Genomic DNA, 70,195 nt, shown 5'->3' on the forward strand with positions numbered 1-70,195 from the left:
ACTGTTGGGGGACAGTTATACATATATGTGTTATATATCTGCATGTGTGAGAGGAGAGGTGGGGCAAGGTCTGAAACAAAAATCCAGATTTCACATCTTCAGCCAGCTGCTCTCTCCTTCACATGTCAAGGGATGGAACTGATAATCATTCCACGTGGCACCATGCCTGGGCTGATATACTCTGAGGCTTAACACTGATGGGCAGCACGCAGAGGTTAATTTAGTCTCTCTTTCTGCATTTCCCGCTATTAGTACAAGGAAAACTACACAGAGCAGAACAATGTAATTTTGGTTGCCTCATCTATTTTACCCTGGTGTTGGTTCAACCCCAAACTGCCTGAGAATGACTGAGCCCTTCCTCCAAACTTCTTTTTCTTCTGTTCTTGCGTGGGAGGTTGGTAGCTGGAAGGGCTTTTTTGATGGAAGAGCAGCCAAAACCAGACACCTCTGGCCATTTAGCTTTGGAGTCAGGATTCCTAACAGTACAGAAAGGCTCTACAAATTCTTTGGTTTCTGCTGCAGAATTGTGAAGATGACATCACTTGCCTCCTCCAAAGATGGGAAAGGCTACAGGAACATAGAGCAGAAATCTCAACCACTCAGACCTGTGACCAGCAAACACCACAAAACTGGGGACTTTGCAATGCAAATACTTGAAATCATCCTGCAACACATGGTGAAAGAGCTTCAGATAAAAGCACCAGCAATAGTGTGCTGCCAATTTACATCTGTCCTTTTCTCTCAGGGCCAGTGACAGGGTGCTCAAAAAGGAAGGTGATGCTGCTGGGTGGTGGTGATGCCTGCAATGCCCCTCTCCATAATGACAGCCCCAGAAAGTGCTTTGGAAGGACTTGTGCAGCTGGGCCAAGAGGTAGGCTTGGGAGATGAGAGGACTAGAATTCACCCTGTGGTTCATCGTGGTCTCCTGAAGGAGTGTCGAACCGTGATTAGTCTCTTTCATGCTTGGTCTCTTCTTTTTTTGCACAGAAGCCCGACTTATAAAATCAAAAGCGCAGCTTGAAATGAGCCCACTGCACACAGGTTTCCTCGTGGCATGACAGGCTATCGCAGCCTTAATGGTAGGCTGCTAGACTAGAAGCAGTCTTTCATTGAGTTTGTCTTACTGAGAGGAAAAACTGCTTTGTGTAATAACTTTATGGTAAATGTTGGCAAAAGATTTGCACTGCATACTGAAAGAGAGACATTTCTGACCACAGCTCATGAACCGCATTTATTTACTCTGGCATTTGGCCATTATTTGTTCATAGGCTTTCTGTCTCTGCTAAATGTGTTCCAATTTTGGGAGCTAAATCATTGCCAGTAGTTTCCAGGACATTCCGCTAGGCTAAGCAAAATTGCCCTAAGCAGTTGTCAGAAACCACTGGAGTAGTATTTTAAATACAGAGTATTTGAAGAAAATAAAAGATACTAAGCATCCTATCTGTCTGGATCCTGGATCTTTTGTGTTGTAAAAAGTTAGGGAACAGAAGGAGGGGGCTTAAAGCCATGCCTGTCTTTCCTGAGACATTTTCCATCATTTAATGAACCAATCTGATTTTAAAATAAGGATAGCAATTAAAAAATATGTGTCCAGATATAAATCATGCTCAAACTTCAGTCTGGAAATCCTAGTTATTTACTTCTTAATAAAAATGAATAACAAAACCCAGGAGGAAAGCCATGGCTGTTAAAACTGACACTCAGTTGCTGTCAGATGACCTTACAAAAATGTGTATTTATAGCTTAGGCAGGATAATAATATGGGAATTCCTTTTCTGGACCAGCCCCCTCATCCATCTGCTCACTGTCCTGTATCTGATAGAGTTCACAATACCCTGATATATTACCTGCCCTGAACCTGGTGTAATGAAGATTGCAGAATAATCCCTAAGACAGCGAGTGACTTGAAGTACCAGTTCCTAGATTTTTCTCTAATGTTATTTTTCTTGGCATTAATTATTGTAATTGCAGATAGCTTTATTGTCCAAAAGAAAGCTCAGTGTTTCTTCGAACCTAGTTGAATTCCTGGCCTGCATGGTATCCTTTGGCAAAGCGATCCAGAGTCAGCGTGAGCCCCCAGGGAGCAGGAAACTTGCCTGCTAGTGCTGTGGAATTAGCTACCTTTCATTTTCCTCAAGCGTCCACTTTTTGCTGCATACGAGAGGGTACACTGATTATTTTCTCTACTTTTATCATGTCACTTTTTCTCTCCATTTCAAAGAGAAACAAATCCCAGATTTCCAGTTTCTCTACCAATGAGTCAGAGTCATTTCTGAGCTCATTTCTAAACACCCTCTCTTTCTGCAGACAGAACAACCAGTCCCACCTATGCAGTGCCAGAAGAAGTGGTGGTAGTTATCTACGTAACAGCATTCTGCTGTCCTGTTCCTTACCTGTCCCATTAAATCCCACCCAGGGTTTTAATCCACAGCTTCACATTAACAGAGCAACCTCAATGAACTGCCAGCTAGGATTCCCTTCTATATTAAGTGCTAAAATTTAGGGATCTATGAAAAAAGGAGGTTTTTTCCTTTCAATATGTGTATATAAATAATTTATCAACACTGAATTCCAGCTGTCATTTTATTACTCATTTGTCTGTTTGTAACCACATGAACCTCCTCAAAATGCCCTTTTCACACAGTGAAGAAAATAATGCTATGTCCTCTGTTTATTTTGAATCACACTGCCCACTTGTATAGTAAGCACAGTAGTAATAGTAATACAGTAATAGCAGCATAGTAAGTAATGACACTGATCCTAATAATTGGAGCATCTCAGTGTTAAACCTTTTACTCTGACAAGAGCTAACCACTTAATCCCTGTGTGAATAATTGTTTATTCACTAAGTATAAAGAGTACTTTGCTTCCTATATTCTAGACAGGTTTGATTGATGGAAATACTCAACTTAACTTGCATGATGCTTTGTGTTTTTATCCTTAGCTTCATGTGTGTACTTTGTTAGAGGCTTACTGGGAGTCTAGAAGGATGGCTGTCTGGTTCGCCCCTGTCAAACCCCCTGTAAGAATGGGCAAAGATTCAAAGAAATTAGGGAGGTATGATATGGCAAAATCTGCGCCAAACTTTACCTGCCTATGTATTCCTGTAACTAATTTATTTATCCTTGCCATTTGGTGAATTTAATGAATGCAGGTAAGATTCCCACAGGTCCGTGAATCCCAAATTGTCCCTGTATTTTTAAATACTGATAGTCTAAGCACCATCCTAATGCTTCAAATATTATGTCTTCCATCTCCTCGAATTTTTCCTTTTCCCATCATTAATAAGGAAATTCAAATGTTATCCTACCACCTGGCAGTGGTAGATTTATACTGTATGGTAATACATTTGCTTTTAACTTAGCAGTTTGCTTCAGTGACACCTTCGTTTCACATTCTGTACCATTACTGCTACTTGAAAAGAGGAGATGGAGAATAGGTAACTTTCCAAAACCTTATGTAATCAAAACCTTCCTTAGGTCCCCCTTTAGTTCCTATGAGCCTAAGCAATGGTGTGATTCCCTTGAAGCTTTCAAGCTTGTGATATATTCAAATAAAGCATTCTTATTCTGTGTGAAACATTCAGCTCTTGGGCCTGTAAAATCTATCTTGACTTCCTAATTTTCCTCTTGCTTGTTCTCTGCTAAAAGGCAGCACCGTTATCATTCACTTGTGTGTTAGAGTATATTTTCTAACACAAAAAAAAAGAAAGGACTACAGTGGGAAAGCAACGGCATCTGGAAAAATCAAACAATGTGAATTAATACATTCTTTGTGGGCTAGAGGAAGCAATGGAGTCAAGGAAGGCCTTTAGATGTTATGTTTTACAATACCTCTGGAGGCCAAGCCCCACTGTAGGCTGTTTTCTTCCCGCCTTTGGACAAGCTGAAATTAACTGTTAATAACACACAATTAAAAGCGCATGTCTGTGTCTGTGAGGGTGTGTGTGTCTTTGGTCTAATTCCACTCCTTCTGTGCATTTTAACTTTCAAACTTAGACAGCAGTGAAGAGGAGACAGACAGGTATACATAGCAGCCACATCAAAATCTTGGTGGGGCAGGGGGAACATTTGACACCTCCTTGTTTCAATGCCCCCTGTCTGTTTTTAATTTCACTAAATCGCTCCCGTCTGGGGATTGTATATTTTCAGTGGCCTCTCCCAGCAATGCAGAGGTAGAGCAGCAGTGTGCCAAACCCCAGCTATGCTCAAGAGTGGGGCTGCAGCTTTACAGGAGGCAAGAGGGGAGGCAGCTCTCGGGACCAGCCGTTCACCGAGCTTAACTCGGGTCTGAAAGCAATGCCAAGAAATCTCACTTGCCCTTTTCCCTTTATAGCCATCTTATGAGGGACGAGGTGGACAACCTGAGTAACTGGCTGACAGACTTTTTACATCACTGATTTTAAAGCATTATCAAGGTCTGCATGTCTGGAAGGTCCCTCATTAGCGAGGGGACACTGTACTGCAGCTGCTGCTCAGGGTAGGACTCAGGTAGGAGGTTTGCTTGGGTTTAAAAGCCAAGCAAGATCTGGTCCCGAGTACCTCCAGGGAAAGGGATAATTCAAAGAGCAATTTGAGGAGGACTTCACTGAACAGCTGTAGGCACAATGGCTCCCATCCCTTTCCACTGAGGCCAGTGGAAGTTTTTTTCTCCTGGTTTTGCTAAGAGAAAAGTTCAGACCCAACACGGAAAGCTTGTGTAACCTTGGGAGGAGTTACCTCATAGCAAGGAAAGTAAGCAACAAGACATTAAATAGGGAAAAAAGAAGAGCTCCTCAGTCTGCTGCTCCAAGTCTGAACGTCTCTGTTGCAGGGCATAACCCTACATCCCTCCTCCTGCTAGCATCTCACCAGAGCAATGCCCTCATGAGCACTGAATAATGAATAGCAATTTCAAATACTTATGCCTGAACAGAAACCTTTCTTCACATATAGAGACAAGTCAGGATGTAAAGCAAACCCGGTCTCCCTAGTAGTATTTTGCACAACTCCTGGATGCTCCTCTGCTTGGGCAGGGGCACGGGACAAGGTCAGTGTGAAGCACTGAGCCCCCAGGCACATGTGGCTGCTGGGGGGTTGCTGAGCTCTGCAGAGCCAGGGGGCTAAAATAATCCGCAAGATAAAGTCAGCCAAGATACACCATAAATTACTTTGGCCTATTGAAGCTCCTCTTGTGCAGAGTGGGATTTGGCCTCAGTATAGCAAGGAAACCGAGGTGGTAACAGGGGGCTTTGTGAAATCACGTTGTGCCACTGCATGGCCCTGAGGATGCAATGAATGCCTTAACACAATAGGCTAGTGAGAGTATGAAAAGGTAAGAGCCTATTCCACTACAGCTTCATTACATGAAAGCACATTTTTGAGACCTGAAGGGGGTTTTTTCCCCTCTCTTGCCCTCACTGAGTTCTCTGTGAATTAAGCATTACAGTGGCTTTGACTGTAACCATTATAATCATTTTCCAGTGCTAATGTTGTGGTTTTAATGAAAGGAAACAGCAAATGGTGTATCGACTCATATACACAAATCTGCACTTCATTTGCACAAAATAGCTTCTGGATGGCTTTCCTCCATGTTTTTGGTCAACACCACTCTTTTTGAGAAATGATCAATGTCTACAACTGTTTGCTCTTCCACAGATAAAGCAGATGCTATTCATTACTGCCTTTGCCATGCATATATTGCTACTTTCCCCAAAGCAGCCACAGCGGGTCCTGTGTTTATTTTTCTTTAAATCCTTTTGTTCTTAAATCACTCCACTTTTGCTTTCAGGATATGACGAATGATTAATGCTGTAGTAGCAGCATTATTGAATTAGGAAAGTCACTGGCAGCTTCCAAAATCATTGAGACAACCAACAAATAAATACAAACCACTTCTTTAGAGTTAGATACAGCGGAGCAGTGTGATGGTGTCGAGATAAGGAGAGGTGATACTGATGTGAACACCTCTAAAGCTTCAGGACACGCAGCTACTGACATGTAAATCACAGCAGCTCAGATAAGAATGTATGTGTTTTGAACAGTTTTGCAACTGAAGTAATAGAACTGCAATAAAAACAATGTTAAGGCAAACTCAGAACTGGTGTAGGCATTTGGAGGGAATTCTTTTTGCTAAGAAGTTATATGATCATAAAGAAAAGAACTATTTGTGGTTTTACGGTTTGGGTTTATTTAAAGAATAGACACTTAGAGTTCGATGCTGAAAGGTAGGAGTTCAGCACCTCCCAGGCATTACAGCCAACAGCATGAACAACAGCTCACCAGGAAAGGAGAGACATTATAGATTTCTGGAATAAATCTTTGCAGTCACCACTGGAATATCTGTCTGGTTTGCAAGTTGAGTTAGCCTTCGTGGTGATACTAGAGAACATAATTGGTAAAATTCCAGTTAAATAGAAGTTTGCGTGAAACAGGAAAGCAGGATTAAGTTAGTTTTCCTACATTCATGTATAGAAGGTTCTCTACTGGCTTCCTAACAAAGCCCATCAGGTCTCTACATGGCCCTGTCCCTCGTGTGTTTTGGCGCAGCACCTCGGAGGCCAGAAGGGCAAGGGGGATCAGGCAATGGCTTGCACCACTGAGCTTTTAAAACACCTTCGTGCAGAAGTGAAGGACTGAACAGGCTATGGGATGGTGAGGAATAAGCCCTAGCAACTCCATCCCTCTAGGTTTGCACTCTGAAGCAAGGAACCTCTGGGGGTATGGCACTGCGCCTTGTTTGACAGCAGTAACAATCATGGCTTGCCTCACCTGGGGCTGCCCCTGAGCACACCGCAGAACCGACTGATTCTTCTCCCTGCAGCTCTGTTTAGGATTTCTATAGATATCAAGAGACTCATATTAGTTACTTCAGTCTAGTCCTGAAAATAAAAGGCCCCTTTATTGAGTGCTACAGTGTTAGTTGCTTTCCTGGCCTTTAAAATTTTTCTTTTATTTTTCAACGACTTGTTCCTTATTAGAGCTGGGTAGGAAAAATGGTTTCCCTGCAGCGTGAAAGACCACACAGTTTCAAGGTCCTTGCTGCTGTTCTACTTCAGGGTGCTACCAAGGCCTTTCAAATAGGGGCTACTCAGAGCGGTCGACTGGAGCTCTTGAAGAACTGGGTAAAACCCATTCCTATACAGAAATAAGAGTAAAATCTGCTGTAGTCCAGGATCAGCTCAATGTGCTGGAGGAAGGTGGGGTGCTTTTGCTCGTGTTCCTGGCTGAAGCTGTTTCACTCTGTGCGAGTAATGACCTGTCAATCTGGGAAAAGACCTAGACTTCCCTCTGCTCCTCCCAGCAGTGATGCCATCCCTGGACTACCAGCTCAGGCTCTTTCACTCTCTTGCCTAATGTTTGTCTTAGCATCTATGTGAACCTGAGCAGCTCCAAAAAGAGAAGTTCTCATTGTGAGGCAGTCAGCTGCCCAGAACCCACCTGGGCTGTGTGGTCCTGACTTTCATGTCCCTGGGTCAACTTAAAGATGTTGTGATTATAGCCCTACATGTGATCTGCTGGTTTGGATCTGAATATCCTACCAGGGACTTCTGCCAGCCCTGAGGCAGCAAATGAAGGTCTCTTATTCTGATCAGAAACTCACTGAACCAGTGAACATCTTCCCATTGAATGTCCTGGGTTTGACAAATCAGCATTTTCTGATTTGAGGACATTATTTCAGAAAGCTCCCAGAATCAGTGTTCCCTGTCACATGTACCTGTAGATCTTCAGTAGGTTCCTCCACCTGCGAGACTTCATTTTTCTAAGAAGTTCTTTGCTTCATTCAAGGAAAAATATTGGAGACTACTCTTCAGCCTTTCCACAGCACAGACTCCGCCTTTTTTTTCACCATGCTTTCAGTCAAGTTGTAACTATGCTTATCCAGGGGCAACCCTAGAGAGAAGTTCTCTCTCTTCATCCCCCACCACCAGCAGGAAACAAATCACTCCCTTTAGTTACACATACATTGCACCTCACCAGCTGAGCAGGGATACCTGAGGTTATTCTGGGGAGAAACTGGAGGTCCCTTATGTCTGATTAAGTGAACCCTAGACGTGGGCAGAGGATGGGGACTATCACGTGCAGAGCCAAAGAATGGCCCTGCCCCCCTGAAAGCCACAGAAGCCATAGAATAATCAATCAATCAAAACCTTGCCCCATAACAGACCCATCCGCCTCTCCTTTATTTCTTCGCCTCATGTGGCAAAGCTGGTACTTGCAAGTCTCCACTCTTCTTCTCATGCTTGCATGGAAAAGAGTGGGGGCAGGGGCTGCCTGAGCCAGCAGAGCTCAGCCACATGGCCCCCTCCTCTCCCCATTCAGGCTCACTGCTGTTTTGATGCTCCAGCTAAAGAAAATCTCTGCAGATTTTTTTTGTCCTCGGAATGAAGCTTCCCACTGCTAGCCTTGGGAGACACAGAACATCCCAGCTGGGCAAGAGCTCTTTATAGATATTTCTAGTGCTCAGAGGGAGAAGCGGGGAAAAAAGCAGCAAACTACAGCAAGTTTATGGTAATTGCTTTAATGAGGCAGAGCCCTTTAGAATGCAAACACACTCAACAATACACAAAGAAACAATCCAAAAAAGTGTTTTATACAGGCTGTTTTATAAGAAGGTAATAAAAACAATTGTATGGCACACTCAGTTGCATAAACAGGCTCACCATGGAAGGTGTTTGTGTGAGAGCAGGACTATGAATACTTAATTGCTTCCATTATTCTTATTTTCAGTACAAAATACTGCAATCAAAACTTAATCTGCGGGTTGATTTTTAAATAAAAAGGTTATATTCCGGTTGCATTGTTGTAAATATAATAAAATACAGTCTTTCTGTTAAACGCTATTTCATTTCTTACTGCTTGCAAGGAGGTATAACAGTGTTTAATATCTACATCCCTGACAATTTCAAAATCTTTTTCAAAGGCAGGATAATTATTTCTCTTCATATGGAAGGCAGAAGACCAAAATATTCAAAAGGTCTTCATTAATGACACGGCTAGAAGTCATGGAAGTCTTTGATGAGATCCTTCTATGGCTGCCAATCCTCTTTGAACCAAGCCCGGAAAGCAATGCAGAATTCAGATCAATTTTCATTCACACATCTCTTCTGACAAACGCAGTGAGTACAAAGGAAGAACTTAAGGAAATATGAATTCAGGACCTCAGTAAGTTGCAAAGTACAAGACTGAAAAAATGCCACCCATTTTCCCATCCCTCTCAGGAGGGCAAATTATTCAGACAAAAGGCTTGTATGAATTTGGATACAATCTGGTGCGTCTGGAATGCTGTATTCTACATCTAGTGTGTTTTTTTTAAAAAAAATATGTACTGTTACATTTGTGCTTTAATGGCATCTAGACCACAGTAATTTTCAAATACTTAGACATAAGAACTTCTTTTTTTCCTCTGACTTTGTGCTTTAGGAAGAGATACTGAACTGTCAAAGACCTGTTGTCCACATAAACTGAGTGACAGGTCTGTAAAGATTTAGGGAACAAGATTGTCTTATACAAGAAAATTAATATCTGGATGGAAAAAAAATATATTCGTTAACAGTTTGTACTTTACAGGCTGAGCACATTGCTGTAAAATAACAGAACAGGGTAATACCAGAAATTATTATACCAGAAAAATACCAGAAAAAAATATAGTCACTCACTGAAAAAGGATGTCTCTTAGAAAGCATTGATGATTTCTGGTTTCAAACTAATGGCAAAGCATGACCTTAAATTTTATATTTGTCGCTCATACACATCTTAATTTACATATTTAATTAGAAGAATCTTCTTCTATAATAGTAAGAAATAGCACTTTTTCAGTTCACTGGGCCTATAATAGTAATTTCTAGCCTTGAAATCATCTGAGTGTTCAACTTTCTGTTAGTGCTACAGAACATCTGCCAAATAGGAAATGCCATTTTTATTTTCACCTTTCTTATCATTACAGAAAACACAATGCTGTCAGGAATCAAGCAGGTACCATTAAATGTTTCCTGCTTGCAATTTCATGATCATATTTTAATACGTTACATCACTAATGCCCAGAAACAGTTCATATGAAGCAAAAAAAAATTGGTAAGTCAGAATGTCTCAATCCCCCTGTCCCAGGGACAATAACTAATTTTAACACCTTCCATCTTACTACAGTAGGACTACTGCCCAGCAGAACAAAGGACACATAACTAAGTTGGTGAATATTTTAAACTGCCTATGACTTGTACAAACAGTAGAGAACTTTCTGTAGCCAAATTCCGATCAGCTCGTAAGCCTTATAGCGAGATCAGCCTTTCCAGTCCTTTATAAGGAGGAATTAATGCACAAATTGTATCCAAATAATATATGTAAGGAATGTGCATATATATATATGCATATATCAGGCTGAATGCCTACACATATTTTAAGAATATATATATATGTTTGTATGTATGCACATCTGCTGGCCAAAACAGCTTTGATGATTTAAAGCAAACACCTTGATATACTGAACAGTTCCTTTTAAGCCAGGAATATTATGGTTTCTAAACTTCTAGTATATGGGTCTCCTTAATTTAGTCATGAAAAGAACCAAAAAAAGATCACATGTGTACCATAGTCCCGTCAATCTCATTTCTCATAGCAAACAACAATGGTATCCAAGACCAGAATTTTCTTTGCAAAGTAAATGGGTGTCTAGGTTTGGATTACATATTATGCAGAAAGACTTAGCACATTAATCTGAAATTTTCAGAAGAAATCCAGAGCATGCTTTCCTGTTAGTCTCAAATTCTTCAAGGATCAGAAAGCAAGTCTGCAATCAGAAATCCAAACATGCCAAGGAGATCTATAATATGCTACAGAGTAGAATTGAAAAGACAAGTCATTCAGTCTGATGAGGTAGATGGGTGTCTGGAAGCATGCTGAATGTCAACTGCTAACAACAGCCATCAAGATTAAGGGGTCTAGCAGGGGCAGACTGAATTGATTCCAAAGTTACTTGCGAGCTAATATCTGCTTACAAAGACATGTGAAGAACAGTCAGGAACTAGCAGTGAGGCACTTTCAATAAAGAGATGTGATATTGAACAGCCCTCAAAACTAATCCGAGAGGTTTGGTGAGGTGCCACCATATGAGTGATCCTAAATGCATGGGCTCTAAGAACCTAAAGCAGGGCTTTGCCGATGTAGGTTGGTTGTCATAGAGGAGTTGTCAAGTTTTCCTCCTCAGTCCCTTTGCCAGCGGTCCTTCATTACAGAAACCAGACTACAATGAAGGTAGTCATAGATAAATCATACACTGTTCCTTTGACCCTTTCCTCCTTTTGTTTCCCCTTCTCCAAGAGGAAGCTCACTGTAGCTGGAGCTCAGTTGAGTTCACTCGGTGGCCTGTCTACATCTGCAGGATATCCACCCATGTCACCTCACAATAGTCCATTATCACTTGGAGAGGCCTCCATCTCTCCAGGCCAGTGAACACCCTCACAGTGACGCTCACCAGTGGCACCTCCCTCTGCCACTGCAGTACGTCCACATGCTGTGGAGACACAGCACTGAAAAAAATGCAAGTGACTGCCACGTGCAAGCGCACCGACCGGGGTACTGACTGCAGGAGGTAGCCTGCAATGATGCTGCGTTTTTATCAAGGGCCTCAAAATAGCAAGAATCAAAACAGAGGTGCTAATGCACTGATTTGGGGCTTGTTTTGCATTGCTGGTTATGTATGTTAGATAGGAGGTGAAATATTGCTTTCTGGATGTGAACATGCAGTCAAAACAGGATGCTTGGTTTGGTCCCACATGATGTAACATGTTAGTGACTACATCTCGATCACCTGTAATCTCTCATCCTTACTGAAAGAGTCTGCACTGATCAAACCCATAACAAGGGCTTTACAAAGCATTGTGATGCAAGTCTTTAGAGGGTGTAAATGGTCCAGTAGCTATGGTCAATCCCCATTTCCAACCGCTCTTACTCTTTACTTCTGTTTTTATCACACTTGCATTTGTAAAGTCGCTTACCGAAGCAAAAAAGGCTGTTCCTTAGAAGAAATGCTGCATTGCCCAAGAGCAGTTTACATCATATGCTATCTGGAAGCTATTCTGTGAAACATCATAATAATTGCTTTTCCTGGACTGAGACACTTATTAGTAGCAGCTAAAGTTAACAGATTGGAAGACTGCCTGAAGATGATGGATGGATTTTCTCAGATTGTAGATTTCTGGTCATTTTCCATGGCAGCTGTAAATTTAAAAATAATATAAAGTTAAGCAGCAGTAGAATAGAATTCATGAATATTACACAGCTACTGACTTGATCATTAATCATCCTAAATTAATGTTAAAAGTGTTACATATGATGAGCCAGATTTTGCCTTGGGGTGTATACAGAAGTTTCTCATTGATTACAAGTGGGAAATGGCACGTGTACATGAATGCTGAATTTAGCCAACTGCTTGTTTGTTTTGCTGGCTATTTTTATTCCTGTTTGAGGGAGGTGGAGACATTTCTGTTTTACAAATCACCTTTCATACTAGTGATCTGAAAGAAAATGTCCACGAGCCATCATCTGATTTTTAGTCAATATTCCAAGTTATTGCAACAATATCTCTACTTATTTTCAAAGCTGGAAAGCATCAATGCTTTCCAGAGTTCAGTAGTCATTTAATCTCCCTGATGTCCACTTCTGAGGTTGCTGCAGTTTAAAAAGGGTTTCTTATTGGGCAGAATGAAGATTTTGTCCACAACTGAAATTCCTTCTAGGCTAAGTCAACATTTTCCCTAGACTTTTTCCTAATTTACCCTGTTACTTTTGATGAAATCATGCATCCAAGTGCCTTCTTCAGAGGAGTAACACATATATATGCCAGAGATACATATATTTTAAAAATAAATAAAGAAACCCAAACAATCCTCCTCTTCCTGCTCAGCAAATCAAATTTGATGCCAATTAAGAGGTCTTGCACTTGGCAAAACCATAATGATTCCTCACGTCCTCTGTAGAATCCAGAGGTCACAAAACTAGTAAGTGCCTCAGCAAGATCATGGAGGTACACGGACCTTTACCTTGTGAACATCTAACTCCTCTCAGCAACTTTTGCATTTAAATAATATTGTTATACTGATTACATATTAGTTATGCTGCGTTTAGGCATATTTATGTTATACATGCTGTTAATATTAATATATATTAGCTACAGGACTGAGTTTTTCAGGATTGCTTAGTCTTGTATTTAATGTCTTTCAGTCTCTAGGTACAAATACTCTACAGCAGTTGCACTGAAAACAACTTATTTGAATGCCAACTACAGAATACTGTTATCAGCAGGTTTTCTCAGGACCGATTTACTTCTGTTTATCCACAGCATTTGGTAATAAATACATGTATTTTGGGGCTTTAGGTACATTAAACATACTGAATAGTCAAAGCTTGTAGAAGCTAATTTCCCTGTCATTGCATTATAGTTAAATTGGTTACGCACGTCTCATTCAATTATGTAACTTGAAGAATACCAACAACATAGGTTCCCGATTTCAGTAGTACATACGCTGGTTTTAGCACTCACAATGGACCAGCTTGTAGCATGAGAAACTAAACTCATGATGCTTTGAAATTCAGAGCCACAATTTCAGATGCAATATTGTCTTTGTGCATGTCATTAATGGCTTTTCTTTTTATAGTTTCTGGATGTATACTGTAGTATTTTGTTGAAATCAAAGTGAAGACTGGAAGGTAACTCACAATTAACATATGCAGTTAAGCGCTGACACCATCAGATCTTCTACTGATGCCACCTGAGTCAAGTAGGTATTCAACCAGTAACAAATATGCACAATAGTCAAATAAATTATTTGCCGTTAGACCCTGATGCAGGGAAAGTTCCAGATATACTGTGAAGTCTCTTCAATGGGACTTCTTTACTGGTATTTATTCTGTGTGGAAGGCACCCAGCTACTGCAGTAGTACAGAAGGAATAAGGAGAAAGGAAGGGTTAAATTAATATCCACAGAAATTGACATACTATTATGATTTTATCATTGTGTAATAGCAATAAAACACATATCAAATGGATTAAAAACTGGCTGACAGATCTCAAAAAACTAGGCATCAGCTGGGATTTGCGATTGTGTGAATGTTCCCAATGTTCCCTTGAGTTCTGTACAATGCTTAATATTCTTTAACAATTTCACCAATGGTCATGTAAACATCCCTAATCCCTAAATACAGTCTGTGAATGACATGAGTTTGGCAGGATGGTATACAATGATGAAGACTGGGCAGTCAAACAGAAAGCGTGTACGGTACAGGAAAGAACCACAAAGTCATTCGAAGGAGAATTCCTTGCTGTAAAAGAAAATAAAACTAAAAATTAAAGAGTTCCATCTGATCAGTTTATCAGAAAGAAGATGGGAAGTGAGTTGTACAGATAAGTAATTCACAGGGGGAAAATATCTAGTAAGAAAGGACCGTTCCCTCTAGCAGGAGAACCATGGGCTGGAAACTTAAGCCACATAGAAATAAGGTGCCTTTTTGACAAAAAAGATGCTTATCTGTTGGAAAAAACTTTCCAGGGATATACCAGATACATTTTATGATGTCTTAAGTCCAAGGGCTTCCCCTTGCCCCAAGATATGCTTTAGCCAAAACCAAAGGTTTTTGTTTAACATAAGAATAACTGGAGATAATGTAAAGACACATAAGCAGACAAATTGATTATATTCTGAGTATGAATGTATGCAAATTTACCAGAGCCAACATTTCCTCATCTGCCTGTGGTATGCCTCCTTAAGAAAATTGCTTATTAAGAATCATCTTCTAAGGAGGAGGATTATCGTTGTTTAATCTTACCTTAAGGGTTATTATGAAAGAAAAACTATCAAACATTTAGAAAGTGTAGTAAAGTCTGCAATACAACTTGTCTTGTAACACTACAGGTTGTTGGAGAGAACAGCTTTTATTTGTTAGATACAAACCTGAGGTAAAATACGGTGAAAAATGGAACTCATCTTAGTTTAGCAAATGCTAACAGACTAATTGTGAAAGTACTGCCACCACATACGCTTTTGAACCACGCGTGTGCCTCAGTGTTATTTTTTAAACAATTAGAACCCCAATATATCTTCAGATACCTTCTGCTTCTATCAAATAACAATAATCAATCACTGTTGGTTAGCATCCTTCCCCCTCTCCCACTTTGTAGCATATTATATCTTTGTGAAACTTGCTAAGCCAGTTACATTAGCAAAAACAGAGAGTAAACCCATTCAAAACAATGCAACTAAAAGCAGAATCTGTCTGTTTGCTTTTGCATGGTTAGAACAAAAGGTTCCATTGCTGCTTTTACAGCTAAATAGAATTTTATAATGAGCACTGAAATTTTTCGGAAAGTCAGATTACAATGTTGGTTTAACGTCAGACACTCTATTGTTTAGATGTAGGACCACTGCGATGTTCGGTCTCTGAAAACTTTAGGTTTTTTTTTTTATATTAAAAAGACCACTGAAGTAATCCACAAAGAGCTCAGGCCTCAGGAAAGAAGTCTGAAAAACAAACACTGTTAAAGATCAGTCAGACACGATTATGTGGCTGACAATTACATATGATAACAATTAAAATTATCTGATTCCAACCACATGGCATCTTAATACAGCAGATCTCCAAATAACATGTCACATAATAGGTTTTGATTGATGTTGTCAGCAGCCTTTTGAATGTTACAGATACCTTCCCATCAGTGCCTCAGAAATCAGTGGAGACTACTGACCTCATTCTAAACTATTTGCATGTACCTAAATACTCTAGTTCTAACTCCTTGGTAAGCTAAAATTCTTGTTTTCCTAGATGATTAGATACACACATACATCGTGTCCAGATGCCTGTTTCCAGTTGTAAATAACTTAGCTAATATATGTATTCATGGCTTTAATGACAACCCTAGGTGTTTTTGGAGAGATCTTTCAGTTGCCTGCCAGTACATCTCTGGGAAGATACGTCTGATTACAAGCTCTCTGAGGCACTCCAAACAATTGCTGAAGTCCATGTGTCAGTTGGCACAGGGGATCTAACCAGAGAGCATAAGGAGCTGCCAAGGAGCTGCCACTGAGCAGCATGAGCCTACTCTACTGCCGACTTTAATTTGTGTTAAAAAGAAATAGGGATGAGTTAACGATTGCTAAACCAACAAATCATCCTCCTATTGGAGGAGCTCCAGAGGACATTCTGTCTCCAGTGGTGATACAACCAGGAAGCAAACACATTGTCACATGTGCCTGGAACGGGCATACAGAAAGCAGAGGGGATCGGACCAGGAATGTGGAGTATTTTCATGGTGCCAGTCTCCACACATGTTCTTCACATGGTCTCCTGCTCCTCATTTTCCTCTAGACCAGCATGAGGGCACAGCCCAAAAACTACTCTTCAGATCTGCGATGCAAGTTTTATTGTTTCCTTCTGTATACTGTTAAGTAGGAAGAGAAACATAATGTCTTAAAAATGAACTGAGGAATAATACCATACATTTGTTAGAAGGACAGTTTTTGCTACCATTGTTGTCTTAAAAAAACAACTTTTTCTGCTTTGGCATCTAAATCAGTATTGCAACATTGCAGCTGGAAAAACAGCTGTCTCTTCTAACTGTGGCTGCCATGAACACAGTTCTCCCACTGTAGGCTGTGGAGTCCACAGCACACTGAGAATTCAGTTAAGATATTGCAACAGTTTTGTCAGTGTTGTTGAAGGTGAGCAAAAATCCTATCTGGTATTCACATCAGTTTCACTGGTCTGCCAGAGTGTGTTATCCAGCCACACTGCAAGATCTCGCCTGTGTTAGAAACACACGGGGGGGTTAACCAATGCATTGTAATTTTTCCCATTCTTTACAACAGATCACATGAAGGATCAAGAAAAATATGAAGAAATAAAACTCATGAACAGACAATGCAACTCAGCAGTTATTCTTGACACCTCAGTCATAAATGTGTTTCTGTCCTGAATTAACAGTTCTGCAGTGTATGCCACAGTTTTATCTAAATGGCCTTCCCAGTAAGCAGTAGTAATTTGACTGCATGATGGATGTCATCTTACTGTGAAGGAAATATATTGGTTTTCAAATAATAAATAATTAGAGGAATTATCTAGAGGGTCGATGTTAAATTAGAATCACATAGTGCTTCTCTGCAAGAAAAATTACATTTGTTGTAGTTGTGTACCAAAACTGTTTGCATCACAGGAGAGCAGGTTCTCCAGAAGAACAGTGAAACAGCACCATGCAGTGCACCACATAGGATGAAAACTCTCCATATCCATATAGCTCTAAACTTCCAGCACCAATCAGCCAGCCACAACCCTTGCCTTGAACTGCAGAGAACTCTCTCCAAAAAATCAAGTCATGTGATGCTCAGATTTTACAGAGACAAGATCTCAACGTTGCACAAGAATACATTAGCCAAAATGTCCAAATCATTAAAAAGCCATCAGCAGAGCAATCAAGAATATGTAAACAAGTCAAATTATACAAAAACAGATGCAGCCACGCATCTGAAAAGATGTAACCGGAGCCATATTGTCCAAAGAACTGGGTGAACAGTATGACAGAGCTAGTTCAGCTGATATGTATTTGCCATCCCTGATGCCCAACACTATACCTTCAGAGGCTACTTCATAAGGAAAACGCTTTTTCGGCTTTAAGCATGAGCAGAGGTGATTAGCATGGGAGCAAGGCCTCTTGTTTTCTTCATGCAGAGTCTAATACAAAGGGACTTTGATCTTTAGGGGGATCTCTACCACAGTGCAAAATAATAATGATGATAACACAACAGTAATAATAGGTACAGATAGCAATGCTGAACCTTGAACATGTATCCATTATAAACACATAAATATTCAGTTGTCTACTATAAGATCACAGGTCATAGACTCTTTAGTTTCATTCCCCTCCTACACAGCCAAAAGTAGGCAGGAAAATTATCGAAATATATTTATTAGCTGGTAAATAGTATCTTTTTGAATTGGCTTGACACGAATTTGGGGAGTTCGGTTCCTAATGTGTATCTGAGAATTTATATAATATTAGAAGCAAGCAGAATATTTGAGCTGTGGAAGAATCTACAAAAATAGCCAAAACAGCAGAGACTTTCTTTCAAAATGGAACAGGAGAGGTTGTGATGCATATCTTAATTCCCTGCAGTGTTTTGAAAAACTTAGCACCCACATACAAATCAACTGGAGGCCTCAATTTATTATTCTACTGATTCTATATATGACAATTTAAAAAAAAAAAAAAAAAAAAAAGAATAAAGGAGAAATGTCCCCTATGGTCTCCAGGCCAGCTTCCAAAGGCCAGAATAACTAATCCAACCACTAGCCACACCATGCTGCCACATCCTTCACTGAGGCCCTCAGTCACAGAATTGCAACCTAGTAAATTGGTAAAAAGGTGGCCAGGACCTTGGTCTTAGCATCGTTTTTGCCCGAAGCCCTGTGGCCTCTACACCATTACAAACCAGGAATTGCATCCGCCCTAATTCAGGCAGGTCCCCACCACACGATGACTGGGTGATGTGAACAGTGATGAAAGTATGAGTGAATCTCAGCCCTGTGACAGACGCTGCTTGAACCTCCCCACCTATTGCCAAAATGAGCATTTTCTGAAGGAAGCAGTTACATTTCAGTTTTCTAACGAATATGCTTCTCATCAAGGAGCATTTTCTGAAGGAAGCAGTTACATTTTGGTTTTCTAACGAATATGCTTCTCATCAAGTCAGAAGTTAGAGCATATGAATTCTTCTGTAAAAATGACAATCTTCCAGAACAAAAGACTGAGATCAACACAAGGTATGTGGAGTACATATTTATGGAGTAAACACAACTATTCTTTGTTGACAGATTTAATGCACCATGACTTGGCTTTGGATATAACGTAGCAACACTCTAGCATCTTCCTTAATGTCGTGTCTTTCTGTTACAATGATTCATCCACGACAGTGAAAGCATATTCATAGGTATGAAGAAAAAGAGCATCCCTGCCTTGGGAAATCAACACTCAAAGAACAGAGAGGCAAAAAAAAGTCCAGAAAATAAAACATTCAGAAGGTCATCAATGGTGATTTTCTGCAGACACCATAGGATGGGAATAGGTAGATTCAAAGTGCAGAAGGTAACAGCCTGGTCAAAGAATTCAGGGATGATGAATAATACCAGTGGGGCTGTATGGAAGAAGACAAATATCCCCCTTATTTTCTGATCAAAATGATTCAGTTGAACTCCAAACTCACTGAAAAGTGATGAGCTAGTGCTTCAGAGAGGGAATGAAAACAGGGAGGTGGGGCTGCTTGCATAGTTTTGCTTGGCATAGTTTCATTGCTCACAAAAATGAGGGGAAAAACCAATATTCCAAAACTCTTCCAGGCAGTTATTAATTATTTTTCTCCCTTGGATTACAACACACACAGACATCAACAACCCTTTTGGTTATGTTGGTCTGGAGTCCTGTTCAGGTGCTCCATGAGGAGCTCGTAAGGAGCTGTCCTACTCTGTGCGTGTTGAAAGTCTCTCCCCTTGGAAATGTGTTTGGGCTGGTGCCTTGAAGGGACATTTGAAACCTGCCCGTGCTGTTTTGGTTTTTTTCCCCTTCTTGTTATCAGGCTCATCATGCTGAGTCATATCTGCAGCTAGATCATAATGATTATCCTGAAATGTCAGCAGCTGCTCTTTTCACCCCCATATGGTGCCAGATTTAGGATGAGGTTTCCCTAATGCATAAACAATGACTATAATTGTGGTTTTCGACAACCAAGGTATCACAGAGATGTTACTCTGTTGTAAAAAAACTGCTTTTCCACAGTTGTAATGAAAGGATGGGTCATACTGACCCATATGTTTCTTTGTATTTCTCCCCAAAGAAAGTCTATGACATAAGTGAATCCTTGTCAGTGTGGCTGTTGGCCGTCAGATGTTGTTTGACAGGGGAAACAGCTAAAAGCATTAGCAGTTAATATCTTCCTAACTGTAAGAGCATTATTTGCCTAATTCCAGGAATGATTGTTTGATAGACAAAAACCTGGTTTTAACCTCTGTTCTCTTAATTTAGATATAATTTCCTTGCAGTCTTCAGATAGATCTGTCTTCTCCCTTAGTGCTGCCTGAAGTTACCAGCTCTCTTTAAAAGTCAACTAAAAAAAGCTGCAGTATCAGAGAAATAAAAAAATAAAACAAAAACAAGCAAACAAAAAAAACTAGCCGGAGTTGACAAAAGTAATGAAAAAACAATGCTCTATGTCTTCTTTCATTTATAGATGTGCATCAAAAGTACTGTCTACTATCTGTGGAGATAGAAGATAGTGGAAATGTGTTAGTGAGAGGGGAATCTAGCCTCAGCACCTCCATTCTGTATTTTAATGCCAAATAAAGCAACACAGAGATAAATGAAAGATAAGCAAACAGAAAACCCTGTAAGGGCAAAAGCAGGGTGAACAAGATGTATTATTGTTGAAGATTGGGAGAAGAGTCATTTAAGCTGATGGAAGTAACCACCACCCTTCATTTGAGATAACAGAGCCAAGCAAGTTCTTTGATGAGGTAATACAGGTTTCTGAGACAAGGCAAAAGTACACCCTAAATCTTGAATAATGTGGGCAGATGGTACTGCTGGTTATTGCTTTGGGTAAAGATGTATTTGTGTGTATGCATGTACAAGAAAACAAGATAGCTGAAACAGAGAGAGAAGCAAGCTCTAAACACAACAGCTAAAAGGAAGCTATCTAGGCATAAATGCCTAAAGGAAGAGCTTATCGGGGGTACTGAACAAAAAAAAATGTGATGCTATAAGCAAAGATACTGTCTGTGGTGGTTTGATTGCATTTTTAGAGAACAGGGAGTTAGCATGTTCTTTGTAAACAGGTAGAACTGCATCCAAGAAAGATCTGACTCCATCAACAGTTTAGCTTCCTAACCAGAACAAGCTGTGATTTGTGGCCATCTGTATCAAAGGAAGGAATATTAGAGGTAACAAAACAGACTAAAGGGAAGACTACAGACAAGCCTATGCTGTCCTGAGAAGGTTAAGGATGTTGCAATGAGTTAAATCTTGTTGTAATGAATTAAATTCATCACATTGTCATGAACCAAAAGCCATGTGTACAGGAATTATTGCAAATGTAAATGCTTGAACAGATAGCAACACTGACACTAGCCATTTTTCAGTAAAAGAAACTCCCCTGAAGCTTAAACCAGCCCTCAGGAATGAGCCTGAGAAGTTACTAGCGCTCTGCAGGACAAGAGGTTCAGGTTCAGTGAGCCCAGAGTGGGAGGCGAGTTCCAGAGTAGTGTCCTTCCGTGAGAACAAAGTCCCTCCAGGTTCCATATGTAGGTGCTTAGGCCTCATGCTCAAAGCTGGCTTGGACAGCCAAGCCCTAATTAGTTGCCTGAGGTCCCATCCCCTCTTTCCCCTGAAGTAATCAACAAGACTGGATTTTAAATAGTAGATAAAATGGCAGACAGAGGTCTACCTATTTTGCTGGTTTCAATCCTGCCTGCACAAGCCTTTCTGCTGAAGCCATCAGATGGGATGAAAACTAGTTGAAGAGATGAACCCAGGGACAGCCTCTGCAGTAACCTGAAGCATACATGCTCTGTTCTTCCTGTGGCATCAAGCAGTACGTCACTCTCCTTATTAGCAGTTAATTTGGGTCTCTAATGCTAAAACCATACTGCACCTCCACAGCTGTAAGTGAAAAGCAAAACTGGTCTGATTGGAAGCTATTCTGTTCCTTCATAAACTGGGCACAGAAGAAAATCTGTAGGATGCCAAATATCCAGTTGCAATTGGAATTTTTTACACATCTTTACTTTGTTATGTAGCTGTTTTCTGAGCATCTTGTTTTATCCACTTGGATATCCATCCCCTTAAATTTAGGTAAAAATTCGGCATCTAGGATAACTCAGTTGTCCATGCCTCCCTTGTAGTGATGGAGGTAGATATTCACTTCCAGAAACATGTCACCATACCCTAACAAAGATATCTAAGTTAGATATCTCTGGAAACCAGTACAGCCTGTCTCTCTCAATTGTCTAAAGTGGAAGCCTAGACAACTAGTCAGTCTGAAGACACTACTTTGGGACAGTAGCAGTCAAGTGACACAAACAGTAGTTCTTGTGTACTGGGACACGGTACATTGCCAAATCTTTCTCAAGGGCATCTGTGGTTGGTCATGTAACCTTTCTTGTGTGCGTCAAAAATCACACTGTCAAATGGAGCGAGCTTGTGAGAATAGAAGTTCCAACAAGAACTCTCAGAGAGGAGAGCCACTGGGCAGGCCGCTTGGGCGCCTCACCTGATGAACAAACTTCATGTGGCTTCTTTTTATCAAGGAGCACAACTTGTCATTCAGTATTCCTCTCTCATGAAAAGTTGTGTGCGGTGGGAAAAAGAAAAAAAAGAGTACTTGTGTTGTCTCAAAAAGGTGTAGCTTGTTTAGGAGGTTAGACTCGAGCACCATGGTTGTCTGAATGAGTAGTAAGAAATAAGAGCATTTTGATCTGTCTGCCACTCTGTAAGGGGTAAAACAAGGTTGTTTTATTGTTCCCCCAGCATAATGTACAAGGATGATTTGTAATGAGGCAGAATCTAGGGTAAATAGCTCTTGGTATAATACTTTGCCTTCAGATATCTTAAGAGGTAATCTGCGGTGGGTATGCTTGCTGTAAATCAGAGGCTATGTCTTTGCATTTGGAAGTCACTATTATCATGTTAAAGGGTGTATGCTTACATAGTTCAAGAATGGCATTTGGAAAGAAGTAATTTCACCTCAGAGTGGAAGTTTCCCTGCGGCACAAATCTTCAACAGTGGAATTTTGCATGTGTACTTTGACAAACGCATGCCCAGTGGGCATGTGCCAAATTATGCCTTTGAAGCCATGGAAACCTGGCTGTGGGAACCTAGAACCTTGAAGAGTTTCTCAAGGGAGAGGAAGCAGAGCCAGCTGGACTCATTTTCTATAGACAGAAATTTAATTGCTCACTAGTAGCTACTACATTAGAAGAGAAATCATTTCAGAGACCTGGAACATGCTGGTGTGAAGCCCTTTTTAAAGAAGTTAAGTGACAGGGTGACAGCCTGACTGTGACCTGTCCGGATCCCTCTCTTTGAGCATTCTTTTTAACTCCAGTATTTACTGCCATGGTAAAATGTGATCATAATTACAAGAACCAACACGTAGTTGTCATTACTCAGCATCTAAGAACAAACTGTGAATACCTTGCTTTTGAGTGCAAACCAGCTAGCAAAGAACAATTTCTCTAGAGCTAACGTGTATCAATTCAGCAGACTTACAGACATGAAATTAAATCTATGTTGTAAAATTGATGTGCAGCCCCTTCTGCAAGAGATGGTTTATTTTCACAGCCCAGTGGTGGCTGAGCTCTATCTTCCTCATTCTCTGAGACGTAACCTTGCAGCCTCTGAGGGGCAGGCTCCTCTTTGTGGTAGCAGACACCTGTCTTCTGCTCCATGAGCTCTTTTTTGACTTTGTCCTTCTTCAGTGCTCTCAGGTAGGTCCTACATCATCCTTAACTCACACACACAAACATTATTTTGTCTGACCACCAGAAGAGACAGAAAACTGGACTAAAACACTGCCTTAAGACTAGGAAGTGTGTGTGGGTAGTGTGAAACAATAAATCATGTGTTACTGTACTATTAAGATAATATTTCTCTACCAAAATCATTACTTCATTAAAAAAAACACTTAGGATAATAACAAAAAGTCCTACTAAGGGAAATTACCTAGTGAATGCAGGCTCAGGCTATACCTTTATCACTACTCTAAGGTCAGAGCTAATTGGCAGACAACAAAGCTTACGAACCCAGAGGTTGATCGCTGCCTTCTGCTTTTCTCCATTGACAGATAAGCACACCTCTCCCTCTGTTACCCTTGTGATTTATTTTTACTTGTACACAGACCACAGATAAGATCAGTCCATCATTATGTTGGACTCTATGTAGTGACAGCATCTCCACTATACAGTTTAAGATCTGGACAGAGAAAGGAGATTCCTCCCTTTTTAAATCGGGAACAAATGCTCTGATCCACAGAGATGTTTAGGTGCTTTGCTGATTTGGATCTAATAGGTCAGACTCAAAACCACATCAAAATATTTTCAAGCACCAGTTTATCTACTGTCTCCATAAACATCCCCTTACTGCACAGTAAGGGTAAAGTAACTAGACCTGTTTCACTGCAGGTTAAATCAGCACTGCCATTGTATGCCCAACATTGCTCAAAAAACAGTGACCTGCACTGGGGAACTGGTGAAGATTAAAAACAATCCAGAAAAAAAGCAAAACAAAAAACAAAATTCCCGTATTTTAAAACAGATTAGTTGCCTTCTCAGGGATACAATCTCACGGCAGCAGAGTTGGTTACACTGGCCTAATTTGCTCATCTAACTACACTTTGGATCACATCAGCCTGTGTTTGCCCTGGGTAAGAGTGCACACAAGGACAGTCACTGCTCTTCAACTGAGACACAATAGCTTGTTAAATTGTCATAAACTGATCATAAGTCTGAGTCCCAAGTGGCTTACCCGAGGTCACCCAGCAGTTTGAGACACACCCAGCGACTAAACAACATCTCCGGAGTCCAGCCTAGTGTCAAATACAATGGCACTTTTCCTCTCTAATTGTGACCAATTGTCACTGTCTTCTGGTGGGTGTAACCAGGAGAAAATGGACATCGGAATGAACTGTGACTGTCCAGTGAGCCCTTCCAGTTTCAGCTGAGGCACGCTGGCAAGGCTTCATCAGGAAAACTCCATGGTTCCACCAGGTCCTGTCTCTCCAAAACCAACAACCGATTAGATATTGTTGAGTAACTCAGAGAAAAGTTCTTGTGATACATGTAGGTGTTGCTGCCAGACAACACGTCTCAGGGAGAGTGGGCACCAGCTGCAGAAATATAAAGCATTTTGGACCCTAGAGAAGCTTGTTCAGTTCAATGCCTTCCTTTCCTATGCATCAGAATGGCAGAGTGCTATGGGTAGTTCTACACAGTGCGTAGTTTGTTAGCATATTGATCTGAAAAGCAACTAACGTGGGAGATGTAAAAATCAAGTAGTGGGGCAGAGGGATCTGGCGTTGGAGGAACATTGCTTTCCACAAGCCATGTAAACCCTAATTAATAGACAAAGGGCTCTATTCTTTGCCTAAGTTTAACTCCTCCCTTCTTGCTTCTCTTCCCTTTAACTGTACTTCTTTTCCCCCTCCAGTCTGCAGTAGCGTGTACAGGGCTTGACGGAAGCCCACACAAATCAATGGCAACACTCCCATTGACTTCAACGGGCTTTGTAACAAGCAAAAAGAGAATAGGTGATTATGTTTCCCTTCCAAATGACAAGGCCCCCCCAGTAAAACAATCCATACAGTAGTCATAAGTGCTTTATATTGTGCAGTGCAATGGGCATAATTACTCCAACCCTCTAAACTGACTAGCAGCAGTTGGTCTTTCTAATGCTTGGAAAATTGTTTTAAATAGGAATTTTTTTAGATTGTAAATACCTAGGGTCAGATCTCAGCAGCTGTACCACCATATCCACACTGACTTCAAAAAGGATAGTCCATTCACATACATAGAACAACTGGCCCAAAACAGACTTGCTGCACAGTCAAAACTATTTTGACATCCATGAGCCGTACTCTCAAAGCCATAAATGTAGGGTCCACCCTGCTGTTGCCCTTCAGCTAATTATCTAGGCATGATCTCGATTAATGACTCACCTGGCTCTTCTTTAAATTCAAGCACACTATCATTCTGTCTCTGCAAAAGATCCCTCTATCTTCCCAGCTCTACAACAGAGCACGAAAAGATTCCTCCACCTCTTCTCCTTGATTCATTGATGTAAGGACTTTACTGTGACAACTAAAAATCCCAGGTTTGTTTTAAAAGTTATTTTATTTTCACTCATCTCTGCCTGCAAGTTTGTCTGGTTAACAAAGGGCTATGGTACGGGGGGGGGGGGGGAGGGGGCGACAGGGAAATCCATCATTTATTTAGTGTACTAGCATGCTCTGGACATCTAAAATATCTTTGTTTTGAAAAGCTGCATACATTTTTGGCAACGCTTGGACAAAAATGATCCAAATGTATTGAAGTTTAGGTCATATGCAAGTGCTCTTATTCAAAATGGTGTATGGAATGCTATCTTTCCAATCCTTCCACTAAAATATGATTTGTAGCTGTTCTTCAAAACATCTCCCTGATTAAACATCCTTGGAAAAAAATATGCATGGGACTGTAATAAAGAAAAATAAAAAGGTTTCTTTTAATCAGTAATTAAGCGGCAATTAAGCATAATTATTACAATTTGTATCTAATTTATAATATTGGTAGAATGAACAGATGTAATTTATCCTCCAGTAGTCAACAGTGTTCGGCTTAAGCCAAGCCACCTCACCCTTTCCTTCGTATCTGCAGCAGAAAGGACACTGTGCACGCTAGGCATATGTGTCTTCAGCAAGGGGTGGGAACGTGCAGCTGTGGGGTACGAACTGCTCAGTCATCCGGAAGCATGTGAAAGTACCTGTACAGACAACCTAAGGTTTTCCTGCTGTCTTCAGCAGAGGAATCTTCCCTTTAAGTCAAGTGATAAAAATCTTCAGGTTTTTAAATTCAAGTGTGAGGAGCTCTCACTTTACTGTGCTACTGTACTGTAGCTGGTACAGTAATTCTGTTCAATGCTGCAATCGACCTTTGCAAAATGTACCCATAGGGGTTTTTCTATGAAATATTATTAAAATTGGTCACATTATTTTTTTTTTGGGGGGGGGGGGGATGGTGGAGGTGGACATTCTTCATTAACAGGCTAGGAAAAAATTACTTAGTTTACTGATGTACTGAGTAACTCAGAGAGAAAAGATTTTTTTTTCAATACAAACTCTAGGTTAATTTTCTTTAACTCCACAGGTTTTAAATACTTAGGAAAAATGGGAATGATCTTGGACTGCCTGGAAACAGCCAATCTGACTGCTTTCTGCCATGGACACTTTCAAATAAAACTATTATGAAATTTTCTTAGTTGTCTGACCTTGCTTAAGGTCCATCTGAGATACACATGACTTGACTGTAAAAAAATCAATCTTTGCATACAGCTGATTACCACAGAGCTGTGTTCAGAAACTTAGGTGATGGCTGGCTATAAAAGCACCTTATAAAGTTCTCTGGAAATAGTATAAACCAGATACATTTATAGACCAGAAACGTTACCATTTGCATAACAATAGCAAATTCACACAGCAGGCCTCCTGCAAAGGTGACCTTATGAATGCGGTTCAAGAAGTAAGAACTGTACATTTGCTGGATCCAGAATGTCCTTCATGCTCACAAGGCTGAACACACATGCCCTGCCCTTATGCTGATGCTACCCCAGGCTAAGAGTTGATCCCCCAAACATTCCTGCTGCTTGTGGAAGAAGACACTCAAAGGGAACTGCAATAAAGTGGTGTACTAGTATTAAAACTGACCAGCCTGAATCTAGAATGGCTTGGGAATTCAAGAGACATTAAAAATCCAGCTTGCTCAAGCCAGTGTTACTTTGGAGAACCAAAGAAGTCTGTAGCTTTCTCCGTGACAGAAGCCCCACACAGTTCATGGGATTCCTTACCCCTTGCAGGAACAATGTAAGTCTGTTGAAAAGATTGTTACACGGCAAAAACTTTACCTTTTAAACTGCAGTCAATGGTTTCCTGATGGAATGTACCATTAAAACCTAGCCATTTGAAAGTGGTAATAAGGAGACAGATGCATATTCAAATGTTTATTTCTTTAATGTTCCAACACCTAATCTCTTAAATAGTGTAATCAGAAAAGAGGCATTCTAATTCTCTTGTGGGGAAGAGAAGGCGCCAGAGATCAAGAGATAACCAGGCTGTGTCTCAAGCCATTCTCATGAGACTTTGGCTGTGTTTGAACCCAAATCAGAGAGAAGAGATTTTTCAGGTGCTGTGTCTGCCAGAATTCAAACAGCAGACACACTTCTGCTCTCAGGTCACAAATCCAAACTATGGACAGCCTCTGTTTAAAAAAAAAAAAAAACTTTATAAAAATGTCAGGCTTGCTTATTTTGCTTTGGTTTACATAAAGATCTTTCTCACGCACATATACCTTGAAGCTAAAAGAACAGTAAGATTGTGAAGTTAGTCACTCAAAAGGTAGAAAGTGCCAGACACGAGGTTACATATGCAACCCAAATTCAGTTCCTTATATGAGCTCATGATTAGACATGCTTTAATCACATGGGCACATAGACTTTTTTCCACAGGACAAAGATAGTGTGAGCTCGACTTATTGGAGGAGCAAAGAGTACTATCATGTGTTGTGCTGGACAGTCCTGATGAAAGACAGAATTACCAGATCTGCGTAGCAAGAAACAGGTCGAGCAACCCAGCTCTGCCCTAAACAGTGGAGGTGGAAGGCTGTGAAATGCCCTTCTGCCATGTCAACATGTTCCTTCCCTCTGCCGTGCCAGTAAGCTCCTGCACAGACATGTGCGGAGAAACAGAGAAAGGGAGGTAGCAGCCTAGGACTGCAGCAACATGGCATGCACCATCAAGGGAATTGCTGACAAAAAGGGGCAGACTGCAGCCAAGGTTGCTCCCTAGCCTATGACCCATTTTGTTCTCCGTGGCAATCTGGTTCACATTATAAGTACAGTACTGACAAAGTTGGGGTGGGTTTTTTTGGTTGGTTTTTGGGGTTTTTTGTTTTGGGGTTTTTTTTTGGGGGGGTGTTCTGGCATTTGCTGGCAGTTCTGTGGCTTTTGTCACCTCTTCTCTAAATATTTCTTTGTTCTGCCTTTTGCCTTTGAAACTTTATACTCAGGTCTAGTTATCTTTGCTTTTCTAGCCCTCAGAACAAAGTAGTCACTATCTTGTAAGCAAGCCGGACTCCTCTAGGCCTGCAGTTTTCTTAAACAAAAGACCCTCAAATAATTGTTACGACTCTAATACTCTGCTGCCTGAAAATACACTAGCACCCTCTGAACCACAGTGGGTATTACAGATATTAGGTTTGACTTCTACAATCGCTTCAATGTGCAGGCATTGGCTTCCTTGAGCCCAAGTCAAGTCACCACATTAAGGATGGGGGGGAGCAGGAGGCCCAGGGGCTCTCATCTCCCAGATAATAGCAGGAGACTGGGCCGCGGCAGCTTTAATCTCGCCTCTCGAATCATAATTTATCCCTTTCCATGGCCAGTGAGGCACCTGGCAAGAGAGGCCCGGCGCCCTCCGAGGGAGCGCCCCAGCCCAGCGCTCATCCCCTGGCAGGGCCTGCCCGGCCGGGGTGACCCGGTTTCTGGGATGGTCCGCCAGGCCCCAGAGCGACACTCCCGCCCTGCCCCGCCGCTGGCACCAGGCGCGACAGAGCCCGAGGGGCCCATAGGGAGCAGGGAACACAACGAAGAGGCTTCGAGCCGAAGGCGGCCAGCCGCTGCGGGCGGGCCAGCCGGGCCGGGCCGGGCCGGGCCGTGCGGGGGCCCCTGGGGCAGCCCCCCGGGGCAGGGCCGGCCGCGGGAGGCCCAGCGCGGACGCTGAGGCGGAGCGGCGCGGCCCGGCCGCCGCCGCGGGCGGGGGAGGCGGCACCTTCCCCGGCGTGGCGGGTTTCCGCCGCCCGCCCGGCGCCAGGCCCGCGGGCCCGGGAAGTCCCCCCAGGTGCGCCGCTGCCGCAGGCCCCGCAGCCGCTCCCGCCCGCTCCCCGACAGCCTGGCAGCGGGGCGAGCGGGCCGGCTCTGCGCCGCCGCCCGGGGCCCGCCTCCGGCCGCCGCGCCCCCACCGGGGGCCGGGCCACCTCCGGAGCGCGGCGGGGGAAGCGGGGATGGGAGGCCGCAGCCGCCCGGCTCTGCTGGCTTCTCTCTCCCTGGGGTGCCGCGCCCTGGACCCCGCGCTGCCCCGACACCACGGGGCAGCAGCCCGCGGGGGTGGAGGAGCGCGCGGCCGCCGCCCGCCCGCCGCTGGGTCGCGGTGCCCCACACCGCCGGGTCCCGGTGTCCCACACGGCCCCGCGGCACGGAGGGCGCGGGGCTGCTGGGCGGGGCGGCGCGGAGCCGGCTGCCGGGGCCGCTTCCCTCGGCGGGCGGAGGAGCTGGGCACGGCCGGAGGCTCGGAGCCCCGCGTTCAGCCTAATCTAATAGCAGCAGTGATTAGGCTTCATTATTATTTGTGCGCCGCTCTTTTCGGCTGAAGGGAGATTTAAAAATCAATAGTAAAGACGCATGCCTGACTGCCTGGACACTTAAGGAAAAGCTGTTGGCCAAGGCCAATAAATCAATCCTCCTTTTTCTTTCTCTGTTCTGTTTGTTTCTTTTCTGCCTCCAGAATTTCCCTGCTTGCAGAAGAGAACCGCGTCTAACAAGGTGCCACTTTGAAATGCATCATGCTCGAAGCCACCGTGCTAATTATAGATTAGCAAGAGGTAAAACTCAGTTGAAATGACATAGTGAAAAAAAATCCAAGCTGATCAAATTTAGTATGTCATCAAATATATTATGGTCGCTTAAAATTCTGTGTTTAAGAGGACGCTGCATAATCTTCTAAACCCCGTGACTCACTGGCACCGGCTTTTACTCAGAGAAGTGAAGTCAGAATTCATTTGAAGTTATGTTGTGGTAACCGGGCTCTCAGACCTCTGAGAGTTTTTACAGCCCCAGTCAAGGTATGTCCAATATTTCCAGCCTGACACAGCAGCAGCCTACAGACGGAACAAGTAAATGAAATGGAAGTATTTAACAGGCTTCACACGTTTCATTTATTTGGATTTGAACTGAGGAGCTGAGCTGAGCCTTGAATCACCAGCGAAGGAAGAGCATAATTACTTGTCATTATATTCATTCTGATTTATAAATAATGTTTCTGGCTTTATTTTATTCAATGCTTAATTTAAAAATAATGATTAAAAATTAGCCCTTGGGCTACGTGCTGGATTATAGCCAGATGCGTTATTAGTCCTCCTTGGGACTCCGGAAATATCGAAATGGACTGGGAGGGAAAATGAAGATTTCCCACTCAATTAGTAACGAGCGAAGGACAGTGCGATGGCTTAAGCATTTCAGGTTTTAATCGTCTTAAAACGACGAGGTATTTAACCAGAATCAACACGTAAATGTTGGGGAGAAATCACGCTTGCTGAAAGGTGATGATGGTGCACGTCTTTGGTATCCTCTCTGCCTCGCACACCCAAGAACACACAGCGCTGCATTTCTGGGTCAGTCTGTATATGCACACACACGTAAGGAAATCGTAGGTGGCTGCATATCTGCACACACACGTAGATTTCTCTAATATGTTTATATGTTCAGTGGCTGGAACAGCACCAAAATGTGTTCCCTGATTTAGAGCACTTCCCAGGTACTGCAAACACTGCTGAACCAAAATCCTTATGTAGAAAATGAATAGTTCCTTCACACATACACACAGACACACAGACACACAGACACTCTCTCTCAAAAAAAAAGGGGGGGGAGGGGGGGAGAAAGGAAGAAAAAGAGAGAGAAAGAAAAGAGAGGAAAGGGGAACTCGATTTATTCTCATTTGTTTATCTCTAGATTTTTTCCCCCTTTCTGCAAATTCATTTGAATAGCTTTCAAGCTGCAAAATGGAAATGTGGCTCCTGCCCTCTATTTCAGCAGCAGCGTCCTGGCAACAGAGCAATTTTCTATCATCAAGGATAAATGGCATCGAACAGAACATTCTGATAAAAAAGAAAAAAAGCTTTAGCCCAAGAAGCCCATGATTGCTGCCCTTCCTGTCTATCATCCCTTTACAAAATCCTCTCCTCCAAACCTGAGCTGCATGCTGTCAGAGCTAATAATGTCTTCTAAAGAAAAGGGGAAGAAACAGCATTCATGCACAATGTTCCCATTTATTACATAGAGTGCTTATTTAAAAATTGCAAATATCTTTGTTTGGTTCACTGCAAATTAAAACCAAGATGTAGGAAGTTACACGATGCAACAATTATTCATGTCACGGCGGAGCATCAAACCCTCATAACTTGCTTTTCTATTGGTTAATATGCGCGTGTGTGTGTGTGTGTGCGTGTGCATGCGTTGTGTGTATGCGTGTAACGCAGGGAATATGCCTTGTTGTGAAAATAAAAACCACTTCAGGTAAGTCTGTGTTTTGTTGTTTTAGAGCAAGGAGGGGGAAAAAACAAAGTCATTACGGATACGAAGTAGAAGAAGGCTTTGCATGTGTTGTCTCTGAGGTTCTGCAGGGGGTTAAGCCCCAAGACTCCCAAGAAGCCTGTCAGGGAAGGCTGCTCTGGGAGTGGGGTGCCTCGCTGGGGTAGCAGGGCTCTCTGGGCGCACCCGTGCCGCAGCCGCCGCTCCAGCGCCCGCTCCTCGTCCCAGCAACGCTCCCGCAACCGCTCTCCCCCGCGCTGGGGCGTCCCCCGGGGGGGCCAGCACCGGGGAGCTGCCGGTGCCTGGCTGTGAAAGAACCCTCGGTCACAAACAAATCTGCAGGGACAGTCCGTCCGAGCGGATGGTCAGCGTTCAGAGATTACTTTGGGGAGGGGGGAACTGCAGCGCACGGAGCTGTGGCGGGGATCCCCCGCCCGCCGTGTCCAAGGACCAGGGGCGGCCGGGCGGTAAGAGACGGACACACCGTAAGGTGCCACAGGCCGGGGAGAGGCAGGGGCCGGCGGGGGCAGGGGACGGTAGAACCCGTCGCCGCCCGAGCGGCGGGGAGGGCGCACCGCCCCCCTCCCGCTGACCCGACGGGCTAGGAGAGGAGGGAAGGAGCGAGGGCCGCCGCCGGACGCCCGCACCCCGGCACCTGCGCCGGCTGGCGGAGGGGAGCAGCCCGACCGGGAGGGCTGGAAATAACCCGCGGGCGCGATGACCCCGCAGGGTGCTTCGGCGTTCGGGGGCCCTTCCCGGCGTGGAGACGCGCCGCCCCGCCGGCAGGCTGCAAGCCGGGGCCCCGCCAGGCGACAGACGGCCCCGCCGGGCGGGAAGCACCGCGCCCCACGGACACCCGTGGGTGCCGCCGAGGCGCCTCGCCCCCGCCGCGGCCGCCACTCGCGTGCGGCCGTTAGGGCCGTTAGGGCCGTTGAGGCCTGCCGCCGCGCGCATGCCCTGCGCCGCGGTCACGTGCCGCGCGGGCGGCGGTAACGGCCGTGAGGAGAGGCCGGCGCAGCCCCGCCGAGCGAGCCTGCGCTGCGGGACGCGGGCGCGGGGGAGGCCGGGCCGCCCCGGGGAGGCCGGCAGAGGAGCACCGGCCCTCGGGCGGGCCGCGCTGGCTGTCCGGAGCGGAGGGAGGGGGCCCGGCCCCGAGGCGCCCGGTGGCAGCAGGGGGCGGGTTTCCCCTCCGGGGGGCACCCGGTCGGCGCCCTGGGCATCTCCCTCAGCGGGCAGCTGCGGGCGCCCCGGGGCCTGCCGTGCCCTCGACGTGCGCACGGGGGACGCGGGCACGCCGCATCCGCAGCTGTGCTTCCCTCGGGGGAGCTTGCTCGGCCACTGGCGGTGGCCTGCTCGCCGGGCACGGCCGAGCAGCCCCCCCGAAACAAGCAAACCAAAATAAACCCCAGTGATCCGTTCAAAAAGCGGGGCGCGGGGCTCACGCCGGGGGCCTGGCTTTCCTCCTGTGCTCGTTCTCACACGCGTGGGCTGCAATACCACTGACTCTTGCTTTGCACAGTGGAGGAGGCAGCACAACCAGCCCCGACCCGGGTTAGTGAGAACCTCTGAAGTTTAGATCAGGGTCCTGAAAACTTGTATAAAACTTAATTTGTCCGCAGGTCACCTGATGAAAAAAAAAATCCGAAGACACGAAGCATGACTCACTTTCTTAATTTTTTGTCCATACATATGTACATATAAAATGAAGCAAACCCTTTAAAGTTTATTTTAAACGTGGCAAAGTCCACGAAAGACTTCTTGCCCTATTCTAGTTGAGGGCTGCAGGCAGACCATTTGATTTATTTTCGTTTTTCAAAGGAATGGAGAAAGTCGTCCGATTAGCAGTGCTATTATTATAATCTCCATTCTTAAACCTTGAAAGACCCTTGTAAACAATCGGCTCCTTCTCCCAGCCCGGTTCCCACCGCCGGTTAGTAATGACTGGAAGATTAATGAGCCTTTTTTAGCAACACCTGTCTTTTTAAGCTGTCGACACAACCAATTAATACTTTTAATTACCACTACAAGGAAACTAACCAGAACCTTTCTGATTTGATTTGGCCGCTGAATTTTATCCCCTCTGAAACGAAGCAGCCCCAAAGTGGGGTGGGGGGGACCTGGTTTTGCTGCGGTTTGTTTTGCCTGGGGCTGGATGGGGTGATTATTTGTTAAGGGGCATTTTTAATTTTTTTTTTCAGTTTATTTCACTTAGCGTTTCCCCGCGCCTTTAGAAGTATTTTGCCGTCCTTTTCGAGAAGAAGAATATAAAAGTGCTTGCTGACGCACAAGCCCCGCGGCTCCCCGAAAAGCAGCCTCTCGCACCGGCGGCCCCAGGGGACAGGCTGGAGGGAGCAAGCAGCCGCTTAGACAAAAGTTACCACAGGAAGACCCGCACCGAATTCAGGACAGTTTTTACGAGTTATTTCAACGAAAGAGCAAGTGCCCCTCCGGCGGAGCCGGGAGGGACCGGGGGCAGGCGGCCCCCGAGCCCCGCAGCCCGCGGGACAGCCAGGGGAGCGCCGGGCGGGAGCTCCGCTCTCACCTCGGGGCTGGGCTGTTCCCCTCCTGCACCCCCATTTCTCGGGGGTCCCTGATCTTCATTTGAATAATCAAACCGTGGAGGAGGAGATGGGGCAATCACTTGAACAGAGAGGGTGTTTTCTGTTCAAACGGCATGGGTGCGATCAAAAGTTCGCAGGCGCCTGCGAAGGGGTGCCGGCGGGGCGCCATCCCCTCTCTCTCCAGAGACTCCCTCTTAGCCATTGGGGTTCGTGTCTCTCCCCGAAGTGCTAGGCAATGGGGCTGCCAAGGGACCTCCGACCTTCTCCTGGGGTGGGGGGGTCGCAAGGGACGTGATCAAACCTTGCGCCCACGCACGTATGTCCCAGGGCGACGTGAAGCGGGCAGCGGCGTGCGGAACCGGAGCGGGGACACCCAGCTCGGGATGCTCAACCCCGGCCCTTCCTCGGGGGGCTTTTCCCTCTCCCCCCAGTCCCCCGGCACTGCGCGCGCACTGCCGGGAGTTCCTCCGACCGAACGCCGGGAAGCAGAACGCGGTGGTCTTTAGGTTAAACAGACACCTCGCCGCCTGGTAAAGCACCCCGTGCTGTTTCTTGCCTACTCTCCTTTGTGTTATCTCCCAAGCTGCCCAGGCCTCGCAGAGTTATGCCGTAAAGGCGATGTCCCACATTAAAACAATATGAATTCGCGGACGGATCCTGAATATGAATGAGGTATGTGGTCGTATGACTGCTTTGAAGCTGTACTTCTCCGAATATGGCTTTAATTAAATGTCTTCCGGCTCTAAAAGATTACATGTTGTGCAAAATATATCCTAGCATGAAATTTACTTCCACTATACGAAATTAGGTTACTTATAAATGTCTTCATTTAAAAAAGAAAATCGCTTCTCCTCGTTCTGGTTTCTGTTTTGTTGAACAGAGAGCTCCAACGAGGAAAGAGGGCTGGAATAATACATTTATAGAGGCACGTGTAACAAAACCTGCCAGAAGCGGAGTGGGTGAGGGCTGCTCGCTCAAATGCAGACAATTCACAAAACAGGCAAGTTAATCCAGATCTGATTTGTTTCAGATCCAGCTGTCAGAACCCCGGGATACCTCCCGCGTCTCATGCTGTAGATATCTAACGTGCTCCTACCGCCTCCCCCACCCCGTCCCTTCCTCCTGCATTTATTCCGTGCGAAGGATGCTCGGGGCGGGGGGCGGAGGGGGAAGAGGAGTCAGAGCAAACAGGTAGAGAAAGGTGATGATCTCCACTCGCGAAAAATAAAAATAATTCTTGGCGGGTTGGAGGACAGCGTAGCGGAGAGACTGGGACCAGTTAACCGGGAAAAGCAGTTTCACTCCGCCAGCGAAATCGCGCTCGGTGTCAAGAGCTTTCCCGCTCCGGACGGTGGATGCAGGCGGAATTCACGTTGCTGGAGGCGATGCTGTTTGTCTGTTTCTTTTTATGCCCTCAGATACAGGACATCGCCTAGCTGAGTTTCTATAGAGAGATCAGATAATGGATCCCTCCGGATTACCTTTCTAAATTAACTTTTAGATTTGTTTTTATAGTCCGTTGAGACCCTGACAAAAGAGGGTGTAGCTAGATACAGATACGAGATAAACCTATAAAGCAATCTCATTACACGGGAATGAGTGAAGAGCTCTCCTTGCAATCTATTCTAGATAACGAGGCTGCCTGAAGAAACAAGTAAAGCCGAGATATTTACTTCTTTTCCTATTAAATAAACCTCAATAACTGCATTGACTTTGCGCAGTGTTTACTACATTTCCATTCAATGCTTGGGTAAATGCATCCCTAAAGGTAGAGTAAATAATTGCACTGATCTCAACAAGGGAAATGTGTAGGCATTTGAAGTGTACTAAAAATAAACGAAGGCGAAACAGACTGCAGAGAGAGGACATCGCGCTAGCTAGCCGCAATTAAAGCCTCCGCTTTCCTTCGCCGGAGCGCGAGGCTTCCCGCGCGCAGCCGGGGTGAGACGTTCCCCGCGCGTGTCACGGGGGCAGGACCCGGGTGGCCGTGGGGAGCCGCGGCCCGGCCCGGCGGGGCTCGGGGGAGCTTGGCGCGGCGCTGGGCTCGGGGAGATACCGGCCTCTGCCGCGGGAGAAATTGCAGCCTCTCCGTTGACTTGAAAGAGCCTCGAGTTTCCATTCGCCTCTGAGCCCTTCCAAGATGGGCACTTGAGAGCGGTGGTGGTTTTGTTGGTTTTTTTTAATTGGATGGCGTCTTCTTCTTCTGCCAGAAGAAGGGGGGGTTTAATTGTTGTTGTTTTTTCTTTCATTTGAAAAGAAAACAAAACAACAAAAGTCTCCGCTAAAACCAACATCTCTATTTCAGCAGCAACCCGCGCGGGCGGGGACGCCTGCCAAGTGCAAGCCTCCCAGGCGGAGGTCTGCAAACCTGCGGCTGCACGGGGGGAGACTCCCCCTCACCCACGGAGGGGAAGGTCCCCCCCGCCGCTCGCACGTAAGGCTCCCGGCGGAGGGGTGCAGGAGGCAAACCCGCCCGCTCAGACTCTTTCCGGGATCCCGCATGCTGGGGCCAGGCTTGCCGGGTGGGCAGAGCAGGGGGGACCTGTCCCCGGGGGGGCGGTTAGGGTGGTGTGTGTGCACACCTGGCCAGGTGCGGGGACAGGCAGGCGGCCGGGCCCTCCGCGGGGGTCCCGTCTCCAGCCGGGCAGCCACTCGCCTGAAGCCTAATTCCATTTTAAAGCAGATACCCCCCACCCCCTCGTACACACAGCCCCCATCAGGCAAAACAACCAACGACAACAACACGACAAAACATTGACCAAACAAAAAGCCCCAACCCCGACCCTCTGCAGAGCCACACATTGAATGAATCTGGCTGTAAGGTTTTAATTACAGCGAAGGCTTCGCTACAAATCTGTACAAGAGACAGTGGCTGGTTCCCTCTGGATCTTTCCCCTCCTGACTCCTATTATTTTGACCCAGGCTACAATATAGAGAGCGGCGTGTGTGATCCATCTGCGAGGCTGGGCTGGGGTTTACACCACCCACCCACCCACCCCCGCCTCCCTGCCACTTCCTTCGCACTCGCGGTATGGAAAGCCATTGACGCCTGCCTGTCTGTTAGAATGTTAGGGGGGTGAAATCCAGAGGAGCCTCCGCTCCGCTCTTGCTCTCGCACTGGCAACACTCAAATTCCCCAGTCTCTCCTTAAAATGGCTCGCTTCCAGCTTGAGGAGGTGACCTCCTTTTGCGGGAGCCTTTGCTCACCGCTCAGCTGCTATTAAGACGATGGCAGTATGACATGCTGGCAGGAGGAGAGGAGGCCATGTGTTTTGGGGTAAACAGGCTTGAGAGACTGGGGGGGAAATACCGTCGGAAGATCCAAGGCGAGATACTTTGTTGTAGCTTCTCTGGGAGCTGTAAATAACGCGGCCAGAGCTTGCGCTGCTGGGGCAGGACGGCTGCCCAGCCGAGCCGCGCCGTCCCGTGCCGCCACCTTGCACACCCGCGCCGTGCAGCCGCGGACACACGCGGAGCGCCACGGCCGCGCGTGGGCACAAGCCTGGCGGCCGCCGAAACCGCGCTCCAGCCGAGGAGAGTCCCGTGCCTCTGCGGAGGGAGCTTCTCCGCAAAAATGCATCTGGAGCGCATTGCTGCCAGTGCGAATATTCTCCCGGCTTTCCACCCTTCTCGAGATTTTCTCACCAGCACTCGGAAGGAGACCCCCACTCTCTCCCGAACGCCTTTCGATTGCTTTGTGGATTCCCTTCTGTTGCTAAAAAAAAACCGGGGATGCCGCACTAACCTTCGCATATCCCCCGCCCCCCCCCCCCCCCCCCCAGCATTTCTCTGCCCCATTTAAAAATCCTGTTGCAAGATCCACATCATGCTTGTACATGGGCTTCCTGCGGGGGTGGGGGTGGGGGTGGGGGGAGAAAAAAACCCAACCACAACACCACACGCACTAACATAATTCCTGAAATAAGCTTCTCTCGGACCTTCCCAGCCTCCCTGGCCGGGGTGGGACAGAAAACATTCTCTCGGACCCTGGTGTGAATCGGGGAAGGGGAAAATATGCTCCCAGAGAGCAGCCCTCAGCCCCTGCGCACTCCTGCGGGCAGGAACCCCCCAAGGAGAACATCTTGGGGGAGCCTCGCTTGCGGAACACCATCAGCTATCACACACCCCCCAACAAACCAACAAACAAGCTGTTGCCCGAAAGGGGGACTCCGCTTGCAGACCCCACCCGTGCAAACACCAGAGCAGGACTACCCGGGAAGGAGGGGATGAGAAATGGAACGGGAATGTTTGTTTCCCCCTGTTGTTATTGTTGAACGCATGAATGAATGAATGAATGAATGAATGAATGGAACAGAAGGTGCTCGGAGGCATATAGGAAGCCTCTGGCCGCTTACATTAACTTCCTATTATAGCCTAAAAATAGAACCCCGTTTCCTGTTGTTCGTCAGCTCCTTCTAACTGTTGTGTCTGTTGTGTGACATCCTTCGACTCACAAATGGGACTTTAAACCACGCGCACACGCTTTGGTCTTTCGAAAGTATTACCTGCAAACATCATTAAAAGGATGCGGTTTAAGGTGACATGGAGGACCGGCAGCACGAAGTCACCCTGCGCGCGGTGCCACACTCTCTGCCCGTCACTGCGGCAGCGGAGGGGCGAGTGGCGGGGAGGGGGGCAGGCCGCGCTGCCCCCGCGGCTCTCAGCCGGCCGGGAGGGGGGGAGAAGGACCGGCCCTAACCCCGCTCGGGTCCGAAGGCCTCCCTGCGCTCCAGGCGGGAGAGGGTGGCTTGCGGAGCGCAACCCCAGGGAAGATTAAACCGAGGGGTCCTCACTGGGAGGAGCAGCCCGGCCGGGGGTGCGCGGGCAGAGCGCGGTGTTGCCCGCGGTCCGGAGCGGACGGGGCGCGTAGTAACGCGCAAAGCGCATCCCTCTAGCCCTCGGCCAAGGCTGCAGCCTCCTTCTCCGGGAGCTCGGGTTTGGCCACGGAAGGAGCGGAGAAGCCAGGCAGGGCGGGTCAGGGGCCATGAGCTCCTGCTGCTTTTCCCCGAGGAGGGCTGGGGGCTCCCGGGCGGCGGTGTGGGGGCTCCCGCCCGAGGGCAGCCCCCAGCCTCCCTCTGACCCGCACCTCGCCCCGCAAGGTGGGCCCGCCCGGCCCACGCAGCCCCCGGGGAGCTCGGTCGAGGTCAGGCAGCTCCCCCCGTGGGCTGCCGCCCCCGCGGCTCCGCGCCCCACTCGTGACTGCTGCCTGCTCTCTTTCGGAGGCCCTTCAGTGCAAGAGGACAAGGCGGTGAGGGGTCGTCGTGTGTCGTCGTCCCCCCCCCTTTAATGAGTCACCCACCCTGCAAACGAGCACCTCACTGCTCCGGTGCATCCAGAGCTATTGATTCAGGTGTAATTTCTTCAGAAGGAGGCCGGTAACGGAGCTCGCCCGCACGCAAGCCGGCGCCGAGGAGGACCGGTGCCCGGCAGCGCGCGCTCCCGGCGGGCCGGTACCTCCCGGCCACCCCAGCACCCCTGCCAGCGTGCGGGCCCGGGGCCTGCCCGTCCCTCGGAAGAGAAATACCCCTGCCGCTGCCGCCTCCACCGGGGCACGGCTCGGGCCCGTATCACTCCTCCGCCACCGGCCCCCTTTGCCCTCCACCCCCCAGCGGGCCTAATTAAATTGGGGAAAATGATCGGTGTGAGGCTGGGTGAAGTCAACTGTCCTGACGACAGACGAGGACGCCTGAGCACCGCGGCGAAAGAGCCTCGCCGGTTGCCCGGGGCTCCCCTCCCGCCGGCGCCCACCGACGACTCGGCGGGGGCTCCCGCACCCCCGCGGCGCCGCCGCTGTTCAGCCCGCACCCGCGGCCGCTGCCTGTCCCGCAGCTGCGACACCCGCACCCCACCGCAGTTGGCCCGTCAGCTGGCTGAGCGAGGGGCGCACACCGGCTCCGCTCGCTGCCTATCGAGGGGAGCAGCTCCTGCAGACGCTCCCTGCCGCCTTCTCCTTTTTGTCTCATGTTGCCTGACTCAGGCGCCTGATGCCCTTCGCCAAGCCGGCAGATAGGTATTGTTTCAAACCGGTCTCCTCTCCTGCCCAACTTTTCCCCATTCCCGGGTTAGCATCCATTACGCGGCAGGAATCGTTTCTAAATAAGAAAGCAACGTGTTGCAAACACTCCCCAGCCTATTTTCTGACACCTTTTGTTATGCGTGCTCTTGCTGCTGCTGGAGAAAATGCTAGTATGTGCACCTGCAAAAAAATGCCTTCATGATGTTAACAGCAAGCTGGAGGGTATAAAGCAATAAAACTGCCAAATGTACCTGTTCCTATTGAGTACATTACCTACACCTATGAATAAAGAGTCCCAGTAGGAATTCTTTCCCTTCTCTTCCCCTTTCTCTATATTTTTATTCATTGTAGATTTGTAAACGCCTGGATCGGGTTACCCTTTCGCGTGTTAAAGTGGAACTCTTGTTAAAAGCAGGAGAACAAGGCAAGACACTTACAACTGCATTCAGAGTTAGTGAACCGACTCCAAGGGCTCAAGAAGTGAAACAACCAGGAGAGGGTGGGTAAGGGGGCACAAAACATCCCAGCCGCCCAGGAAAAAAGTCATCCACCCCCACCCCCCCCGAAACAAGCCAGATGAACTATAAGCGCCGAGAGGTTATGGGTTATGCCCTGCCACCGATCGAGCATCGCTTCGCATCCCCCTTCCTCCCCACCCCCGAGGACGGTGCGATATGCAAACAGGGGGCTCGCATCCCCCGGCTTCCCAGAGCTAATGACGGGGCTGCTGATAAGCAACACCCCAAAATAAATTAAGAACGGGAAAGAGGGGGTGAATCTCAGAACGAAAAACGCAAACCCTCTAAATATTCCTAAAAACGACGCGATTAAAAAAAAAAATCTGCAGAACCTAGAAGCCAATCCTCAGGCAATGTCGCTGAGAGAGGCAGTGTCGGGACCTGTGCTCGGTCTGGGGATGGCTCTGGGCTGTGCGGGGTTTTGCAAGCGGCGGCTGCTGGTGCCAGTGTTGGTTTTCAAAGCCCGAAGCCTCCAGCCCGTCTCCCCATCTAGAGCAACTTTCGGATTTCTCTAGGCTTAGCGAGTTCCGCCGGTTCCTTCCTACCTCAGTCCTCTGCGGTGGGATCTGCCTCTGGAGTTCATGCTTAGCTGGACGCGAGGAGATTTAAGCGAGGGAAAGGGGGGAAAAAAACATGAGAGAGGGAGTGTGAGAGAGAGAGAGAGGGGAGAGAGAGAGGAGAGAGAGATCCTCCGCCGTGCTGGATCAAACTTAATGTTTTTCCCTAGTCCATCTTTGAAAGAGAAGTGGTAATACCACCTGGATGTTCGGATATAAATCCCCTTGCAAATAATAAATGGATTAATAATAACAAGGTATGAAGTTCTTTTTATAGAAAAAAGGAGAGAATTGAAACTAAATGCGGCAGTTAGACAACCATTTTGATAAGAGGATAATTGAGGCGACACTGGTGTATAATTAGAGGATAATTTATGCTATATCCACTTTTATTCCACCTCCCAAAATAAACCCAGTCCATAATCATTACAGGCAAATTGTTCTGAATTTTATAGCAGCAATTTGAACAAAGTACTGCAGTTAATCATGGGAGATTTTTGTGTATTCCTGATTAGAAGTCTAATTGCCTCCTTCCAGAAAGTAAAAATAACTGTAAAACGACTCTATTTTTATCATTAACAATGTTGACAATAAAATAAAATCAACTGGAATTGTAATCTAAAGACAAATTTAGGGCGCAGGCACTTTTTTTTTTCCTCGGGTCGTTTATATCCTAATCAAGCTTTTGCCAAAACCGCCAACCGCACGTAGCCATTTGCATATATTTGAAAACGATTACGGGAGCCGCTGCCGCCGCCGCTGCTTTCAGCGGGGGGTGGAGGTGTGGGGGGGGTGGGGAATAAAAATGCGCTGCGCGTCGCCTTCGCCGCAGCGAAAATACCGCGCAAGGCGTGGTGATAGTGGAGGGGGTCGTGAATTTTGGAGGGGGGATGCGTGATTTTTGGCGGGTGGGAGTGGTGCGTGCGGGGAGAGCTGAGGGCCGGCGCTCCCCTTTCCACCCCCCCCACCCCCCCACCCGCGCGCGGAGCGCGGAGCGCGCGCGCTCCGCGCTCCGCGCGCGGGTGGGGGGGTGGGGGAAAGGATGGCGGGTGGGGGGGAGGGAGGCGGGAGCGGGCAGCGCGCGCTGCCGGCGCGTCGGGGCGGTGACGTCAGGGGGTTGAGTGACCAATGAGGGAGGCGCTGCCCTCCGGAGACGAACCATTCGACTTGTGCGCGTCCCTGCCCTTCAAGTCGAAGCGCCGGAGCCCCAACTTTCCCGGCTTCCACCTTAAAACACCCCCCACCCCCACCCCCCGCTCCTGGGCCCCCTCCCCCCCCCCCCCAAGAAAAAAAAAAAAAAACCCACCCCACGCGCCGGGGGGATGAAGGAAAAGAGCGGCGCAAAAAAGCGCCGGGAGTAGCCCGCCCTCCCCCTCCACACACCCCGCACACCGCCCTCCCCTTCCTCCCCTCCCTCAGTGAACGAGGCCCCTCGCACAACGGCTCCTTGGAGAGGAGGGGGGGGGGAAGGAAAAAAAAAAGGCGGAAAAGAAAAAAAAAAAAAAAGAAAAGAAATTAAATTAAATCACCGCCGCCTCTCCAGCGGTGCCGCGGCGGGTAAGGGGAGCGGCGGTGGCTGGGCAGAGAGGAGGCAGAGCGCGGGGGGCGAGCCGGGGAGCGCCGCGCTCTCCCTCCCAAACTTTGATGATGACCATGACTACGATGGCTGACGGGCTGGACGCGCAAGACTCCTCCAAATCCGCCTTCATGGAGTTCGGGCAGCAGCAGCCGCCGCCGCCGCAGCCGCCGCCGCCGCCCCACTCCCAGCAGAGCTCGCCGGCCATGGCCGGCGCCCACTACCCGCTGCACTGCCTGCACTCCGCCGCCGGCTCGCACCCGCACCACCAGCATCACCACCACAGCTCGCCCTACTCCGGCAGCGCCGGCTCCTACAACCACCGCTCGCTGGCCGCCTACCCCTACGTGAGCCACTCGCAGCACAGCCCTTACCTCCAGTCCTACCACAACAGCAGCGCGGCCAGCCAGACGCGGGCGGACGATGCAGGTGAGCCGGCGCCGCTTCCCCAACCCGCTGCCAGCGTCTCCCCCCGGCTCCCTCCGTCCCCGGGCCTCTCCCCGGCCACCCCCGGGCAGCTGCACAACGACCCCCGCCGAGCCCCCCGCTCCTGCCCCGGGAGATGCCGGCCCCGGGGTGCGCGGGGCGGCGGCGAGACACGGGGGGGGGGGGGGTTGCTCGTTCCTGCGGCCCCTCCGCGGGCCTACTGCCGCGGTACCGGGCGGCGGGGCCGCCGCGCTCCCCCCCGCCGGTGGCGGCTGCCGGCGGTACCGCGGCGCTGGCCACCGGCGCCTCCCCGCTCGCCCCGAGGCCGGCGGGCAGGGGGCTGCGCTCGGCACTCCTTTGTTACGGCGGGACCGGCTTTAGGCAAAATTCCTGCTAACACCTGAGGAGTGAAAGTTTCCAGGCGAGCGGGTCGCATTCCGCTCGGGGGCCGGCTGATTTATGTATTTTTTTGCAGGGAGCCGCTCATTTGTACATATCCATCCGGAGGGGCACGGCGGGGGGGCGGGGGGGGGAAAGCATTGTTAAAAGTCTCGGACTGGTGATTCACTGACCACCGAGCTGACGACGCGAAGTCAATTCGCCGGGTAAAACCCGGATGGCGCTGGAACCGGGCATCCCTTCACCAAGCCAGCGCTGCACTCTATTTGCCTTTTTTTTTTTTTTTTTTATGTCATTATTTCCACCGCCCCCCGGGGGGAAAGGCAGCGTGCCCACCGTGCCCGGACAGCTGTGTTTTCTCCGGGTAGCCCCCCCGCAGCTGTTGCCGGTACGAGCCGGAGCCTGCGCGCCCGCGGTGTGCCGAGCGGCGGGGCGAGCTGCTGCGGTGCCGGGATCCGCGGCAGCCGGAGCGCCCGCGTTACATAGCTCAGGAGGGTGATGCTTCAGCTGTGCTGTTTTGCTTGCAGATCAGCAAAAAACCACAGTGATTGAAAACGGTGAAATCAGATTCAATGGAAAAGGGAAAAAGATTCGGAAGCCTCGAACCATTTACTCTAGTCTACAACTCCAGGCGTTAAACCATCGCTTTCAGCAGACTCAGTACCTGGCACTTCCAGAGAGAGCTGAACTGGCAGCTTCATTAGGACTTACCCAGACACAGGTAATTACTGGGAATCCCAGATCACTGAAATCCTGCTCGAGCAATAAAGGCCAAGGAAAGTACGATGCTCCCTAAACGTTTTGGCCTCTCTGTACGGGAACGGTAGAAAAGGTAACGCACACGGTCCCCATCTCTGTGTGATAGGACTTATCTAAGGCACGACAGAGGGACCAGCCTGCCACAGAAGCGACTGAATGCGCCCTTCTCTCAGCCGCCTGGCTAGCAAACGCTCCCTTTTGATGCCATACATAACATATTAAAATTGCCTGTATTTTCGACTAATTCCAGCACCGAGATGCAATTGTCCAGCTGAGAAAAGGAGAACAGAACAAAGGCAAGGAATCGCTGGGCCTGAAGTAGAGCTAAAAGCAAAGCCAAGCTGCCTCCTAGCAACCTATAGGCAGAGGGGAAGCAGGAACACGTTAGGAAATACCTGTAAAATCAATAGTAAATTCACCCTGGATGACTAACGCAAATGCAGTGGTTACCCTTGGGCAAAATGTACGAAAGGTGATAATAGATCTGAAGATCAAAGACAGCCGTGTACAAAATTACAGCAGGTTAAGCCATAGTTAAGTGTGGTTGGAGTAGCTGTGCCATTCTGCTAATTTAAGCTTGAAAGACACATGAGGCATTACAGGCTTCCCAGGCTGGGGTTTGCAGAAAAGTACATGGATAGATGTGATCAATTTGGGTAAAATGTAATCATGTGAATTTATGAGCTTAACAAATAACTTCAGGATTTTATCATTGCCATTGATAGCAGTCGCTTCCAGCCAGTGATTTTTAAATACACAGCAAACATTAATGATGGGAATGGACCTGATGGTTTTACAAATGGGATTTTAGTATCCTTAGCATGCATGCTCTGTCTCACTGCTGTCTCGCTTTCTGTCTCGCATGCATAGATTTAGGGGCCCAATCCTGATCAGGCAACTAGACAAGCAGCCCTGCTTATGCCCTAAGATTACATCTGCAAAGTTTGCAAGGTCAAACACACATGTGGGAGTTGTTTTCTTTGTCTGACTATTTTTGAGAAATATGTGTGTATATATGTCTTACATAGATATAATTCCTATAGTAATTCTCATCTGCCAGAGTGAGCCCGATCCTTGCACACCTCATCACGTGCAGACTCCCTCCTAGGGAGTTCTGCTGGATTAGGAGCAGGATGAGACCCAAAGTAATCTTGAAAGCCAGTTACTCGTGGAGCAAAGAGAATTTTCCTTTCTTTAAAAACAACTTTAAAAGTAAAGCCACAATCTCCATTCCATTGTGCCTCCTCCTCGTCACATCAGCAAGGACCATTTGATCGTGCATGTTTTCAGATGCACAATTTCTTTTGTAAGATGCCCTTTGTCTATTGGCTCCTGTCTCCTGGCACAAAATCATATGATTGCCCGTGTTTGACAACAGTTTGCCCAAATGATCAAATGACCTCCAAAATTCTGAATGAGGCATTAAAGCAGGAGAGCTCGGAGTATGTGCTGTTTCAGCTCGATCAATCCGGCCTGCCCGGGGAAAACAACGTGCCAAGTTAAAACCTACATCCCTCTTGCTTTTCAGCTCCGCTCTGCCTCTCCTGTTCTCTTCAGCTTCGTTCAGAGCCCAAGAGGAGCAGTACTTACCCCTTCCTCCCCTCTCCCCATCCCCGGCTGGCGTGGGGCTCTGGAGACCTTCTCCAGAGCAAACCCACGGCCTCTGGGGTCTCCCCTGCCGTGCCCTGGGTACTGACGGCAGCCTAATATCTGCTGCGTTTTGGTTTACAGGTGAAGATCTGGTTTCAGAATAAGCGCTCCAAATTCAAGAAGCTGCTGAAGCAGGGCAGCAACCCCCACGAGAGCGACCCTCTGCCTGGCTCCGCTGCCCTCTCCCCTCGCTCTCCGGCTCTGCCTCCAGTCTGGGACGTTTCAGCTTCTGCCAAGGGAGTCAATATGCCTCCCAACAGCTACATGCCTGGCTATTCTCACTGGTATTCTTCTCCACATCAAGACACAATGCAGAGACCACAAATGATGTGAATTGTCCAAGAGAAATAATCTCCCAAGAACGCCTCATCTCGACATGGCAAGAAGTTCCCCTGCTTTGCCAAGCCGTGCCAGCTAACAGGCTCTGTGTGAACTTGTAGATGCGGCAAAGAGACAGAGTGGCTTTATTTTATTTTATTTTTTTTTAAAGTAACCTCAGCGATTGATCTTGAACAGAAAGACACAATTTTCATTCTGGCGCACAGAAGACACTTCTCTTTAGGATATTTTCCTTTGGACTCCAAGGCACCAGCCTCTTTCTCTGTGGAGTATACGTCAAAACAAACTTTTTACAGACTTTGCCCACAAGAAGAACCTGAATCTACCATGGCAGCCGTTTTTACTTGTTTAATGAGCTAAAGACAGTACATGATGAAAGAGAGACTAGTCAAAGCTCCTTCATTTTTATTCACCAAATCCGGACTGGGGGAAAAAAAAAAAAAAGCGAGAAGAAGGGAATTAAAGAAAACATTGAAGAGGGGAAAAAAGGAGAACTGGTTGAAAAATGAAAATATACTGTAAGATTAGAACATTACCACGAAGCAAAACCTGCATGCTTTCTCAAAATGCAATGGGCTGCGGCTCAGAAGATACCACCGTCTCTCCCGCGAAGAGCCCCCTCGCCCGCACACGCCCGCGCCCGCACCCGCTCCCGCACCGCCGCCCGGGCTCCCGGAGGCGCCGGACACAGCGAGGGGTCCCCGGCAACCCCCGCCGCCGCGGTCTGGGGATGGGAGGGTCGGCGCTGCCCGGCGGCAGCCTCACCCACCGAGCGAGAGGGACCTTTCCCCCGAGCAACCTTTCTGTATATATTGTTGAATTTTAGTTGTACATATACTTTGTATGTTTTTGTCTTCTTTCATATATAGAGTAAAAGCCACAAAACGCCCGCCTGGCTCCTATTTCTCCCCGCCTTAGCGGACCCCCCCTGCCCCCGACCTGCCCCCCGGCTCAGCCGGGCAGCTGGGCGCTGTCCCCCGCTTGCTGCGCGCACAGACACCGCTACCTGAACAGCTATCTGCGAGCAAAGACAGGAAAGGCGGAGGGAGGTGGGGGGGTGGGGGGGTGTAAGCTGGTGGTTCGGTTAGTTTGAAGGCTGCGACTGAGACAGGAGATACCGAGACCGCAAAGATAAGCCTAGAAGAAGTTGCTAATCACCCGGCCATTTCTGCTGCGATTTCACTGCTCCGCTGCTCAGCTGAGCTGAGCTTTCTCGCCGAGCAAAGCTCAGAGACCTGCCTTTCTTCCCAAAGGTTGGGGACTCCAAATTATTAAGAAAGGAGGCGCCCTCCTTTGTTTTTAAAGAGCAGACAATGCAAGCTGAGGAATGTTTTGCAAAGCCCTGAGAGGTGCCCAGGCACACAACACGCTGTCCAGCTAGCTCCAGCCTCACCAGCTTGTGGAAAGCACAACTACTGACAATGAAAAGCCCTTTCCTCATCCAAGCTGGGTGCCCCATACTGCGAGAATTAATGGCTAGAGACCTGGGCATCCTTCAAATTATGAACCTTGAAACCACTGAGCCATTTATCAGAAGTCAATAGAGATCCTCAGAGTGCTCCATATAATGACAGCTACACACAGTCGTGCAAAAGGACAGTCACTATAATTAGACACAAAGCAAAGACTACTTACCAATATACCAGTTTTTTGGGGGGTGTTTTTTTGTTTTTTTTTGAGCAACTTCCACGCTCAGTCAGTCTTCAGAGTGGTTTAAAACCGATCAGTCTTGTCATTTTCTACCATTCGTATTGTTACATTAGGAAAAATGTTTTCTTTTCTTTTTTTCCCCTTCCCACTGTGAAACTTTGGGTTCAGAGCTCCCCAGGATCAATTCTGAACAAAGCCTCCAGCTGCAGTGCCATCCAATTTGAAGCAGACATTGGGGACAATTTAAGGTTTTTATCCACAAGAAGGTTTTTTTCCATTCTCTTAAATGCAGCCATAATTAGAGTAATTTTTCATGTAGCCCGCTGATTACAGCGTTTTTACCGTCAAAGATAATTACCTGTAATTTTCTTCCACTTTTAATACTAAAAAGCCATCTTTATTTAGATTCAGGAACAGGAAAGGCGAAACAAAAGAGGAAAATTATTCTGTTATTCATACACAAATTGCAGAGACGTAGGGCCTAAAATTGAAAATTAACCAAAATTATAATGCTGAAAAGAATGGAAGAGGCTTCAGAAGTACAGCTGGTAGTGGGGCTCACTGAATTATTCAAATGACACTGGAGAGAAAGCTACCGTACATTTAAACCAACAGCATTTGTGTGTGTGCGTGCGTGTGTCTGTCTGAGCGAGTGTGTGCATCTCTCAGAACCCCAGCCCGGCACCCCCGGGATGGCCCCGTGCGGGTCACCCCGCGGGAGGGCGGCGGGTGCCCCGAGCAGCGAGTCCCGCAGAGCGGGGACCCCGGCCCGGCCCGGCCCGGCCCGGCCCGGCCCGGCGGGCCCCGGCCCCCCTGGCTTCCCCAGCAGCCTTAACCCTTTCGCTGCATCCCCCGAGTGGGGATGGCGGCAGGCGGTGTCCCCCCCCCTGCTGACGGGCCCGGGCGGGAGGGTGGCGTGGGAGCGGGGCTCTCGCTGCTTCTCGTGGGCTTTCGGGGGGCTCGTCCTCGCCCGCACGCCTCGCCGGTGCCAGCGTGGGTGCCGGCGCGGAAAGCCTCTCGGTGCGTCGTGCCCTCCTCCCCCACGGGTGATTTCTCAGATAGGCTTTAATAAAACCCAGGCAACAAGCGAGCCAGCAAACAAATAAACGATGACAATAATAATTAAAAAAGCCCGATTAGCTTAATAGAGAGGGAGAAGGTGGGAGAGGCAGGCCTTCCCGGGAGCAGGCTGGGAGCGATGGCAGCGCTGGCTCCCACTCCCGCGGCGGCCGCCCCGGGAGACTCTCGTGAAACAGCGTCATCTATGGATGGAGCGGCGGCAGCTCCTCGCGCCGCCCGCCAGACCTGCCGCCGCTCCGCCGCCCCGCCGCCGCCCGCCCGCCGCCGGGCTCCGCCGCCCCGGGGCCGCAGGCTGCGCGCCGCGGAGAGCCGCGGAAAGGCGCGCTGTCGCCCCCCGCTGCGGGGCCGGGCTGCCGGGGTTCGCACCGCTCCTCCGCCGGCCGCCGAGCCCCGCGCCGCCCCTCCGGTAGCACTGCGAGGCCCCCGCCGCCCCCCCCGCCCCGCGCCCCCGGCGGCACCGGGAGGAAAGGGGGCGCGGGGCTGCCGGGGTCCGGCCCGGTGGGGGGAACCGCCGGTGCAAAGAGCGACCGCTAAAGCGGGGGAACGAGCAGAGACGGAGCGTGCCTCGAAGGGGAAGGCGCGAAGCGGTGACAAACCGACCCCAAACCGAAGCGAGCCCCAAAACTTACCCCCTGTGAAAATCTGCTAAGCAAGGACCGGGGTCTAGAAATCTATACTGAACAGAAGCAGTGGAGAATATTTTTCTGAGTCTCAGGGCAGAAGCTCTTTCTCTATATTCTTGGTTGAGTGAGCACATCCAGGTGTGAAATTGTTTGCACACCCCAGCACCTCTTATATTGCCAGCAAAATTAGCTGTTATTACTGTCACTGTTTAGTGATGGTTAGCTTGATAAAAAAAAAAACTGCTGTAATCAAGACCTGGCGCATCTTTGCAAATTACAGATAATTGTAAACGTCCAGATTATGATAATAGCATCCTAATCCAGCCTGCAATATAATTATTACAGAGTGTTACATCTGAAACTGTCCAGTAGGGCTAATTCAGCCATTATTTAGACCCTATTTTTGCTCTGCAAATGGGTTGCTGAGTTGAAAATGTACGATTGTAATTTCACGGGGCACTCAATGAGTAATGGTATAGGGAGAGAAAAATACAAAAGTGAAATGTGAACAGTAGCGATCAAATCAAACTCTGAAGGACAAAAGACTGTTTGATTCATAGGGAATGAGAAGAGCGGGAATTAAGAAAATAGCAAATCAGTGGTCTGCAGCGCTACGTGTCCAAATCCCGACGAGCGCGAGCCTGATGTGCAGGCAGGGGCTGATGCTTCCCTCACCGGGCCGCCTCTCGGCTCGGCGCCTCCCGGCAGGCTGTCACCGGTACCCGAAGCACCCCCGGGCTCCCCACTCGTTCCCCAAAAGCGGGCTCGCCCTTGCCGTGTGCCTCCTCTCAGGTGACTGAACGTCACTTTCGGGCAAGAAGCCGCTGGAGCCTCGTAACCGGGCGGGGGAGCGTGGGGGCCGCGGGGTGCGGGGGCCGGGGCCCCTCCGCGGGGGGCTGCGGGCCCCGCGGCCTCTTGCGCTCCCGCGCACCCGCTGGACCAGTCGTCAGGGGTCCTTAAGGAAATTATCACAGAACCGACTCAATGGTAATTAATTAACCAAAAGAGCCTGGCTAACAGGACTACCTGCAGCTAGCGAGGTTAACGCATTGGGCTAGTTCGCTTGCGACTCCTGATTAGCTTTTATTAACCCTCGACACGAAATACACAAACCCGCTTCATTTTTAATGGGCCGAATCATCAAAGCGGGGCGGCTGCCCCGGCGGCAGGTAGCGGCAGGGTCCGGGTGCGGGGGGGCAGCGCCCGGGGCGGGCCCCATGGGCAGGGGGTGCCGGCCTCCCCCGGCCGCAGCCGCGCCCTGCAGCCCGTAGCCTTCCTCTGCGCGCTTTTCTACACGGGAATTAATAAAAATAACGCCGAGAAAGGGAAAGGAAAGCTCAGTAGATACCGCGAGGCGAAAGCCCTATAAAATGCGGTATATGGTGCATATCGAGGAGACTGTAAAGATTTCCTGGGATGGAGGGCCAGTCTGAGGACTGCCTGCACAGCACGGAGCTAAGTCAGGATCCGGCCCGGCGAAGCTCGCCGACCCCTGCTGCAAAGCCCGGGCCGAGGTTTGGGCACCCTCCCCGGGACTGCCGAGAGGCAGGCGGCAGCGGGAGCGGAGCGAGGAGCCATCCCCAGGCTCCTCCTTGCCAGGTGCTGAATCCGCCGCAGCTTCTGGCCGGTGCCGGCTCCCCTGGCCCTCTCCCAAAAGGCAGTGAGGAGGTGCGGGGGCCTGGGAGTTCTTCCCGCGGCCTTGGAGGTCGTGTCCGTGGAAGGTGTGCACACAGATGCCCGGGACGTGGGTGCGCGCGGGGTTTATCGGGTCTGTGTTCCAGGCAGATAAACCATTGCTTATCCTCCCAAATGGCAGGTAAGCAGACGCACCGCCGAACAAAGAACAGAAACATTTAATTGATGTAACACAGTTTCTCCCTAAAGAGAGAGAGAGAGAGAGAGAGAGGGAGGCTTCATGTAAACTCCGCGGTTCCTGCTTTCACGGCTCTTGTCTGACCTATAAAACAGGTTATTGCGTTACTGCAGGCAACCGCTCAAATGACTGAAAGCAAGAAGAGGGGCTTCTCCCCCCCCCCCCCGCCTCCCTTCCCGTCCCCCCCCAACTTTCCCGAAGCAATAGTTCTCCTTTCTGTAATCCACAGCCGAACTACCTAAAGCCTGTCAGTCGCAAAATTGCGTGGTAGAAATCTCTAATCGATGCCACATGTGCGATGCCGGTTCGGGATGCAGCGCGGCCAGCGGCGGAGCGGGCAGCGCCCGGAGGCCCGCGCAGGCAGCGCGCGCCGCGGGGGGAACGCATTTATGGGGGACACCGAGGGGAGCGAGAGGGCGACAGCAACGCTTGACGAGCGGGCTGCCTTGACGCGGTGACAGGTTGGAGGGGGTGGGTTTTTTTCCTTTCCCCAGGGAGGAAGGGGAGGGAAAGCGAGTCGCTTGGCGAGGAGGCTGCGCTCCCCGGGATGGAGGCGCTGCCCCGCCGAGCGATGTGGAGGTGCCCGGGCAGGGAGCAGCGGGGTGCTCTTGGGGAAGGTGGTCCCCCGGTGTCCGTAGGTGGGGGTGGCGGGCAGTCAGCTGCGGGGGTATCTGAGTGTTGTGGGTGCGCGCCCCACCGTGGGGCGAGCGCAGCGGGTGGGGGCGTGGAGCGGCTGCGGGTGGGAGAGCCCCAGGGCTGCAGGCAGCGTCAGGAGCTCTCGATCTGGGGCAGCTGGGGCTGCAGGCTGCTCGGTGTGTGTCTGTCTGTGTGTCTGTGTGTGTGTGTCAGGCCCTGTGGCTCAGCCCTGGAGCCGCTCGGCACCCACAGGAATGTGGCTCCTCGGCTCCCCGAGCTGCCCCGGCTCCACATGGAAGTGGCCGCCAGGAAAAGAGAAGGGAGGGGAAGCGGGGGGCTGAAGCCCCGAGCCAGCAATCCGCCGAGTCCAGACCCAGCGTCAGACAAAGGACAGTTGATCCCATCCCTTTCCCGGGAGGCAAGGGGGTAGGCCCGGACAAGCCAGGTTCCCTGCGGCCGCCGCCGGAGCCCCGGGGGTGCGCCTGGGCGAGGAGAAGCCCCGGGGAGTGCCTGCCTGTGTGTATAGGGACAGGAGCATCCCCCTCGGCCTGGGGCTTTCACGAAGGGGCGGGCGGCTGTAGACCCTGCGTGTGCATTGGGGTCGGGGCCACGGCGACGCGGAGCCACGACGAGGGGCATTTCCTAATCGGGCCTGGCCTCCCTCTCCCAGGAAGGGATGCCGGGCTCTCCCCGACCTGCCCACTACCACCTCGAGCTGGGAGGAGGAGAAATTAAGCGGGGAGAGGGACCGGCACGGAAATGAGCCGAGCTGACTCGGCTGGCTCGGCGAGGGGAGCCGTGCTAAAGCCCAGGTGGCCCGGCCAGCGCCGGCAGAGCAAATTCCCATCCCTGCCCGGCATCCCGCCTCCCCGCAGCTGTTCCTGCGCTGTCCGCCCGAGCCCTCCCGGCCCCGGCAGGTTACCGTAACCAAACAGCCCCGCGGCAGCTCCTCAGAGAAAAGGGTGGGTGGACCGACCTGGGAAATAGACTTCCACCTCTCGCATCCCAGCCTTTCCGCAAGGGAAGGGGCCTCGGGGAGGGGAGAATCTCCTGCTTCAGGTTGGAAAAAAAATATTAATGCTTGTCTAGAGGGAAACGACGAAAAGAACGGAAGAAAATTAAAAGGTCGTTTGTTGTTTGGTGTGGTGTTTTTTGGTTTTTTTCAAGGGGTGAAAGTTAAATCAGAAGAGACAAAGCCGAGCTTTTCAGCAGAGTCACGGGAAGTCCCTGAAACCTTACGAGTGCAATGAGCAGGAGCCGGTCCCCAGGGCCGCGGAGAGGACGCGGGGAGCGGCGGGGCACCGGCGGCAGGGCGGCCCGCTAGCCGGCAGCGCCCGCCCGGCGGCGGGCAGGGGTGGGCAGCCGTCGGCGGCCCCCGCCGCCCTCTCTCCGGCACCCACGCAGCCCTCCCCGGCGTGCAGGCAGCAGCTTTACCGAACAAACTGGTCTATTGTACTGCAAGCCATTTACCAATCCCCAAACCTGTTACAAAACAGCAACCCCGGGCTTCTCTCTTTGGGGAGAACGCACGCACACTCCACACGCACTCACCCTCACGCACAAACCGTGGCAGGAGGGAGAAGGCAGGCGGGGGAGGGCAGGGGAGGAAGGCTGGAGACAGGTAAGCAAGCCCCAGGGCAGGAGCGTGCCTTTTCAGGCCTCGCCTCCCAGCTCTGCCAGCGCTCTTCCCACCATCCCGGGTGGCAGGGACCCATTTTTTATCTGGGGGATCCTTCAAGCGACGCCTGTGGCACGGTCAGTGCTGCTTCCTTACCCCGCACAGCCGTGAATCCCCAGCGCGGCTCCCCGCTCCTCTCGGGGCGGTCGCGGAGAGGGGGGCCCCGGCGGGAGCGGGCGCCGCCGTGGGGGCCCCGCGGGCCGAGTGCTGCCGGGGAGGGCCCGGGGGTGCTGCCGGGAGAGGGGTCCGTGCCCCTGCGTGCTGCCGCGCCCGTGGCCCCGGCCACCTCGCTCAAGCCGAGCCTCCGGCACCGGGCAGCGACAGCAGTGGCTCCGCCGCCCGGCTTCTTTTCCCCTAAATCGTGTGGATAGAGAGATTAAAAAGAAAAAATAAAAGTACCTCCGCAAAGTCCCTCCTTCAGCCGCAGCCGCTGCAGGCTTTTAACAGTGGCAAGGGGAGCGGGGCCCTTATTTCATCCTTTTCTCACATTTAGTGGCTCCCTTTGACGGAAACGTAATTTGTATAATTAGGCGAGCGCACACGGGCGACTGATGGGCTGTGGAGTGTGCGGCTCTCGACGCTAATTGCTCTCAGGAAAGGATTCAGAGCGGCTTAAGGCGAGAGATTTGCTTTCTAGCGTCAGGATGGGCAGCTTTCGCTTCAGCTTAAATCACTGGGCGACAAGGTGTACGCGGTCCTGCAAAAGCCCCTTTTCCAGCGGGGGAGAGAGCATCGCCGCCCCTCGGCTCGCCCGTGGGGACCTGCAAGGGTCAGATCCTGCCGACACGCCCGGGTCTGCGGTGGCGCGGCACCGCACGGCGGCAGAATGGGAGCTCCGAGAATCGGGCCCCTCAAAAATCCCTCTGTCCTCGGTCGCTCTCTGCAAGCAAATTAGCATTTTTTTCCCATCTTAATAATAGAAGAAGGGGTAATTTGGAAACGTTTCTCGTGGTCGAAATAATTTTATTTTATTCAGAATATACAGTTTAATTCCTCTATCTACAATTATTTACAGGGTTAAAATAACATTGAAAAAAAGTCTCTGGAAAAGTTGAGGTCATAGATTTCAAGGCACCATTGATAGTGTCCACAGCTGAGCCAAAAAATGTCCGTATTGTATAAAAAAGGGTTTCCTTTGAAATGCAATAAGTTACATGCACAAGCTTTACACATTTTAATAATTTTGTTTCTTTTCCCTTTTAAAAATCCCCCATATGCATTCCTTTCGTTATTATTCCTTAACAGTAAAACACAGGAGTCCAAGGATCAACAACAAAAAAAATATTAAAAAATAAAATAAGGGTCAGACTCTAATAAATTGTCCCAGAGGCCAGCGCTAACGGGTGCTGTAGGGAGCTGTGGGGCTGGAGGTGGGAGGTGATGGAGTTGGCAGCGGGGTACCAGGAAGCGGAGCTCTCCAGGTAGCTGGATGCAGGGGACGGGTTGGAGTTTGGAGGGTGAGCGTGTGCGTGGGCATGGTGGCTGAGGGAGCGGGATGAGCCCTGAGGTTCCCAAACCGCAGGCGACTGTGGAGAGTTGCAGGCCATGGGGTCGCTGGAGCTGGGGCTGTGCTCCGGAGGCATCTCCCCGTTCTTCATGATCTTCTTGATCTTGGATCTTTTATTCTGAAACCAAATTTTCACCTGGGAGGGGGGTGGGAGGAGAGGAGAGGAGAGGAAAGAGGGAGGGGGGAGGGAAACGGACACCATTAGTGCCCGCCCGGTAAAGCGGCGCTCCGCGGCTGCGGGGGGACCGTTCCCCGCTGCCCTCCCAGCCCCTCCGCGGGGCCCGATCTCGCCCTTCCCGCCGCGCCGCGGGGGGACCCGGGGCTCAACGCCCCGCCGGGCCGAGCCGGCCACGGCTTAGGCCAGCCGAACCGAGCCTAACCGAGCCGAGCCGAGCCAAGCCGAGCCGAGCCGAGCCGAGCCGAGCCGAGCCGAGCCGATCGCGGTACCTGTGTCTGCGTGAGCCCCAGGGAGGCGGCCAGCTCGGCCCGCTCGGGCAGGGCGAGGTACTGGGTCTTCTGAAACCTCCTCTGCAACGCCGCCAGCTGAAAGCTGGAATAAATAGTCCGGGGTTTGCGCACTTTCTTTGGTTTGCCGTTCACCATCCTCACCTCGGGCTCCGCCACCTCCTTCTCTGCACGGGCGCAAGGGCGGGAGAGAGACACAGACGCAGACGTTAAGGCGCGGGGTACGGCTCCGCTCCGCGCCGCGCAGCCTGCGCCGCCGGCATCCCGCCCGCGGGCCGGGCCGGGCAGCGGCGCCGGCCCGACGGGTCCCCCCGGCCCCCCCCGGGCGGCGACACCGCGCACCCTCCGCCGGCTCCCCGCGGTGAGGTGGGGGCCTCGCTCCCGCGGCGCCGGGCCTCGGCCGCCCCCCCGCCTCCCGCACCGCCCCGGGCATCCCGCCGGGCGCGCAGCGTTGCGCGGGCGCGGCAGGGCGCGCGGGGCATGCGCGCCCGCCAGGGGCATTGGGAGGGTTATCGGTGCCCTGCTGGGAAGAGGCCGGCCCGCAGCGCAGCCCTACCCAGGGCACCGACCGCTGCCCCCGTACGCCCGCGCCTTCCCCCCGCCGCCGCCGGCGTGTCCCCAAGCGCCGCCGCAGCCGCACTCGTCCCAGCCAAGCCCCAGACGCCTGGCTTGGCTACGAGCTTGCTTTATTTTTTTTTTAACCCTCCCCCGCTCCCCTCCCCCCCCCCCCCCCCCCCCCCCAGCTTACAAAGAAGTAAATGGAAAGCGCTAAAACCGCGTCTTTTTCTGGTAAAAACCCCTCCGGCTTCGCAGTCCCGCCACGGCTGGGCTCCCCCTCCCAGTCTCCTCCCCCGCGCCCCCAGCACAGGGGGAAGGAAACTTTCTTTGCCACCGCGAACCTGAGTTTGAGACACGCAACAAGGCTCGGCTATTCCCCCCCTCTTCCTGCGGGGAGTAGGAGGAGGGAGGCGGCCGTGGGGGCCCGGGGGCTGCTGACCGACGTTTGCCTCTCCAAAGCACCAGTCCTAGGGCCTTGTTTTAGATCGTGCGAGCTGCTCAGGAAAACTAGACCAGCTTTCCACTTTTTTTTTTTTTTAAACTTTTTTTTTTTCCACCCCCCCCCCCCCCCCGTTTACTTTTTTAAATTTTCTTCTTAATTTTTCCCTGTGGTTCAGGGAAAGCTGCCCATCCGCACTCCGCGGTGCAGGGCTCTGCCGGGGCTCTCCCAGCCTCCCCACCGCCGCGGCTGCTCCCCGCTGCCCCCGGCCCCCCGCTCTCACCTGGCTGGCTGGCGGAGCTCTGTACGCGGTTGTAAGCCCCGCTGTACTGGTGGTAGGGGCTGGCGTAGCTGTAGTCTGCATAGGCTTTGGCAGGATAGTTCCCAGCAGATCCGTTCATGCCGTGGTACTGATACTGGTAAGGGTTGAGCGCCTTGCCGTAGGAAGCCGAGGTAGGCGAGCAGTAGCCGTGCGGGGCTCCCCCCGTCGGGCTGTAGTAGTCGGAATCCGTAGCCGAGGACTCGGGTAAAGTGGGAGATTCCTGGGACGGGTGGTGCATGGCTGCGGCCGTCTGGAAAGGAGCCTGGAAGTCGCCGGATCTGATGTTGGGGACCCTTCTGTCAAATACTCCTGTCATAGCTCGGAGCCGGCGGCTGGCTGGGGCTGGCTGCTGGGGCTGCTCGGGTCTAAGCAGACATGTCTGGGGGAGGAGGCTGCGGCGCTGTGTCTGTCTCCGGCAGACTGCTGGCTGGGGCGCAGCATAGGCTTGGTTAAATCCTTAATTGCGCTCTTACGCACAGCAGGGTGGATCGGGTTCCATTGGCCAGAGCAATCGGGAGCAGCGACACCCTAACTCGTCCAACTAGTTTAGCACAACAAAGCTTTGGCTTAAAAAAAAAAAAAAAAAAAGGGGGGGGGGGAAGGGGAAAAAAAAGTCCCATTCAAGCTCTTTTAAAGTGAATACCAACAGCAATCTCCGAACCGGAGCGCCGCGATTGGAAGGTTTCCGGCTCCCTCCTCCCAGCGAGGGGTCTCGGCCGGCCCCGCCGCCCCGCGGGCGCGCAGCCCGGTGCCCCCGCACCTCCCGCCCGCAGCGCCCCGGGGAAGGGCTGCAGCCACGCCGCTCGGATTTGCCGTCCGGTCCCCTCTTGGCTACGCTGGTGGCTTGGGAACAACGCACCGGGCGCTCCTGGTTCCCAGCGCGATCGCTGATCGGGTGGCGATAACCATCAGCGTCTAACCGGGGTTGTTTCCCTCGGATCGTCCTCCCTCTCTGGGGGGACGCCGTCCGGGACGTCTGCGTTAAATAAAGTAAATCGTATTACACCACCCCCCCGTCCACCACCCCCCAAAATCTTGAATTTTAGTTACATCATTTCCTGCGTCGAAGACCCTAGCGCGGCCCGGAGCCGGGCGGGAGCCTCCCGGCGGGACGCCCTGCCGTGGGGCCGTGGAGCCGTGGGGGAGCTGCCGGGAGCACCGGCGACTCCGTACAGCCTAGGGGCGCCCACCCCGCGGGTTTCGCGAACGGCGACCTGGCTGCGGCACGACGCCCGTGGGCGGAGAACCCCCGGCCCCCCGGGGCGCCGGCCCCCGCCAGGTGTGCCCGTGCGCGCCCGGCCCCACGCGTGGCCGCTCCTCGCCGCCCCGTGGCGGTGCTCGCCGTCTGGTCCGGCTCCGGGCCGGGGTCAGATGCCCGTCGTCAGGGGAGCTGAAATCGCCCTCACGCGTGGGCAGGAGAGCTGGGAGGCCGCCGCGGGGCTCCTCCGCTGGGAGGCCGCCGCAAGACCCCACTTCCCGGGTGACAGCCCCCCAGAGGTGGCTGGCGCTGCGCGGGGGTGTTCCCCCCCCCCCCCTCGCCGTACCTCGACCCGCACCCGCCTCCATCTGCACCCGGTTTTCCGCGGCCGCCTACGCACCGAGGTCCCATAGGGTGGGCTCCGCGGTCGGGCCGGGGCGAGCCACGGGCTGGTGATGCCCGTCCCCGGTGATTTTACAGCAGCGTAGCAAAAAAAATGGACCAGATTTTACTAGACACTAAGGAAAACAAATAAAAGCCTGTTTTCAGTGACCTGGAGTTGTAGATTTTTCTGAAGTTGTTTACTCTCCAGATTTAGCCTGTTTGCTCACCGAAGATCTCCAAGCCAGCTGGGTAACACTTGTAACACAACCGTGCATGTTGTACTTGAACTTATTGTTTGCTTTGGAAATGTCCACAGCTCATATAAAATCACATTAAACAAATCCCTAAGCATTTCATTATACGAATCACTTGCTTAAATCCATTGGAAATATCTCTCCCCCCACCTTTATTTTTTTTCCTAAAGAGAGGAACCGGAGAGGGATGAATGTTTACGACTGGGGAGGGGGGAAGTAAGTTTATTAAAGCTCCCAATTTGCATCCAGTTGGAAGGGACGGTAGAGATCTTAAACAGATGAAGAGGGGGAGAGGGTGGGATGGTGGTGGTGGGGGGAAAGCCCATTTGTGTCATAAATTCCAGGGCACTGCACTTCAACACGTCCGGGCAGGAAGGTGCCGTTTGAAGAGAGAAAACAGGGGAGGACTTGGGCGCCGGTATCGCATCCAGCCCCGGCAGCGACCGGAGCCGCGGCGGGTCCCGGCCGAGCCGAACCGGGAAGCTATTTTTGCAGCTCACCGGGGAAATCTGGATCGGTTTACTGCACCAGAGAAAATTTGCTCTTGTTTTATTCAGTGGCAAGGCAGGGGGAGAAAAAAGTTTCGATATTTAAAGGCAAAAAAAAAAAAGACAGAAATCCACAAGATACGGCCGCAAAACCCCCGAGCTGAGCTCTTTTGAAGGCATCCGCAGCCGTTGCAGTCCGTGCGAGGATTACCGAGCCGAGGGCACACAAACCCGCCTGTTTGCGGGTTTCCTGCCCCCCGTCCTTCCCAGCCCGAACGCGATTTTCTTGACTTTCTGCCGCTTTTTTCCCCCAGCGGTTTTTATTTAACACATCCGGTGAGAGCGCGCGTTTCGGAGGGAGCCGGAGTCTGTTTTCTATTTCACAATATGCTCATTGTTTACCGGCACATGCCCGCCGCGCCGCCTGAGCGGCTGCCCGGGGCCCCCGCGCCCGGCCCCGGCCCGCTCGGCCCGAGCCCCGCTCGCCCGCGGGCGGGGGGGCCGCGCCTGCCGCCTCTCCCGGCTCGTGGGGCGCCGCGGCCGCGGCCACGTCGGAGGCGCGCGGCGGCCGTGCCCGTAGCAAGAGCGCCACGGCGTGGCCGCCCGGGGCGCCGCGCCACCGCGCTACCTGCGCGCCGCCCGCCTCCCCCCCGCCCCCCCCGCGCCGCCGCCGCCGCCGCCGCCGCCGCCGGGGCCAGACTGAGCGGCGGCGGCGGGCGCGGAGCTGGGCGGCCCCGCCAGCGCTGTCCCCGCAGGGCACGGGGACCGGGGCGCGGGAGCCGCCGGGCCGGCGGCCGCGGCCGGACAACGCGGCGATTGTTCCCGCCCGCGCCGGGGAGCGGCGGCGGAGGCAGCGCTGGGGCCCCCGACCGAGCCCCGCGGCGGGGCCGGGGCGCTGTGCCTCGGCCGGTGCCCGCCGCTCCCCGCGCCCGGCTCGGCAGCATCCCCGCGGCCGAGCCCCCGCCGGCCTCCCCGCGGAGCGGGGCTTTGCCCGCGGGTCTCCGGCCGCTCCCGCTCGGCGCTGCTTTGTTTCCAGCCAACGACCGAAAGATTTCGGATGAAGCCTCTCAGACTTTTGGATGAAGTCTTGCAATTGTTCGGAGAAAATCCTTCACTTTCTGGATAAAATGTTCTCGTTTGGGCACCGAGTTTTTGCTGGAAACTTTATTTCCATGGAAATTGCTGGCAAAGAATGAAAGGAATTTTTTTCCCCCTTCTTTAAAAAAAACACCACCAAACAGCCCTCCACAGTGGAAACATGGATTAACTCTTGTTTTACAGCATTAGAAAATGGCGATCTAGAACAACTTCGACAACCAAGGGCTCTCTGGGTGCTCCAGTGCATCACCATAGGCTTAGGACTTGTTTACCCAGGCTGGTATTTTCAGAGTGAAGAGACAAAGGGGCTGAAATCTTTGTATTCTCACCTAAGTCTGGGCAAAAAAAAACCCCAACCCAAACCATCTACTTCAAAGTAAAACCCTTGTCATGTCCAGTATGGGCAAAAGCTAGGGAATGTGGTGGAGAGGGCTAGAGAACTACCCAGAAGGACGTTCACAGGCCAGTGATAAAAGGGAGAAATGCAGGAAAGGATTCTGGAAAAAAACAGTTGGGAGCAGGAGAGGAGAAATAAACCTGTCAGAAAACCCCAGGGAAAGAGTCTAGGACTTTTTGCTCGGATTTCAGTAGCTTTCTGTGGAGCCTCCGGCTCCGGGTACAGCTGGTTTAGGGATAGAAAAATGGGTGTTTCTTCACCTAGGCATGACACTCTCTGCTTTAGAGAACTTGCGTCCCTCCAAAAGAGAAGCAGGTTTTGTGTTCCTGTGAAGGTCACCATTTATGTTGATGGAAGGAGTGCATGTGGCCTGGGGACAGAAGCCTGTCTGGTCTCTGAAGCCCTGGGGCGGGCATTGTTTTTGTGGTTTGCCCTCCATCCCAAAGCGTTCATTAGGCTCCGGTTGTCTTCCAGCCCTGGAACAGCCTTTTCTCTTCCAGTTGCTTGCGCGTGCCCGGGAAACGCCAGGCCTCTAGTTAACGAAGTGAACCTGTCACTTCGGCATTTCCACGGCTGATGGACTCACTGCTGGGGTTGGCTGCAGCCTGGGCTCCGCTGGCCTCGCTTGTCTGGCCTGCAAGTCGCACTGCGCATAAAAACCATGACATGCAATCTTAAGAATTAGAATTTGTTTTTTAGGGCAAATTGTGGCTGTCTCTTTTACTTGCCAAGGAGCTGACATGAGCAGCTTACACTTGCACCTATTTCCCTCAAATTGCGTCGACATGACCAAAAGGAGGAGCCAGGGCTCCTTGTTAGCACCAGCTGTAGCAGACTGTGCGGGACAAGGTGATGTTAAGGGATTCCTGGGGACACGAGACTCCTGCCTGCAGCCTCCCTTCTCTCCTTTCTCGGGGTGTGCCTGCCAGGGTCACTGCAGGGTTGCTTAGCTGTTTGTTGATGCCTCGCAACCTCCCCAAGGCAGGATATTGCCTGGCAGTCACAGTCCAGCCATGGCCTGCCTCTCCAGAATGGGAAATGCTCAATGAGCAAACCTATTCCCTTCCCTTTTGGAGCTCTGTCCACATGAGCTCACGGGGCAGATGGGGAGCTCCTGTTGTTCTTTGATTCAATGGCTCGACATGGTGGACAGGGCCCCATCTTCATAAACAAGGAGATCTGCTCTGGGCTTGGCAGGATGTTTCAGGAAAAGCCTGTCCCAGTGCTTTTTCCCATTCCCAGCCCACGTGCTTCTATCGTGGTGTAACACTGGCCTCTTTCTGAGGTCATGGAGGCCAGCAGGGAAACGTCAGAAAACCCAACTTCTTCCAATTGAGTTGTTCTTCTACCTGCCCACTCCACAGGTAGCTGGGCATTGTGATTCCAGGAGCCATAGGTACTTCAACTGATGTGAGGCCCAGTGGTTTCCCAGAAAGACAAGACACAAACCAGGTGGAGCCATCTTCAGATCTGCAGTTTGGGTCAGCAGTGAGAGCTGCAGGAGCATGGCTGCCTGCGCAATTTGTTGCTTGAGGTTTCCGTCACAGACATTTGAGCACAGACCTGGAGCTGCATGGGCAAAGCTGCTGCTGGAGGTGCTGCTCTGACGCAGAGCATGAGTGAGCACCGCTGGACGTAAAAGCTCTTTTTGCCAGAAACACTCCTGGGAAAATATTTGTGCTAGCTGCCCGTGCTGCCTGGCTGTGGTGTCACGGGGAGGGTCTGGTATGGTGGTCGGAGTGGTGGTGGCACGCTGGGAAGAGCAGAGAAGGAAAGGACCTTAGTTGTGGTGGCGTGAGGGGCAGGAGCGAACGACTTCAGGAAATTCAGTGTCCTGGATGAGTGGGCGGCTGGGCTGGATGGATGACTGTAATGCTCTTTTCAGACCTTAAAATTTATTACTGTAGCTTTTAGCTCCGAGTAGCCAAAGGCAGTTGCTCCTCAAGGAAGAGGGTTGATTCATCTCCTGTACAGCCGTTCGCTCTGCTTAGTCTCTGCCGCCTGTCACATCTCCTTCAGCCGTAACTCACTTCTCGGCCTCTCAGATAGGAGCAGGGTCGCTGCCTCTCTGCGGGACTTCAGATGTGAGATAAATCCCTTTGCATCCCAATGCCGCAGGAATGCTTTCCCAGATCTCTGACATCCCTGTTAAAAGACGACAGGTCAAAGAATTTGAGGCATAGCTCTTCAGGCCCTTTGGTGTGTTTTCAGCCGAGCAGGGCAGGGCTGCTGGCCGAGGGGCTCGGGGACGCCCACCCCCGGGGGCCCTCGTGCAACGCATCACGCAGATTTTCCCCTACAAACCTCAGGAATTAAGCCTGCAATTTTCCTTTTGCTCTTTTAATAATGATCTAATATGTTATCCTACAGAGGTCAGCCAGACTTGTATAACTTAGACCTTGAAGGATTTGCGGACGATGGCAGCCTTAGGAAAAACTCTCGGAAACTCCTGTTTAGCTAATGCTCAGTTTAGTGCGAGGTTAGCATGCCTGTGCAATCAGCTCAGATCAGGCAGCTGTAAACCATACAAATCGATGCAGAAATAAACCACAGCAATTAGGCTGCTGGAGCAGTGAATATGAGAAGTGACATTGAACAAGGGGCCAGGACACCTTGCAGGTTAAAGATCAAAATAGCAAAGGCACATCTCTTGTCACGTGGTTCTGTCCTTATTACTTATGTTACATGGTCCCTCTGGCCTCACCTATTATCAATATGTACTCACCGGCAGTATATACACTAGCTAGCAGTAGATAATATCTATGAAATGGCTTAATAACTCACATCTGTCATAAAACCTACTTCGTGTTCCATTCCTCAGTTATAGCTTAGTCTTTATTATTATTTTTAAAATAAATATATGCTAGACTTTCCCTGTGACTGTAGTTCCGCAGCTATATTATTTCATCTTCTGCCTTAGCTTTTGTGTCCTTCACTAAAATGTACCCTGCCATAATCTAGGCTCAGTCTCCTAAAAGTTTCCTGTGCAGCACAGGGGCACCTTCTCCTCCGTCTCAGTCCAGCCTGCAGCTGTGAGCAGCCCTGCAGGGAAGCTGGATGTCACTGGCTGCGTTGTCAGTGCTGTCTTTTCCAGGGGCTCTGTAAGGTCACTGTCATACTCATAAGCATAGAGAGAGGAAAAGACTTTTCTTCTTTTTCTGGTCTCCTGGTTTGAATTACATCTTTGTCTTTGAAAGAGGCCCTGCTGCAAGAAACACCAAGATGCTCGGCTTTAAGATTCATTTTACGTTCCTGTGAAGATCTTCATTTATTGGAAAAATGGAGGTTATTTTCTTCTTCAGCTCAGATTTCTTCATCACAATGTTCTCTAGTCAGTGAAAATAGCTCACAGGGCTGTATCATTTGTGCTTCTGCAAGCCTGCTAGTCCTTTTATTATTAGGAAAAAGCTTTGGTTTCGGAATGAGAAATAATATTTTTTTCTTAAGAGATTTTGAGGCAAGCACGTATTTTGAGGTAAAGTACCACCTGGGTGAATACCTACAGAAGGAAAAGGATTTTCATTAAAGATTTTTAGCTGAAGATACATTTGGATTAGAAATAGGACATTTTATCTTTTTTTCTTTCTTCTTCTCTCAAAAGGGTAATTTAACCTTTGGAAAAAAACCCCAAAGGATTATGGTGGCTTCTGCGTGACTTGTACTTTTTCATGAAGATGCCTCCCTTTCCAAGTGAGATCTTTGGATCAAGCAGAGGGTGAAAGAATGGTGCAGGCATGACCAAATGAGGTCGTATGGCTTGTGCTGTGCAGGAAATCAGAGCAAATGGTTGCTGTGGTCCCTTCTGGCCTTCACATCTGTGTATTTCCAGTAACTTTTTTGTCAGTTTCATAAAAAAGTCCACTTTTTCCCTTATGTGCTGCCCAATAAAATTCTCATGGTTAATGTGCCGTCATCCTGATTTCAGAATCCTTCATTCTTAGAAATGGTGGGCGCGTGATGATGCCTGGGTTTGGATTTGGGACTTTTCATCACTTGAAGGACCAGAATTAAACCGTAAAGCTCTTTACAACAAGGTGTGCATCGTTGCTGCTTCCTTCTCCCTGATGTCCACAGGGAACCCCCCTGATACAAAGCACCAACATGATCCAGGTCCTGGCAAAACCAGTAGAAAGAGTCCCTGTTGGTTTCCGTGGGGGTAGATGGATTTCCAGTACCTGGAACCACAGAGCTGTAGCTTCTGCCTTGGCCTACCCATTTCAGTACCCATGACTTGGAAGCTCTCACCTTCCCTCTTCTCTATTCCACTTTGCTGGAGGACTCTGCTATGATGGGTTGGATGTAAAATCTTTTCTTCCTCTGGCACTTGTTACTGAATTTAGGTAGATCAGAAATCCTCGTCATGCTTGTTGTTGCTCCTCAACATACTTACAGCCTGGAGAAGGTACAGGTAGTCTGGAGAGCAGAGAAAACCATTGCCCTGAAGCCTGTCCACAGCCTTTTTCCTGTGTTCTACAAGAGATGACAATTATCCTCTCTGGATAAGAAGGAAAAGGAAAGTTAGATAAAATGCAGAGATTATGAAGGAAGGCAGTCACATTACAATCTTGGGCAGTGAAATAATAGTTGTGGTTGGAGTGAAAGGATGGTACAGTGTGATCCAAAGTCACGACGGTGCCAGTGTGAACCTTTCCAGCCACAGTCAAAAGAACTTTATGTGGCCCTTTGATTGCTTGCATATCGTGATATAATAGACGAAACCTTCCATAGACTGAAGTGGCCAGGACATCATTAGTGTTATCTTACACAGGATTTCAGGGGAGATGGCTTCGAGTGTTTGCGGGCAGAGTTTGGACTGAGGATCTCTCTCAAAATCTGGTTCCTCCTCAGGTGAAATAATAGGTGATGGAAAATGGTTCAAATGGCACAGAACTTTTTATTGAGGGCTTCTCATTTAATCTTTTCCCACTAGGACTTTAGAAAGTAATACAGTGTTAAAAAAAAAGCGACAATCACGTATTTCTGCACATTTTGTTTTTATAATTACAATATTATAGTGCTGTTTACTCAATCAATATAAGCCTGGTGCTCTCCGCAAATACTTACAATGTGTGTGCTCCGAATTTATTCTTTGCAAAGCAGACTTTACACGCACAGATGAAAACACTTCAGCTTCATTTAAGTAGGAAATAAAAGGGATTGCATTACTCTATTTCTTTGCAAGCTGAAAAAAAATAAATAAAAGGCATTGTCCTCTTTCAGAGTTCAGATTTCATTTTCTTCAAATGAAGTTGCAGTGGTTAGATTTACAAAACCTCCATTCTTTTTTTTTTTTTTTTTCACAGATCTGCAAATTTTCTATCTTTAAAGTGTTTGCACAGAGTCAAAAAGAAAACAATAGAAACACAAATCTTCAAGCCAAAAGTTCCAAGCTGGCATGAAAAATGTCAAGAACAAGACTTGAACACTTCTTAATACCAGTGTAACCATGAGATTACTTTTAAATTCCTTTTCTCTGAACTTCTGTATTTTATTTATAAGTGCAAAACAGAGTGTAAAGCAGAAAAGCGATTTATGAAGATTTTCTTGGACTGTTTAAAGCTATAACTGAAGATATATAGACTATAATAGAAACACAAACCAAATTATTATTGTTTTACATTTTGGCATTTTTGCAGACTTCCATAATTATGTCATTTTAGTACATTAAAACAAACAGCAAGGAAATAGAAAATACTTCTTCCACAGCTGTGTTTACTACCTTAAATGTGTTTTTTTTCTCAGCCAGGCAACCAGTCTGAGATAAGAGGTTTCCCTGCTGTGTAACACAGCATAATCAGAAGCACACGCAGCACCCACCTGGAGTATTCCAATGTACAGGAGTAGAGCAAAATTAATGCAATAGAATGGAAAAGTCAATAGCTTTTTCTGGTGAGACACATTTGACATAGTAATAGACTTACTTTTAAAATGTATGAATGTACAGAAGATCTTGGAGAGTTCCTTTGAGTGAAAATCCTGTTTGTACAGGGAAAAAAAATGAATATTGAGCCTTCCTTGAAGAAATCCAGATTTTAATTGAAAGGATTTAAACGATATCCCCATTTTACCATAATGTAAAACATGATTTTCCCCTTTCTTTACTACTTTGGGGAGCATATTTTACACAAATAAAAGCCTAATGGGCTATTCCTAGTCAAATGGAAATATTTTGTCAAAATTACAAATATCAGAAGAATGTTATTTAGTCGAAACCAGCAGCACCTTCAGAGATTTCCTGAGGAGTTTTAATCTGCTTGAATATCTATTTAAAAATTAAACTGATCTTTTTTCTTACCATCATTTCTATAGCAGAAATAAGTTGCAAAATCATTGCAGAAAACTCTCTTTCCCTTGAAATTAGCAATATTGCTTTCCAGTTTTCAGCCATTGCTGATATGAGGTAACCACTTTTCAAAAAGTCCAGGCATGTCAGCTAGGATTTTATGTCACTGGAAAGTCTGATGGGTCTTTTAAAACCTTATTTTGAATGATCACTCAATAATTATTCTGAATGTTGTAGAAATCAGAAATTCTGACAAATTTTTCAGATCATGTAAAATACACATTTGTCTTGACCTGAAATTAAATATTTCACTTCAGCTTTGAGTGTTTCTTTAGGGACTTTGGTTTTGTATGAAGGAAATGAAAGAAATTTTGTAATCACAGAATGAAAATGTGTTGTAAAGTATCAGTGTGGACCTTTTAGACTTCCATACTATTTTGTCTTTTTTTTCAGTATGGACAGTTGAAGATAAAAACCTCTCAAATCAAGTCACAGAATATTTTTGAGTAACCAAATTTACAGTTTTTGTTAAAAGACAACTTTGGCTGGAAGAAAGTAATTAACAACAAATCAACAATAAACAACCTATTCTGTTATTTAAACAAAGCACTGGCAAATGTAGTGTAAGCTCCTACAGCAGACAGGCACTTAGAAAAATTCTTAACATCAGCTGAAATTTTAGGCAGCCTCTTTTGTCTTATTTGAAAATTCTATCTATGAACATCAGACACCACCTGGTCAGTAAGCATCATTAATGTGGTCTTTGCAACTTGCCTTATTTTAGCCACCTAAAATGCATGTCTCAAGCCTACGCCAGCACCCTCAGCCTCCATTGCTGAAGTGGAGAAAGATGGACATGCCTTGAGGAGGGAGCACTCCCTCCTAGGAGAGGCGTCAGGAGACAGCGGTGGGCTATGTACCTGATCTATTGCATCTACCAAGAATACTGTCAAACTCAAGTATTTAGGATAAAAGTGGATGTTAATATAAGCACAGCAAATTGACTTGCCAGGAGCACTTTCCAGACCATCTACAATACACTCCGAGCATTTAGCACTGTAACTGCATGTAATCCAGGAGATCCACCAAACCCCAGCAGATAAAGGTGGTTTTGCTCTCTGTGTGCATATGCCATGAGTTTAACGTTTGACTCTTCAGGCTCGTAGGTAACCAGAACATCTCCTGGCGTGCCTGCCACTCCAAGCGCTATGGACAGGTGTTCAAGCACAAGTGTAGCATGGTCCCAGGAGAAGCTGAAGTCAGAGTGCTCCAAACAGAAGTGATACCACTCCTTTTTAATAATAAAGGTAATTAAGCCTCACTGTCGCCATTTAACCCCAGCTGGCAGCTAAGCTCCACACAGCTCCTCGCTTACTCCCTTTCCCCAGTGGCATGAGGGAGAGAATTGAAAGAGGAAAAGTGAGAAAATTCATGGCCTGAGACGAAGGCAGTTTAATGGGTAAAGAAAAAGCTGTGTGTGTAAGCAAAGCAAAACAAGGAATTCATTCATTGCTCCCCATGGGCAGGCAGGGGTTCAGCCATCTCCAGGAAAGCCGGGCTCCGTCACACATAATGGTGACTTGGGGAGACAAATGCCATCACTCCACATGTCCCCCCCTTCCTTCTTCTTCCCCCAGCTTTACATGCTGAGTAGACGCCATACGGTATGGGATGAGAAATGAGAAATGCTTTGTTTTTCTTTCTCTCAAAAGTGAAATTACTCTTTAAGCAAACAATGCAATGAACCTTCCTGTTCCATTTCAGAAGAAACCTGGAGTTGTGACCACGTAAAAACCACTTTCTGCAGCACAGAAGCAAAGTGTTCTGCTCACAGAGATATTTATAGAGGAAATTAGCACAACTTCTTGATAAATCTGTTGGATTAAAAAGCGATGCGGCTGGCAAACACAGTTTCCCTTTTAAGCTGCTTGAGCATTTCTGTCATAACAAACATTGTCCCCAAATTGTGGCACCCTTTCCTCTCACAAATTTTTGAGTGGTGCTGGAACACACTCTGATATGATTCCCTTTCATTTCTGACACCGTTATGTCATTTTACAGATCTGCGCTGACAGCATTTCATTTCGACATCATTACAGCATCTCAACTGACTTTCTACACTGAGCACACCAAGAGAGTTTTGTGATGATACTGTACTAAGAACAGTTAGAATAAATAGGTTATTAACATGATTGCAAAATAACCCCACTGAAGAGTAATTATTATGCATGAACATGAGCAGTTTTCTTGCTTACATTTTCAGCTGTTGCAAAGTTTGGTATTTTCTTTCTTTTAAAAATGGCCAAGAGATTCAACGTATAGGTAGAGCTACTCTGAGGCTG

At 49.2% G+C, this 70,195-nt stretch overlaps 2 protein-coding genes across 2 annotated transcripts; one reads left to right on the plus strand and one right to left on the minus strand.

Moving 5' to 3' along the window:
* The first annotated feature begins 43,396 nt into the window (after positions 1–43,396).
* DLX6 (distal-less homeobox 6) lies at positions 43,397–47,497 on the plus strand. The gene is made up of 3 exons (XM_055709351.1): positions 43,397–43,783; positions 44,695–44,893; positions 46,663–47,497. Exons 1-3 carry the CDS (start codon positions 43,416–43,418, stop codon positions 46,912–46,914), a joined length of 819 nt encoding a protein of 272 aa, XP_055565326.1. The 5' UTR covers positions 43,397–43,415; the 3' UTR covers positions 46,915–47,497.
* A 7,916-nt stretch (positions 47,498–55,413) lies between these two features.
* On the minus strand, positions 55,414–58,245 carry DLX5 (distal-less homeobox 5). The gene is made up of 3 exons (XM_055708975.1): positions 57,713–58,245; positions 56,415–56,599; positions 55,414–56,103 (listed from the first exon to the last, which is right to left on the minus strand). Exons 1-3 carry the CDS (start codon positions 58,065–58,067, stop codon positions 55,771–55,773), a joined length of 873 nt encoding a protein of 290 aa, XP_055564950.1. The 5' UTR covers positions 58,068–58,245; the 3' UTR covers positions 55,414–55,770.
* Between the last annotated feature and the right edge of the window lie 11,950 nt (positions 58,246–70,195).

Source organism: Falco cherrug, chromosome 4 (genome assembly GCF_023634085.1).
Source record: "Falco cherrug isolate bFalChe1 chromosome 4, bFalChe1.pri, whole genome shotgun sequence".
In the NCBI taxonomy this organism is placed as follows: Eukaryota; Metazoa; Chordata; class Aves; order Falconiformes; family Falconidae; genus Falco; species Falco cherrug.

Bases quoted from the DNA above. Each gene is read 5' to 3' on its own strand.
- DLX5 (XM_055708975.1), bottom strand. From the start codon at position 58,067: ATGACAGGAGTATTTGACAGAAGGGTCCCCAACATCAGATCCGGCGAC. The intron at 56,600-57,712 runs GTGAGAGCGGGG...GCGCCCGTGCAG, and splicing joins GAGCTCCGCCAGCCAGCCAG to AGAAGGAGGTGGCGGAGCCC. The intron at 56,104-56,414 runs GTACCGCGATCG...CCCCCCTCCCAG, and splicing joins TGGGGCTCACGCAGACACAG to GTGAAAATTTGGTTTCAGAA.
- DLX6 (XM_055709351.1), top strand. From the start codon at position 43,416: ATGATGACCATGACTACGATGGCTGACGGGCTGGACGCGCAAGACTCC. The intron at 43,784-44,694 runs GGCGCCGCTTCC...TGCTGTTTTGCT, and splicing joins GCGGACGATGCAGGTGAGCC to TGCAGATCAGCAAAAAACCA. The intron at 44,894-46,662 runs GTAATTACTGGG...TTTGGTTTACAG, and splicing joins TAGGACTTACCCAGACACAG to GTGAAGATCTGGTTTCAGAA.